Here is a 72,089-nt window from a genome sequence, read left to right on the forward strand (position 1 = left end):
ATGCTTTACAGTAGGTATGGTGTTTGATGGATGCAACTCAGTATTCTTTTTCCTCCAAACACGACAAGTTGTGTTTCTACCAAACAGTTCCAGTTTGGTTTCATCAGACCATAGGACATTCTCCCAAAACTCCTCTGGATCATCCAAATGCTCTCTAGCAAACTTCAGACGGGCCCGGACATGTACAGGCTTAAGCAGTGGGACACGTCTGGCACTGCAGGATCTGAGTCCATGGTGGCGTAGTGTGTTACTTATGGTAGGCCTTGTTACATTGGTCCCAGCTCTCTGCAGTTCATTCACTAGGTCCCCCCGCGTGGTTCTGGGATTTTTGTTCACCGTTCTTGTGATCATTCTGACCCCACGGGGTGGGATTTTGCGTGGAGCACCAGATCGAGGGAGATTATCAGTGGTCTTGTATGTCTTCCATTTTCTAATTATTGCTCCCACAGTTGATTTCTTCACTCCAAGCTGGTTGGCTATTGCAGATTCAGTCTTCCCAGCCTGGTGCAGGGCTACAATTTTGTTTCTGGTGTCCTTTGACAGCTCTTTGGTCTTCACCATAGTGGAGTTTGGAGTCAGACTGTTTGAGGGTGTGCACAGGTGTCTTTTTATACTGATAACAAGTTTAAACAGGTGCCATTACTACAGGTAATGAGTGGAGGAAAGAGGAGACTCTTAAAGAAGAAGTTACAGGTCTGTGAGAGCCAGAAATGTTGATTGCTTGTTTCTGACCAAATACTTATTTTCCACCATAATATGCAAATAAAATGAAAAAAAAACAGACAATGTGATTTTCTGGATTTTTTTTCTCAGTTTGTCTCCCATAGTTGAGGTCTACCTATGATGTAAGTTACAGACGCCTCTCATCTTTTTAAGTGGTGGAACTTGCACTATTGCTGACTGACTAAATACTTTTTTTCCCCACTGTATCTTAGGAGGTCACTGGGCAGTTTATACATATAGGTCATCTTTAAAGATAACCCCTTTGGTTACCAATTTGTTTTTATTCTTTTTTTAATGCCAATAGCATGTTATCCACATATAAGAGCATCTGGCTCCCTTCTGGTGACTCACATTGAGCTAGGTTAGCCAATTTTACCTGGAAAACAATAGTAGGTGATTCACAGTACCCTTGTGGGATTCCGGTGAATGTATACCTGCTCCCCTTATATGTGAGTACAAACCAAGCCTGGCTATCTGGATGTACCAGGATGCTGAAGACATTACTGACATCACTGTAAAGACCTTATGTTCCGGCCTCCAGTCATTCAGCAGAGTATGGAGGTCTGGCCCTGTGGGGGCTCTTGGAATCACAGCCTCGTTTACAGATGGGGCGCCCTCCCTACTGGAAACAAGGTTCTGTTACAAGGTGAGCTGGACAGGGTATAATCACCCCTTTTATCAATCCCACATCTGCAGGTCATGAGGACCACAAAGATTCTGGGTATGTGGTCAATTCTTCTAATTCTAGGAAAGGATCAGCATTTCTCACTCGTTCCCCTGCCTCGCTGCAGGTGGACACTGGGTTTAGAAATGGTGTTCCACTTTTTGTACTTGTGAACATGCCTGCAGTCTGGCACTGCAAAATAAGCCATCACTCAAATCCTCCCATTGTTACTTTCCTTACACTCCAACAAAATCACCAAGGAATTTCCATGATCTACCTTTACATCTGGAGAGGGAAACATGTGGCTCGGTGCCTCTAAAAAGCAAAAACAACAATTTAATTTGTTCTGACAGTTTACAACTGACGGCACAGTTCCCTTTATAATTCCAGTATATGGTGTGCAATGAACAATCTAGAGCATGGAAATTCTCATATTTTACATCAGGACCCCTGAAATACCTGTAGTACATGGTGCTGTGTAGTTCTTCAGGTGTGTGAACATCTACATTTGTGTACCTTTATCTATTGCTTCCTTGATTAAGGACTCAGTAACTGAGGATGGTCCTTCAGTTATTAGATCTAGACTGTAATAGTATCTAGATTCCCCATACCCCTGGAGCACCATTGTCTCAGCCATGGATTTCACCTATAGTCCGGCAGCAGTAGGAATTATTCCCAGGCTCAGGGCTTGCATCATATCCCTCCCACACAGTTGATATTATAATTTGTGTAATTGCACTTTTACCTGTGCTGAGGGCCCGGTGTTTCCACAGGCGTAGACAATGGTTCCCTGTGTCTTACCACTTGCTCCTTTTACCACTATGCAGACAGCAGACAGTCCAATAGTCGGTATCTCTTCTGGAAGTACTAAGGTTCTAGTGCTCCTGAATCAACAAGAAATCAACAAGAAAAGTGACCTCATGGCTTCCCACAAGGACAGTTACTTCTGGAAATACAGTGTTTTATAAATGTATTTCTACTTTAGCCAAATTAAATATTTCCTCTCATTACACTTTTCCATTTCCTGTACCAAATTTTCACATTTTATGAAACTAAGTTTATCATAAAATACAACCCATCCATCCGGGGACACATTCAGGGTCTCCTAGTGGCCCCTTCTTATCTCAAAACCACAACCACATTCCACAACAATCATGCTAACAGCTTATCTCCCCACTTCAGGACTGTTTGCTCTGGGTGGTGCCTACTCCTAGTTTGTCAAGACTAAAAAGACAATGTCAGCGATATAGAATTTTTACTCTCTATTTGTTATAATATATAAGAGTTAGGCCTATAAGTTACCAATAAGGACACATTGCACATTTGATCTGAAGGCTGTTCTCTCTGGGTACTCGATGAAAAAGGACCATATCCTGCTTCATTCCAGGGATACCTTCTTGGTACAATCTTAATAACTTTCCAGCCATCAGATGAAATGGTCAATAACAATCCTGCCCTACAATGAGGACAAGGTCTTAAAATATATATCTTTATGTCTATGGGATAAAGCCCCATAAGGATGTTACGTAAAATTCTTAAACACAAAAAGACAAAAAACAAAATAAGGACAATACACAATATAAACCCTGGAGCACAATGGATTTCTACCCACTTGCAAGAAGATTGACAAATATCAGTGAAATTCATAAGTCAACAAGAAGATAAAATAGCAACAATACAATTACTGTTACTAATATCCAGGATCTAAATAATCCTCACTGATTACACTATGTCCTAGGTATTTACCAGCTTGTATCTCTATATCTTGCCACCTCCGTCCAATGAAAGCCTGTAAGGGGTGAGTGTGACAACACAGTGTAACAAACAAGAAAGGTCCCCAAGGGCTATGGTCACTCTCATGGACTTTTAACTAACGTCACAGTGCAAACACACAAGGTACAACAGCTTCCACAGTTAGGGACTGGACATACACACATACACAGAGACATATAAGACAAGAGAGTAAAGTTCCCTCGTACTCCTATTCCTGAAGTGCTGAGATAAAGTCTAATGACACTGTCTCTTTTTATCCAGAGACGTTCCCGTTCTTAATATCAGGTATTCAGAGCACCACAGGCGCGGACTCTCCTCAGTGATCATTATAAGATCTTAATCTGACTTTGTGTCCACTTTTTAAACGAGGAGGGTTCAGTCACTCTGTCTTATTAAAAGAAAAACATATAACATTACAACATAGAATATTCTCTATGGGGATCAGGTCGCGTGTACCTAGGTGATTTATATCACTATAATAACCTATGATTTGTCTCCAGTCCACAGATGACTGTTAACCATGCCTACTGGACTCCCTTATACACTCAGGATTTTATATTTAAATCCTCATACATTCACTCAAGATAACATTCAAGGAGTCTCATGAGTAATATAAAACATATATTTATGGCGTTTTAGTTCTATAATTTTAAAAGACAGACAAAACAGCACACTTACCAGAAAACAACATTCAACAAAGTACAGAAGACAAAACAGAATACCGGCAAAAATTCATCTTATACCGGCTTCCTTAACCCCTTAGTAGCCCATTTTTTAAAAAACAGCACCCCCTGACATATTGAAAACTTCTGTCAGGTAGTTTATTAACCCTTCAGGTGATTTTCAGGAATTATTGCAAAGTGGTATAGCCGGATACAGCAAGTTGTCAGCTATAGTGGACAGCCGACAGCTGCTGGATCATCACCTGCACGGGGATGATATTCTCTTAAATCTCAGGTCAGTAAAAAGACATATTGGCTGTCATTAAGGGGTTAATCTAACAAGAATCTCCCTCGATTCTCCCATCTAGATCAATTTAACGTGCACACGGAGTTTTTTATTGCACAGTAGCCTTCTCACACTGGCTTTGTACCCATTCAAAAATAAAAATAAATAATAAAAAAAAAAAGATTATTGCTATTCAGTGGAATATCTTAAAAGAACAAACAAACCCCAATCACTATGGAGCTTCGCAACTTACAGGAGGTTTAATAACTCCAATTGCATGTAAACCTCCAACTTACAGGAGCCTCTCACAAACCCCAATTGGAAAAGTCCACAAGTTCCCTATTCAATTCCTAAAATAACATTCATCCCATTCAAAAATAAAAAGATAAAGATTATTATTATTCTTCGGAATATTTTACAAGAACAAACAAACCCCATTCCTATGGAGCTTAGCAACAGGAGTTATTATAACTCCAATTGCATGCAAACTACCAACTTACAGGAGCCTCTCACAAACCCCAATTGGAAAAGTCTACAATCACAGTCCCCATTCAATTCCAAGAATAACATTCATACTGGATTAACAAGGTTACCGAATATAATGAAAATTATTAAATGTTCTTACCTGTATTCAGATACAGACGATTCCCAGAGATCCTTAGATTATACGGAATCCGTCACTTTCCCTCAGTCCGGGAAACTGATAATGCCCCTGTTGACGCCTAATGGCAAGGCGGAGGACTTGCTTAAGGAGTTCCAGACTCCCACGTGCACGGTTTACAGTACTCACCGGTGAGGGAAAGGTGTTGGATTCCCGGCCAACGCACCAAATGTCAGGGATTTTTTTATGTTCCAATTAGAAATCGTCCAGACCTGAATAAGTAAGATGCTTCTTTAGTTGGACATGCGGGCATGGAGAGAGAATGACGGCCACACCAGGTGTGGGCAGTCCTCTGTCTAACTTCAATACATATTCTTAGAGTTTAAATAGCAGGAAAAGAAGGCGTTGAAAACACTACATTTGCAAGAAAAATAGTACATGCAATTAGAATAAGCATAGCTGTTAACAATCCTTATCTACATTACCAGAGAAGTCACGCAAGATAAGGAAAGCCAGCTAACGTTCACAAAAAGTAACACCCAAAGGTAACACCCATATCTTCACAATATGTAAACAAAAAAGAGTTTCAAAGTCTAGGCAAAATAAATGGCATATGCAATCATGTGTATATATGTATACTCACACACATACACGTATGTATATATATATACACACACATAAAAGAAAGGACTTTATTACAATTTTTATAACACCGAACCTGGGGGTATACAGGTGTATATAGCGTACACAGGGTCTGCGACTGAAGTTGGGAGTATACAGGTGTATACAGTGTGAACAGGGGTCTGCGACCAAAGCTGGGGGTATACAGGTGTATACAGCATACACAGAGGTGTCTGCGACCGAAGCTGGGGGTATACAGGTGCATACAGTGTAGACAGAGGAGTCTGTGACCGAAGCTGGGGAGTTATGGGTGTATAGAGTGTAAACAGGGTTCTGCGACTAAAGCTGGGGGTATACATGTGTATACAGTGTACACAGGAGTCTGCAACTGAAGCTAGGGATATACGGGTGTTTATAGCCTACACACAGGGGTCTGCGACCGAAGCTGGGGTTGTACGGGTGTATACAGCATACACACAGGGGTCTGCAACCGAACCTGAGGGTATACGGTTGTATACAGCATACACACAGGGGTCTGCAACTGAACCTGGGGTATACAGGTGTATACAGAGTACACAGAGGGGGTCTGCAACTGAAGGTGGGGGAATACAGATGTATACAGCATACACAGAGGGGTATCCAACCGAAGCTGGGGGTATACGGGTGTATACAGCGTACACAGAGGGGTCTGTGACTGAAGATGGGGTATACAGAGTACACAGATAGGTCGGCACAAATGTGGCTCCGCTCTGTACACCTCGTTCACACGCGGCTCCGCACCATACACCTCGTACACACGCGGGTCCGCTCCGTACACCTCGTACACACACGGCTCCGCTCCGTACACCTCGTACACACGCGGCTCCGCTCCGTACACCTCGTACACACAGGGCTCCGCTTCGTACACCTCATACACACACGGCTCCGCTCCGTACACCTCGTACACACACGGCTCCGCTCCGTACACCTTGTACACACACGGCTCCGCTCCGTACACCTCGTACACACACAGCTCCGCTCCGTACACCTCGAACACACGTGGCTCCGCTCCGTACACCTCGTACACACGGCTCCGCTCCGTACACCTTGTACACACACGGCTCCGCTCCGTACACCTTGTACACACACGGCTCCACTCCATACACCCTGTACACACACGGCTCCACTCCGTACACCTCGTACACACACAGCTCCGCTCCGTACACCTCGTACACACGCGGCTCCGCTCCGTACACCTCGTACACACACGGCTCTGCTCCGTACACCTCGTACACACACAGCTCTGCTCCGTACACCTCATACACACACGGCTCTGCTCCGTAGACCTCATACACACACGGCTCTGCTCTGTACACCTCGTACACACGCGGCTCCGCTCCTTACACCTCGTACACAGGCGGCTCTGCTACATCCACCCTGTAAACCCCTCCTGACCCCACACATAAACTTCCCCTCATCCAGCACCATGACAACCAGCACAGCAGAGTCCTGCACACACTGAGGCCTCTGATCATGTGACCCCTGACTCCTCCCCTCCTGTGACCTCATCACAGGTCCTGTGCACAGAGCAGCCATATATGTGGAGTGCGGCTCTGCAGGTTCGGGGCTTCTGTGTGCTGGATATGGGTAGGTTATGTGGTGTCATTTGAGTACAGGGGCTCTTGGCTTATGATTGCTGCCATTATTATTTTTTCTGGTCACATGATTTTCTACTTGATGTGTGGCCCTTTTAGTGCTATTTATTCCATATAATATGGGTATTTAACCCTTCATTCTACCCCTCCTTTTTCCTCCAATTTTTTGCATATGATATATTGATTTTTAGCATCTGCACTTTACTATGTAGTGATTGAGATGATCTCGTTTGTCTCATGTTTCATACCCTCCGGTGCTTCCAGGTGATCCGCTGCCGCCTGCTCCTGTGTGTATCTGTTATTATAAGTTCTGATCTTCTATCTGTATTCACATCTATGTCCATCTTTAAATTGTCTTGGAATAGAGTCATTTGGACTTTTTTCTTGATTTCTTGTAATAGGATTAAAAATAACTCTCTGGTTTTTCCTGCATTACACAGAGCAGCTGTAGAAATCTCCGGCCTCGGGGGTCTCACCAGACTTCGCTCTTTTCTTGCAGGGGCCGCAGTGGATTTCATCCTGGATCCATAGAGCTGAATAGAGGAGCGATGTTCCTTCACTCTGATGGGAATTGATGGTGACGTTTCTCCAACGTCCACGTTACCGAGTAAATCCCCCCAGGACTGCAGCCGGTAAAGACCCCGATATCCACAGGTGTCCCCTCTAATTGGGGGAAAGGGATAGAAAAGCCTCTTATCCCGAGGGGAAACCCTGTACATGGAGACATCGGCCTCAGATCTCTCCTGTCCTGTTCTTCCAGAAAAGCCTCAGACTTCTGTGTGTGACTCAGAGCTGAGATCTAACGTGATAGAAGATTCCAGTGCGGGGAAGACGGGAAACCTTCATATAGACGGCCGGTGGGGATGGAGGCAGTGACCGACTCTGGCCACATCTGTCTCTAGAGCCGCAGTAGAAGATGAAGATGTCGTCCTCATCATGAAGGAGTTATTTCTCATGTCGCGTGTAATGAATATCTCCTGCAGTATTGCTAATGCCGATTCCAGTGTCGGTAATGAGACGAGAATTAGCGTTATGGAAGATGAGTCTATGAGGAACGTGTTCAGCTGCCGACTCCGAGGAGGAAACTGCTTGTTGTCTGTGGCCTAAATATATAGGTTTTATTAGTAGATGTCAGGGGAGAAAACTAAACCCTGTAAGATAATAAATCTCCTCATATGTTTCCCTTATTATCTCCAGTAATTGTATTATTACACAGGATTCTTATGATGTTACATCAGATCATCTTCTTCTCATTCAGGTCTCTACAATATCGGATCCTCTCAGTGAAGATCTTCTACAAAAGAGAATTTTCCTGATTTACCCATCAAGGATGGATATGGACAGAGACAAGATAGCGGAGAGGATATTACACCTCACCCTAGAGATCCTCTTCCATCTCACTGGACAGGTGAGAGATTCTGATGACATCACATTACATCATTATCTATGGGAATAACAGATGGACAGAACTGGAGAGGTGAGGACTCTGGAAATGTCTATAGTGAGATTTATTAATGTGTCTCTCCATAACCAGGATTACACAGTGGTGAAGAAGACCTCTAGTGATCGCTGTCAGGACCCTGTGTCTGAGGGATGGGGAAGACCCCTGAGCCCAATCACGGGGCCTCCACCTCACCCCCTGATCCATGAGGACATCAATGACCAGAAGATCCTAGAACTCACCTACAAGATGATGGATCTGCTGACTGGAGAGGTGACACTCCTGGGAATGCTGGGACATTATACAGTAACACTATGAAGGGATCGGGGGATGACGGTATCATTGTATGTGTCAGGTTCCTATAAGGTGTCAGGATGTCGCTGTCTATTTCTCCATGGAGGAGTGGGAGTATTTAGAAGGACACAGAGATCTGTACAAGAACGTCATAATGGAGGTTCCCCAGCCCGTCACATCACCAGGTAATAGACAGGACTAAATACACACGGCCTATAATTATCTGTATGTAGAGAATGAATTCAGTCCCTGTATGTGTTTCCTCCAGATCTATCCAGTAAGAGGACAACACCAGAGAGATGTCCCCGTCCTCTTCTTCCACAGGACTGTAACCAAGAAGATCCCAATGCTCCTCAGGATCCTCAGGTAGATGGAGAGAAGGTGTCAGGAGATCTCCCCTATCATGTGTAGACAGCTGTGAAGGTCTTGTGCTCAGTCTTGTTTTATCCACCAGTATTATATCTCTATATATAAAACTGAATGTGTGTGTGTGTATCGCCAACCAATCACAAAGCATCTTTCATTTCACCAGAGCTGTTCAAAAGAAGTTGAGCTGTGATTGGCTGCTATGAGCAGCAGCAGTTTTCCTTGCAACCAATCACTAAGCATCTCTCATTTCACCAGAGCTGGTTAAAAGCAGCTGAGCTGAGCTGGTTGATATGAGCAAGTTTTCCCACTTGACAACACCTCAGCAGACACTGACATGGTGGGAGAAATCTAGCATCCCCGGGAACATAAGCTCCCAGCCATTGTCTGCCCCCCAGAAAGGAGCAGAGAGCACGACAGAAATGAATCCCCCCCCCTCCCTGCCCATATACCCATCACACATCCTCCGTCCCATAGGCACATCTTGCCTCTTAAAGGGATCATTGGTATGGAAGTTAGGGCAAATACATCCAGCGCTTCAGTTTTGAACCCAGGCCTCTCTTAAAGGGATCTCCGGTATGAACGTCATGGCAATTGCCTTCAAATGCTCTGGTACTGACCCCAGGCTCTCTTAAAGAGATCTCCTGTATGGAAGTTAGGGCAAATCCCTCAGCACTCTGATTCTGACCCCAGGGTTCTATTAAAGGGATCATTGGTATGCAAGTCAGGGAAAATCCACTCAGCGCTCTGGTTTTGATCCCAGGCCCCTCTTAAAGGGATCCCCGGTAAGGAAGTGAGGTCAAATCCATCCAGCGCTTTGGTTCTGACCCCAGGCCTCTCTTCAAGGGATCACCGGTATGGAAGTTAGGGTAAATCCCTCAGCACTCTGATTCTAACCCCAGGCTTCTATTAAAGTGATCATTGGTATGGAAATTAGGGCAAATCCACTCTGCGCTTTGGTACTGACCCCAGGCCCCTCTTAAAGGGATCTATAGTATGGAAGTCAGGACAAATCCATCCAGCGCTTTGGTTCTGACCCCAGTCTTCTCTTAAAGGGATCTACTGTATGGAAGTTAGGGCAAATCCCTCCGCTCTGATTCTCACCACAGGTTTCTATTAAAGGGATCATTCGTATGGAAGTCAGGGCAAATCCACTCAGCGCTCTGGTTCTGATGCCAGGATGTTGGGAGATGTGGGATATTAGGGGTAGTAGTCCGGTGGCTCTGGCTGACGGGATGATGTGGGATATTAGGGGTAGTAGTCCGGTGGCTCTGGGTGATGGGATGATGTGGGGTATTAGGGGTAGTAGTCCGGTGGCTCTGGCTGACTGGATGATGTGGGATATTAGGGGTAGTAGTCCGGTGGCTCTGGCTGATGGGATGATGTGGGATATTAGGGGTAGTAGTCCGGTGGCTCTGGCTGACGGGATGATGTGGGATATTAGGGGTAGTAGTCCGGTGGCTCTGGCTGACGGGATGATGTGGGATATTAGGGGTAGTAGTCCGGTGGCTCTGGGTGACGGGATGATGTGGGATATTAGGGGTAGTAGTCCGGTGGCTCTGGCTGACGGGATGATGTGGGATATTAGGGGTAGTAGTCCGGTGGCTCTGGGTGACGGGATGATGTGGGATATTAGGGGTAGTAGTCCGGTGGCTCTGGCTGACGGGATGATGTGGGATATTAGTGGTAGTAGTCCGGTGCCTCTGGCTGATGGGATGATGTGGGATATTAGTGGTAGTTGTCCGGTGGCTCTCACTGATGGGATGATGTGGGATATTAGGGGTAGTAGTCCGGTGGCTCTGGCTGACGGGATGATGTGGGATATTAGGGGTAGTAGTCCGGTGGCTCTGGCTGACGGGATGATGTGGGATATTAGGGGTAGTAGTCCGGTGGCTCTGGCTGACGGGATGATGTGTGATATTAGTGGTAGTATTCCGGTGGCTCTGGCTGACGGGATGATGTGGGATATTAGGGGTAGTAGTCCGGTAGCTCTGGCTGACGGGATGATGTGGGATATTAGGGGTAGTAGTCCGGTAGCTCTGGCTGACGGGATGATGTGGGATATTAGGGGTAGTAGTCCGGTGGCTCTGGTTGATGGGATGATGTGAGATATTAGGGGTAGTAGTCCGGTGGCTCTGGCTGACGGGATGATGTGGGATATTAGGGGTAGTAGTCAGGTGGCTCTGGCTGATGGGGTGATGTGAGATATTAAGGGTAGTAGTCCGATGGCTCTGGCTGACGGGAAGATGTGGGATATTAGGGGTAGTAGTCCGGTGGCTCTGGCTGACGGGATGATGTGGGATATTAGGGGTAGTAGTCAGGTGGCTCTGGCTGACGGGATGATGTGGGATATTAGGGGGAGTAGTCCGGTGGCTCTGGCTGACGGGACGATGTGGGATATTAGGGGTAGTAGTCCGGTGGCTCTGGATTATGGGATGATGTGGGATATTAACGTGAATGTGGCTAAGCGGAGTGGGCGGGGCTATACACTCAGCTTTATATGTAGAGATAGTTATAACAAATTATAATGATTACATCTAACTTTACTTAGGATTAGAGCTGACCATAGATGGGACTTCTCCATCTGTCTGTGACGTTTACAATATTTGTTTCAGGGTGAAGATCTGACCCATATTAATACTACAGAGACATATATGTAAAATAATAAGTCTCCTCATATGTTTCCCTTATTATCTCCAGTAATTGTATTATTACACAGGATTCTTATGATGTTACATCGGATCATCTTCTTCTCATTCAGGTCTCTACAATATCGGATCCTCTCAGTGAAGATCTTCTACAGAAGAGAATTTTCCTGATTTACCCATCAAGGATGGATATGGACAGAGACAAGATAGCGGAGAGGATGTTACACCTCACCCTAGAGATCCTCTTCCGTCTCACTGGAGAGGTGAGAGATTCTGATGACGTCACATTACATCATTCTTATCTATGGGAATAACAGATGGACAGAACTGGAGAGGTGAGGACTCTGGAAATGCCTGTAGTGAGATTTATTAATGTCTCTCCATAACCAGGATTACACAGTGGTGAAGAAGACCTCTAGTGATCCCTGTCAAGACCCTGTGTCTGAGGGATGGGGAAGACCCCTGAGCCCAATCACGGGGCCTCCACTTCACCCCCTGATCCATGAGGACATCAATGACCAGAAGATCCTAGAACTCATCTACAAGATGATTGAGCTGCTGACTGGAGAGGTGACACTGCTGGGAATGGTGGGACATTATACAGTAACACTATGAAGGGATCGGGGGATGACGGTATCATTGTATGTGTCAGGTTCCTATAAGGTGTCAGGATGTCGCTGTCTATTTCTCCATGGAGGAGTTGGATTACTTAGAAGGACACAGAGATCTGTACAAGAACATCATAATGGAGGTTCCCCAGCCCCTCACATCACCAGGTAATAGACAGGACTAAATGCGCACGGCCTATAATTATCTGTATGTAGAGAATGAATTCAGTCCCTGTATGTGTTTCCTCCAGATCTCTCCAGTAAGAGGTCAACACCAGAGAGATGTCCCCGTCCTCTTCTTCCACAGGACTGTAAACAAGAAGATCCCAGTGCTCCTCAGGATCATCAGGTAGATGGAGAGAAGGTGTCAGGAGATCTCCCCTATGATGTGTAGATGGCTGTGAAGGTCTTGTGCTCAGTCTTGTTTTATCCACCAGTATTATATGTTTTATACTTGTGTAATGAGAACGGTGGAGATGGCAGGATGAGAGCTGATCATAGATGGGACTTCTCCATCTGTCGGTGACTTTTACAATATTTGTTTCAGGGTGAAGATCTGACCCATATTTATACTACAGAGACATATGTGAGGGGTGATGAGTGGTGTAAAGAGGAGATTCCCACATATGACTACCCAGGTGAGTATGTCGAGGTAGCTATTTAGGGAGGGCTAATTAACCTTTCACGGTTGAGCCAGTGATGTCCAAATTATTGCAGTGTTGCTAACAACTCAAATGACCACACGGAGACGGGGGTCTCTGTACGGGAGGATCGAGGCAGATCACTAAGCCCCTTTATTTTAGTCACATATTTTATAATCTTTTGCTTAATTATGCAAGGTTCTCAAGTACCAATAGCATCATTTCACTTTATAAGCCAATAATATTGCAAGAAAACCGGAAACTACATATATATCCGTCATAGAAAGTAGTATAATGGCATATTCTTCAGAGTTTTACACCCCCGCCTCCCTTATCTTTGCACCTGATGAGAACAGTCTGGTTTCATGACAGCCCTTGCCAATTACAAAAATGAAGAAACAAAACCTTCAGAGAATGGACAAAAAGAAACTTCAGCTCTGATTTTAGTATTAACCCTTCACATTCCCCCCTAGATAAAAAAATTTTAAACACATATGCAGCATCAGAGGTGCTATCCCAAGCTAACAGCTTGAGGGGTACTGGTCTTCACATGGCTGATGCCGTGTTATCAGTCATGGCTGTCGCGGCGCACCCATCCCCCCTGTATACTGCAGTTCATGAATAACAATTTTTGATGACGGTGGTGGGGATCTTTTTTAGTTAGGCATGTGCTTGGCTTCAACATCTTCATCAAGTAGCCTTTTGAGATCGGTGTAGAGAAGAGCAGGGGCAACAACACTTTTGGTATCATCATTAGCTGTCTTAGTGTAGAATTTCCTAATATATACAGAAATACACCAAAGAACAAGTTTTAGTATCACATATACAACAAGGATACAAGCAGCAATGTGTAACAAGCTTTGTAAGATCCCAGTTATCCAGCCCCCTATTCCCTTAAATCAATTGGCTAGATTGAGAAAGGAGAAAGTGTCTGACCACCAACTGTCCCTATTACAATCATTGTCTTTATCGTATTGATCTCTGAGTCATTGAGTATCTTCTAACTTTAACTCTTAACTTCTACCAATAATAATATGGAAAATGCGGGAAAACCAAAACATTATGCCCCTTCATTTGCTATTGGCTTGTTGGGTGATGAGGAGGACTTGATAGGGACCGTCATACAAGGGTTCTAGTCTGTGGTTTCTGACATGCCTTTTCATGACTACCAAATCACCAGGCTTCAGGTTATAACAGGTGTCGGTTTCTGCTGAATCTGGAAAAAAGAAAAGAAAACTAGAACATAGGTGTTAGTAAGATGTTTACTAAGCTGAATAACACATTGAACAGCACGGTCAGTTTCTTCTGATAACTTCTGGAACCCCATATCTGCATATAACTTCCATCACCAGTTTCTTCGCTGTGGTCTTTGCAGTCATGTTGGTAACAGGGAATGCTTCCGGCCAACTGGAGAACCTGGGGCCCAGTAGAATTTTTGCACCAGTGCGAGGGCCTCATTCTTTCCTCAATGTGTAGGTCCATGTGCCCATATGGCAATAGCAGGGTACATCCGCTTAGGGAGACACACGAGTTGGTCCTTTTTCCAGAGACCATTATCCATTCGTTCCCCATCAGTCTTCCATTGCTTCACCTCTTCCTTTGGAGACATTCTCTGCATCGTCATTAAGCGGTCTGACAGAAAACTTCAGTCTGTTGTAGATCATCAGGTTCTTGTAGAGTCAATGCTTCTTGTAACTGTTTACGCTGAGAGCATGTGGTCACCATAGTTGGTGTGGTTGGTTCAACGGGTAAGAGAGCGGCGGCTTTTGCTTGCATATCCGCAAACGCGTTGCCAACAGTCTGTGGACTGGTCCTAGGACCGTGCGCCTTAACTTTGATAATAGCCACCTGAGTAGGTAATTTGATCGAGTCCATGAGGGTTTTAACAGCTTCAGCATTTTTCACTAGGGTTCCAGCAGTAGTAATAAACCCTCGATTGGTCCACAGAGCCCCAAAATCGTGAGCAATACCAAATGCATACCGTGAGTCCGTGTATATATCAACCCGTCTGTTCTTGGCCAAAGTACATGCAGTAGACAGAGCCTGGAGTTCTGCTTCTTGTGCTGACTGTGAGGGTGGGAGTGCAGCTGTGTGCACTACAGTGTCCTCTGTGATAACAGCATATTTCGTGTGCAATCTACCAAACCCATCAGCATATCTTGAACCATCCGTGTATAACACCAGATCAGGATTTGGGAGTGGATTCTCACTGACATTTGGTGGAGTAGCTGTTTCTTCTATCAGAAATTGGGAACAATCATGTTGGAGGTAATCCTCATCACTGCCATCTTTCCTTATAGTTCATTATGCGTCTTTCAAGGCATTGTAAAGGGGTTGCATTATGCGGGATGCATCCGGTATCCACTGACAACAATAAGTGCATAGTCCAAGAAAAAGGAGTTCAGTTTCATCTTTTGGGAAAGGAAGGGAGCTGACAGCTATTTTTCTTTCTTCTGCGAGGTGTCTGACACCCTGAAGGAGACAGTGACCCAAGAATATCACTTGACCAAGGCAGAACTGAAGTCTCGAGGCCGAAACCCGACAGTTCAGTGCTGCCAGATACTTAAGGAGGCTAACAGTGGCAACAATGGCAAAAGACACCTGCTCATATTTTTTTGCAAACTGGTTGGGACTGTTTTGGGCCCCTTGTGGCATAACTGTCCATGTTAACTGTTGGCCCTGCTAAGTGAATGCAAATAGAAACTGGCAGTCTGGGTGTAACGGAATGCTAAAGAAGGCATTGGTAAGATCAATAACTGTAAACCAAGCAGCATCCTGGGGTATTTGGGACAAAAGAGTATGTGGATTAGGCACCAGGTTTGAGAAACACTTTTACTGGTTCTAAAGGCATTTTCCCTATATCATTTGGCCCTTTTCACCAAAGTTTAGATGGTTTCTCTGAGAGGTATGGGGTGAGTCGTTGATCCTCAGGCAATATTGGGGGTGGATCTGGGCCTATCAGGGCCATCATAACAGTAGGGATGGCATGAAAAATACAGATTTCCTCATTGTCTTCATCTACATAGGGATTATATAACGAAAAAAACCATCTGACCATCATCTTGGAATTGTATTCTGGAGCGGAACTGTGATAATAAATCTGCCCCTAGTAAATTTACAGGACATGTGGGAGAGATTACAAACTGAATAGTAACCTTGGGGAAAGGTCCCACAGAAATAGGGTTTATAAAAGTATATTAATTGGGTCTACCATCTACTCCGATTAAAACAGCAGGGGAATGACAATCTCTCTGAAAGTGTCCGAATCGGGCACAGCGCATTGCAGATGAGAATTAACAGGGAGGGGCTGAGGAGCAGGGTTCCCAGTTGCTGAAGTCTGAGGGGGGGCGAGAGTTTGCTGTGTGGGCTGAAGGGCACACTGTGTGCTCACAGCTGCGGTGGGGGCTAGAGGCTGCTGTTTGCTCTTTTTTTTTTTTTTTTTCTCTCTTTGCTGAACAGAGTGGGTTAAAGTCTTCTCAAAACTTTTTTTTTTCCTCTGGATCTGGTAAATGGAAGGGGTGGCAACCACTAACCACTAGCAATAACGGGGACTAAGGCTGGCAGCGGATGATAATAGGTGCCGTCAGCAGAGGTGGGGGCTGCGACTCTCGGTCTCCTTGTACAATTGTCATCCAGCAGGGAGACCTCTTCTTTCAAATCATCACTTTTAACTATTCGTCTGCCTAACACATTAGTATCATTAATCTCAATTCCTTCTTTAATCAATCACTTTCTCACACCACAGTCACTTTCTTGAACCACAATACATCCCGTCTTTGCCATAATAATAGACAATTTTGCTTCTTCAACATAGCCGTAACAGAAACAATCAGAATTCACTTGCTGTTCAATGTCCACATAACCTTCATTATACAATTCATGTGCCAAGCCACGGAATTCCTCAGCGCCTTCAAGTAATCCATCATCAGTCAACCTTCCTTTATTCTTTTTAACTCCTTCGTCCCATAGCGTAGGCTGCAACCTCCCGCCCTTAGGAAATCCCAGAATCGAAAATATTTTTCCTGCATTCCTGACAAATTTCTTTCCTCGTCTTTGAATCATAAGACTAACAGTATCTGATCCTTCGCACAATTCCAAACTTTTCTTTTTCTTCCACAGAAACATAATTCTTTCCTTTAGAGCTAAATACCCTGACTTAAATTGTGCACAGATCTGGCGGCCGTTTCAGTCTCTGTTCCACCGGGTCAATAATCCCCCTCTGGAATTGCCCAAAATTTGCGGTACTCAGTGAAAGGAGGAGGGCGTCTCAGACTATCCCTCCGGACACCTCTGGTTATATATATCTTTCTATATATACCTGAGTTACGTATCCTACCCATCTTCGATCACATCACCACCCCCAATACTAATAATGATCGGGAATTTCAGGATATTTTGACTATAAAGAGAGTCACAATCACTGGTCAATCCGGGGTGTCCGTCCCTTATGAGGTACGGTTCGAGCACTGGGCCCCCAACGGGACTACACCTCTATATGATTTCACCCATGAATCACCCCACCAGGGGATAAACCTCAGATCCTCTTTGCAGCAACAAGCACAGGAAAACCACACCAAGGGTCAGTCTGAACAGTATAACTGCCAACTTACTGTGGTTGTCGTGGGGCGTGATCAGTCCCAATTTTCCAGCACCTGTGTCCGCTCCGAGGGTCCTTTGTGTTGTTGTCCTCCGGGGGCAGAGGCGTCCCTGTTCAGGGGCCCCACGTTGCGCACCAAGCTGTCGAGGTAGCTATTTAGAGAGGGCTAATTAACCCTTCACAGTTGAGCCAGTGATGTCCAAATTATTGCAGTGTTGTTAGCAACTCAAATGACCACACGGAGATGGGGGTCTCTGTACAGGAGGATCGAGGCAGATCACTAAGCCCCTTTATTTTAGTCACATATTTTATAATCTTTTGCTTAATTATGCAAGGTTCTCAAGTACCAATAGCATCATTTCACTTTATAAGCCAATAATATTGCAAGAAAACCGGAAACTACATATATGTCCATCATAGAAAGTAGTATAATGGCATATTCTTCAGAGTTTTACACCCCCGGTTCCCTTATCTTTCACCTGATGGGAACAGTCTGGTTTCATGACAACCCTTGCCAATTACAAAAATGTATCTTACAGCAACAAAAATTAAGAAACGAAACCTTCAGAGAATGGACAAAACGAAACTTCAGCTGTGATTTTAGTATTAACCCTTCACAAGTAGTAACCACTGAATACAGAGAAGTCACAGATTCCTCTCAGTCACCGGCTGTGGCTGCTTTATCGGTGGTGTAGTCCGGCCCTATTACCATGATCACCATTTTGCCTCTAGACCACAACATTCTCCTCCACCTAAAACTGTTCACATGACTTTGGGCATTGAAAGCCCTTTTCTATAATAATAATAATAATACTTTATTTTTATATAGCGCTAACATATTCCGCAGCGCTTTACAGTTTGCACATATTTTCATCACTGTCCCTGATGGGGCTCACAATCTAAATTCCCTATCAGTATGTTTTTTGGAGTGTGGGAGGAAACCTGAGTGCCCGGAGGAAACCCACGCAAACACGGGGAGAACATACAAACTCCTTGCAGATGTTGTCCTTGGTGGACTCGAACCCAGGACTCCAGCGCTGCAAGGCTTCAGCGCTAACCACTGAGCCACCGTGCTGCCCATATAGAACTTACGACCTGGAGGATCCACCTACCCCCTGGGATTAGGAGACACTGACTGTTACCTGCCCAGATCTGTAACTATAAAGCCAAATGACAGCGTACGTAGAATGTGCTGACAAGTTAGAAAATCACTTGAAGAAAAATATGCTGGGCCTGTAAGAGAAAGCGGAGGGTAATGATGCTGTTGGCTTCCTAGATCCCTGAGATCTTATCGGATAAATCTTCTCTCCCTTCTGTGCTGCTGAATGTCTCATGGTCCCTACAAGACCAGGTCCAGTCTTTCTGGCCAAACTTCCCTTTTATGATCGACAACAGTAAATGTGCAGTGAGGCCAAGTGTGAATTTCTCTACAATAACAGAGTTTCCCTTTTTCCTGACTTTTCAATTTGTGTTAAAACTACCGTATTTTTCTGACTATAAGATGCACTTTTTTCCTTAAAAAATATGGAGGAAAATGGGGGGTGCATCTTATAGTCCGGATGCATCGGCTCTGGATGTGGTGGGGAGGTGGGGAATGGCATCGGCGGAGCAGCGGGTCACAGGAGGCTGGAGCTGGTGGCTGCGACTAACTCCTGTTGCCGCTGCTAAAGAGAAATGAATATTCACTGCATTCCACTACCATGGGCTTGGAGGGCAATGAATATTCATTTCTCTTTAATAATAGTATCTTGATATGATTAGCCTCCAACCCCGGTCCTGGTATGCATGGCCCCATCCTTATAATTGGCCCACATCCCCATCCCCATCCTGGTATGCATGGCCGCATCTGAAAAGGTTAAAAAACAAACCATTACACTTACCTACCCCACTCTCCCTCGCAGCGTCCTGCTCCAGTGCCAGCAACTGCTATATGCTTGTAAGCAGCGCATGGCAGGGACGTCATGTGCTGCTCACAAGCAGAGCACAGCTGCCAGGACTATGTACGCAAAGGACAGTGAGTATTCTTTGCTCTTCAGTATGGCACAGTGTCAGCCACCGGCTTCCTGCTGCTACCTGCGGTCACGTGTGCCACTACTTAAGAGAAATTAATATTTGTGAATACTCACTGTTCTCAGCGCTGCTTACAAGCATAAAGCAGTTGCTGGCACCGGAGCAGGATGCTGCAAGGGAGCGCCGGGTAGGAAAGTGCAATGTTTTGGGTTTTTTATGTTTTCTGTTGGGGCCATGCATAGCAGGACGAGATGGGGCCCTGCATACCAGGACGAGATGGGGCCATGCATACCAGGACGAGATGGGGGCCCTGAATACCAGGATAGGGATGGGACCATGCATACCAGGATAGGGATGATGGGACCATGCATACCAGGATAGGGATGGGACCATCCATACTAGGATGAGATGGGGACCCTGCATACCAGGGTAGGGATGGGGCCATGCATACCAGGATAAGGATGAGGTGGCCATGCATACCAGGATATGGATGAGGGGGCCATACATACCAGGATAGGGATGAGGGGGCCATGTGTATCAGAATGGGGAGGAGGGGGCCATGCATACCAGGTTGGGCTGGAGGGGGCCATGCATATCAGGGTGGGGAGGAGGGGGCCATGCATATCAGGGTGGGGAGGAGGGGGCCATGCATACCAGGGTAGGGATGAGGGGGCCATGCATACCAGGATGGGGATGAGGTCATGCATACCAGGGTAGGGATGAGGGGGCCATGCATACCAGGATAGGGATGAGATGGCCATGTGTATCAGAATGGGAAGGAGGGGGCACTGCATACCAGGATAGGGATGACGGATCCATGCATACCAGGATAGGGATGAGGGGGCCATGTGTATCAGAATGAGGATGAGGGGGCCATATATACCAGGTTAGGGGATATTAAGTACAGAATTGACCACATTTTTTGCTTCAATTTTTTTTCCTAATTTCCTCTAAAACCTAGGTGCGTCTTATAGTCCAAAAAATACAGTAATTTCAAGGAGGATTGTGATAATCTACAGGACAAACATTCCACCTGTGCCATGATAGATCTCTAAGCTGTGCGTGGCTGATGGCTGTAATATACATTTATTCCCGCCTGCAGGAGATGTGTTGGCTCCAGCCCTGGTTTCATAGATTTACTAAACGTCATGAATTCCATTATCTTTTCCAGCCAAAGGATTTCAGATTACTGCACAATCTCTCCTGAAATGGGGGCACTAATACTTTCTCTACTCTTCCGGTCAGGACTCATAGTGGTTCCAATGATCCACCATAAATGAGGCAGCTCCAGTTTAGTGTTCTCCCCTTGTACATACGTTGTTGTTGGGGATGTAACATATTTTTTTATTCTATGTCTTTTTTTTACCTGTTCCTTCTGTATGATAGTTTGATTGTGGTGGGATCGGCCTACCTGCCTAATGTGAGTCTGTAACTCTCTGATAGTCTTCAAAAAATCTCTCCATTGCCTCTTCCAAATGCCTAAGATCTAAATTTAAAGTGCCCCTGTCAGCAGGATTGTGCTCAGTAACCTACAGACACTGTCAGGTCAGCACCGTTATACTGATTAAATTGATACCTGGTGATGAAATCCGTCTTGTGGTTGTTGTTTAATCTTTATTTGTAGTTTTCAGTTAAAGAGATTCTCGTGCTCTGGGGCGGGGCGGTGGGCGGGGCTTTATGTGGTGCTCTGATTGCATATTCATCTGTATTGGCTTATGACAGGTCGCTGATCCCTCACTGACCTGCCCCCCATTATTACATAATGCATATAATAGTGTTGATATTATTGGTGATAATGCCTATAATATTGTGGCTATTGTGAGGCTTAGAAAGAAATTACATCCAGCAAAATGACACCGGCGATGGCGACGCCTGCACAGTAGCATCTATAAGTAAGAGATAGAGGCTACTGCACAGGGGCCGCTGGTGACATTTTGCTGGATGTAATTTTTTTTCTAAGCCTCACAATTGCCACAATATTATAGGCATTATCACCAATAATATCAATGCTATTATATGTATTATGTAATAATGGGGGGCAGGTCAGTGAGGGATCAGCGACCTGTCACAAGCCAATACAGATGAATATGTAATCAGCACACCTCATAAAGCCCCGCCCACAGGCCACCACAGCCCCGCCCCAGAGCACGAGAATCTCATTAACGGAAAGCTACAAATAAAGATTTCATCACCAGGTATCAAAGTAAGACACCTATCCATAACTAATCCTATAGTTATATGATAAATAAAGATGCAGCCAGAATAAAGTCTTTTATTAGAAATAAAGCAAAACACAGGGCAAGTGGGAAGAGCCGGGCAAAGCACCAGAATTGGCGCATCTAATAGATGTGCCTTTTCTGGGCAGCTGCAGGCTGCTATTTTTAGGCTGGGGGGTCAATATCCATGACCCATTACAAGCCTGAGAATACCAGCCCCCAACTGTCAGCTTTAGCAAGGCTGGTTGTCAAAAATGGGGGGACTCCATGCCATGTTTTTAAATTATTTCTTTATATAATTAAAAAAAACAGTGTGAGGACCCCTCTATTCTTGATAACCAGCCTTGCTGAAGCTGACAGCTGAGGGTTGCAGCCCCCAGTTGTCAGTTTTGCCAGACTGGTTATAGAAAATACAGGGGAACCCACACCGTTTTTTTCATTCATTTATTTAGTTATAACGCAGGCAGTGGGTGAGGAATACTCCCATCATCCGCTCCTGCTGTCACTGTTCTTGGCAGCAGCAGGTGTAGGTTGATGGGAGTAATAGTCCCAAACGCCCGCACCTACTATCATCATTCTCACTTTAATATAACTCTCATCATTCTCCCTGCCGGCAGAGTAGAGGAGAATGATGAGAGCGTCTTCAGCACCCGCCACCGGGGAACAGAGATTAATGTAGCGCTACTTCCCTGCCGGCCGTCCATGTGGTACAGATGCTGACATAGTTGTCACACGTGTGCCACGAGTATTACACACACGGACATCTCCGGTACCGGAAATATCAGGACGTGTGAAACCGGCCTTATACACAGTTCTCTTCAAATGATATATTTCTTCTTGAAACTCATCTGACAGAAAATATTGGACCTTACGATAGTATAGATTGTGAAGTCTCCGAGACCCATACGCTAATTACACCAGAGAGGTTTCACCACTAGTTACTCATTTATTACTGATGGAGACTGTGGAGTTTGATCATTTTAGTAGTTCCTAATCAGGCCCCATTATTAATATCTAACGTGTGTCACTTTATGTGGTGGTAAGTTTGGAATTCTTCACAAAGGATAATAGAAAACAAATGGATCTTACAAATTATTTTCCAGCTTCGCACTGTACCCTATATACGATTGTACACTACTGTCTGGGCACATGGCAGTGTTCAGAAGGGAAGGAGCGCCATTTAGCTATATGAATGCAGATCTAGCTGGAATAGTTTGCAGACACAATGTATTGGGAGCACTGTTCATAGTCACCTGGCAGCTCAAAAGATGTCCACCATGAACATGCTTGGCTCTATCTTCTCTGCTTCCCATATCCCAAGGATTGCCTTCCTCATCGCCCTTTAACACCCTTACATGGAATCTGGACTTACACTGGGACCCCTAGGCTTGGACCATGGCCTTACCTGCTATTTTGTGGTGTTAGATGGCAAGAAAAATAGTCAGGTAGCTGGGTCAGAACCAGAAGGACAGAATCAGAAGACACAAGAGTAGTCAGTAAACGGGCCACGGTCACAGCAGGAAACAAATACACAAGCCACAAGCTGAGCACAGAGGACTGAACCAGAGGAGAACAGCGCTGTATCTGGCAGATTCCGGCCATGTGCTTTGCGCTTTAGTAGGGTGTGGTACTTTCCAATTGGCTGAAGTAGGGAGCAGATTACTCCAGCTGGACAGCAGGAACAGATCCCAGATGAGATTGGACACACCATATGCAGAAGCCCTAATATAACTAAATGACAGAAAACCAGAATAGTCGAAATCCTCAGAAAGTAATTCCATGTTATTAATTAATTCACTGAGGGTTATAATCCTTAGGAGGAGTGAATATTTTGACTCCACAGCCACTTTCCGGAAATTAACCCGCAGTGGATGTTGGAGAGTGAAAATTACACATTTGCCATTTTCTTACCCAGCACATAGTGCCCAGATTGTTCTCCAGGAGACACCGCAAATTAAGTGGATTCTTCTCACTATAATATTGCTAAATACAGGGATCCTAAATGTTGTTTGCGCACACTGCAAGACTCCGAAGTGAGAGTGGATTTTGCTGGATTGGTTTATGGAAACCTTGTTGCTTTTCAACAGCCTTTGAGTCACTAATAGTGTGGGAACCTCTGGTTTTCTATTGACAGATGATGGACCTGAGTTGGGACTTGTTTTTGTGAGATGAGAATTGGTATTATTTTCACCTACATAACATTGATTGGTTTCTTTTTATTCGATATTTGAGAGGCAGAATGTACAAACAGTTGAACACCGCACACTACTGGTTCATCCAACAAAGTTTTCTATTAGAGTGTGAACTGTCATTGTCTTTGTAAATAATTAAAGCTTTTACATAGCTTGCCATTTTTATGGACAGTTTAAGTAGAAATGCTCAAAATTATAAAACTCAATGATATTTTATTAAAAAATAATTGTTTTTATCTTAGCAGATGACTGTAGCAGGAGATCAGAGGGACGGATGACATCGTCAATTTTTAAATCTGATGATCTTGAGATGCTACAAGATACAACTAAAGTGATTGCTATTACTCCAGATATACCATCATCCATTTACAGCAAAGATATGTCATCTGATCCTATGAAACAGGTCCCATCTTCTGATTCATTACCGATTACTAAGGAAAATCAAAGTCACAAAAGAGGCATTAAAAAACAAACTGCTCCTAAAGCAAAGAAGTCATTTTCATGTTCAGAATGTGGGAAATGTTTTACATGGAAATCACATTTTATTATTCACCAGAGAATTCATACAGGGGAGAAGCCTTTTTACTGTTCAGAATGTGGAAAAAATTTTGCACTTAAATCACATTTTGTTAGGCACCAGAGAACTCACACAGGGGAGAAGCCTTTTTACTGTTCAGAATGTGGGAAATATTTTACACAGAAATCACATTTTGTTAGACACCAGAGAGCTCACACAGGGGAGAAGCCTTTTTCCTGTTCAGAATGTGGGAAATGTTTTAACAATAAATCAGATTGTGTTAAGCACCAGAGAATCCACACAGGGGAGAAGCCTTTTTTCTGTTCAGAATGTGGGAAATGTTTTAACACTAAATCAGATTGTGTTAAGCACCAGAGAATCCACACAGGAGAGAAGCCATTTTCATGTTTAGAATGTGGGAAATGTTTTGGACACAAATCACGTTTTCTTTCCCACAAGAGAACTCACACAGGGGAGAAGCCTTTTTCATGTTCAGAATGTGGGAAATGTTTTAGGAATAAATCAGATTGTGTTATGCACCAGAGAACTCACACAGGGGAGAAGCCTTTTTCATGTTCAGAATGTGGGAAATGTTTTGCACATAAATCACATTTTGTTACCCATCAAAGAATTCACACAGGGGAGAAACCCTTTTCTTGTTCAGAATGTGGGAAATATTTTGCACAGAAAGCACATTTTGTTGTCCACCAGAGAATTCACACAAGGGAGAAGCCTTTTCCCTGTTCAGAATGTGGGAAATGTTTTAACACTAAATCAGATTGTGTTAAGCACCAGAGAATCCACACAGGGGAGAAACCTTTTTCATGTTCAGAATGTGGGAAATGTTTTAATACTAAATCACATTGTGTTAGGCATCAGAGAACTCACACAGGAGAGAAACCTTTTTCATGTTTAAAATGTGGGAAATATTTTGCACAGAAATCACGTTTTCTTACCCACCAGAGAACTCACACAGAGGAGAAGCCTTCTTCCAGTTCAGAATGTGGGAAATATTTTAACCAGAAAGCGCTTCTTGATCGCCATCAGAGCAGTCACACAGAGGAAAAGCCATTTTCATTTCCTTAATGTGGGAAATATTTTACTTGGAAATCAACTGTTAATAAACATCAGAGATGTCACTTAGCGGAGTATACTTTTATATGTTTATAATGTTAGAATAGTTTTAACCAAAATTGCACCTTCTTAAATGGGTTGTCTCTTGTCATTCCTCATGTTTGCTGACGAAAGGAAAAAATTTAACCTTATTTATTGCAAATGTAAAACTATACCCATAATTCACCCCCTGAAGGTTAGTTGGAAAGTGACTAATAGAAAAAACATGTACCCCACATCTCAGTATATAGGGTGAGGTGACATTTACACACTCACTCTCCAAGCCTCTCATTTCTACAGGTTTCATCGTCCTCACCAAAGACGACTCATCAGGAGACTATGTAATATTGACCTTTATTCAAGCGAGACTAAACGAAAAAAAAAAAAATAAAATCATGTATCATGTTATTCGAAACAGTCAGAAAACTAGCCCCATATTGGCAGATCCCAAACATCAAACTATATACTTCGGAAGTTTATAAGCCCCTCCAGTGTCAGGAATAGATAGTATGAATTTGAATTTTCCAAATGGCTGCAATGAAACAAAGAGTGAAAAATGTAAAGGGGTGTGAATACTTTCCGTACCCACTGTATCAGTAAAAATAACTCCTCTTTATTAGGTTAAGTATAAAAGAATTGCTCCATTTTCCGATACCCGTCGCATCTCCATTTTTCATGGTCTTGGGTTGGGTGAAGGCTTATTTTTTGTGTGCCGAGCTGACGTTATTAATGGATACCTTTTTGGTGCTGATATGATCTTTTGGTCATCCTTTATTGCATTTCAATGCAATGTTGTGGCGACCAAATAAAAGTAATTCTGGCATTTTTTACGTTTTATCTCATTACGCCATTTAGCGATAGGGTTAATTCTTTTTTATATTGATAGATCGGGCGATTCTGAACGCCGCTACAACAACTATGTGTATGTTTGATTTTTTTTATTTTATTTTGAAAGGGGGGTAATTTGAACGTTTTTATTTTTTTTAATATTTTTAAAAACATTTCTTTTTTTACTTTTGGCATTGTAAAGACATACAGCATTGTATCTTAATTAACCAGATGACTATTTTTTAGCAAACGAAGAATAATAGAATGTTAAATGTATGTTGGCTTTAAATTTAAGTGTTGATTTCTGGTTGGTCAGGAAAGCAAACTTTTGTTTGTGTAAGCCGGTAATATTGACTTTTATTGTGCGCTTATCCTTGATCACTGGTGATATTTGCTGATATGCTAATTATGCATTGTGTTAAGGGCATGTCACACTAAGAGATATCGCTAGTAATGAAATGAAACCCAAAGTTACAAAAAAAAGGTGACATCAAAGTGGCAGAACTAGCTCTATTATTTAAAGCAAATTCGGCCAAGGGCAAAAATGAAACCCAATCATCCTGATCAGCGGAAATAAAACATCTCAAATACGACTCCAAGGTCTGGTTTGTTCTCTCTGTCTGCCCATTGGTCTGAGGGTGAAAAGCAGAGGAGAAGGACAACTGAATTCCCAGCTTGGAACAGAAGGTCCTCCAAAATCTAGACACAAACTGAACTCCTCTGTCAGATACAATGTTCTCAGGAATCCCGTGTAAGCAAACCACCTGTTGCAAAAACAGGGGCACCAACTCAGAGGAAGATGGCAACTTAGGGAGTGGTACAAGATGAACCATCTTAGAGAACCTATCACAAATCACCCAAATAACAGTCATTCTTTGAGACACCGGCATATCAGAGATGAAATCCATTGAAATATGGGTCCATGGCCTCCTGGGGACCGGCAAAGGCATCAACAACCCACTAGAGCGAGAACAAGATTTAGACCGGGAGCAAGTCCCACATGACTGCATAAAATTCCTGACATCATGAGACAAGGTGGGCCACCAAAAAGAGCGACTCACCATATCTCTAGTACCAAAAATACCTGGATGACCAGCCAATGCAGAGCAATGAACTTCAGACATCACTCTCTTCTTCCACTGGTCAGGAACATACAACTTTCCACTGGGACAGTGCTCAGGTTTGTCCTCCTGGAACTCTTGCAGAGCAAGTCTCAAATCGGGCGAGATGGCAGAAAGAACTACCCCTTCGCCTAAGATGGTAGCAGGCTTGGTCACCACAGGAGAATCAGCAAAGAAACTCCTAGAGAGGACGTCTGCCTTGACATTCTTAGTTCCAGGAAGAAAAGAGACCACAAAATCAAAACGTGTAAAAAAACAAGGCCCACCTAGCCTGTCTAGGGTTCAAGCGTTTGGCCGACTCTAGGTAAATCAAATTCTTGTGGTCAGTGAGGACCACAACTTGATGTTTAGCTCCCTCCAACCAATGTCTCCACTCCTCAAATGCCCATTTCATGGCCAACAGTTCCCGATTCCCCACATCATAGTTACGTTCAGATGGAGAGAACTTTTGGGAAAAGAAAGCACAGGGATTCATTTTAGATGTTACATGATCCTTTTGGGACAAAACAGCTCCTGCACCAATCTCAGAAGCATCCACCTCTACCTGGAACGGGAGTGAGACATCAGGTTGCCACAAAACCGGGGCGGAGGTAAATCTTCGCTTCAGCTCCTGAAAGGAAGCAACAGCCTCCGGAGGCCAATTCAACACATCAGCACCCTTCTTAGTCAGATCAGTCAATGGCTTGGCAATACTAGAAAATTTTGCTATAAATTTCCGATAAAAATTAGCAAAACCCAAAAACTTCTGGAGGGCCTTCAAAGAAGTGGGCTGAACCCAATCATAAATGGCCTGTACCTTGGCCGGGTCCATTTCAATAGTTGACGGAGACAAAATGAATCCCAAAAATGAAATCCTCTGTACTCCAAAAAGGCATTTCGATCCTTTGACATACAGGGAATTCTCCCTCAAGATCCGGACCACAGTCCGAATATGTTCCACATGAGAATCCCAATCCTTGGAGAAGATCAAAATATCATCCAGATAGATAATCAAAAATTTATCGACAAAGTCTCGGAAAATATCGTTCATGAAGCACTGGAAGACAGAAGGGGCATTAGTGAGCCCAAAAGGCATCACCAGGTACTCAAAGTGTCCCTCCGGAGTATTAAACGCCGTCTTCCATTCATCCCCCTGCTTAATGCAGATAAGATTATACGCCCCCCTGAGGTCAAGCTTGGTAAACCAGCAAGCACCTCTAACTCTAGAGAATAGATCCGAAATCAGGGGTAACGGATACTGATATTTAATAGTAATTTTATTGAGGGCACGATAATCAATACAAGGCCTTAAAGAACCATCCTTTTTGGCCACAAAAAAAAAACGGCACCTAAGGGTGAAGAGGATGGTCTAATATGACCCTTCTCCAACGCCTCCTTAATATAGGACCGCATAGCCTCGTGCTCGGGTACAGATAAATTGAAGAGCCGACTCTTGGGAAATTTACACCCCGGGCTTAGTTCAATTGCACAGTCATAACTCCTGTGAGGAGGCAAGGACGCAGACTCATTCTCACTAAATACATCATAAAAGTCCGCCAAATAGTCAGGAACATCATGCGACTGAGGAGAGGTGGAAAAAAACGGAGCCTCACTAAAGGCACACCGACAACCCCAACTCACCACAGACACTAATTTCCAATCCAAAACTGGATTATGAATTTGCAACCAGGGAAACCCCAGAACAACGGCATCATGCAGACCATGCAACACCAAAAATCTGCAATTTTCTTGATGGTCTGGGGCGACCCGCATGACCACCTGGGTCCAAAACTGAGGTTTATTTTTAGCCAAAGGAGTAGCATCGATCCCCCTCAAAGGGATAGGCGTCTGCAGAGGTGTCATCGGAAATCCACAACGTTTAGCAAAATCCAAGTCCATTAGGTTTAGCGCTGCTCCCGAATCCACAATAGCCTTGGCGGAAAATGTGGACAGGGAGCAGATCAGAGTAATTGCCAGAAGAAACTTAGATTGAACACCACCAACAGAAAACGTGTGTGCAAAGCTTTTCTCTCATTTAGGACAAACAGAAATAATATGCGAGGCATCTCCACAGAAAAAACACAGCTTATTACGCCTTCTGAACTCCAGACATTGCGCCTTAGACAAAACTCTATCACATTGCATAGGTTCAGATGTCTGTTCAACCGTGGCAACACCTCTCGTGCAATCCTGCGTTCACGTAAACGCTGATCAACCTGAATGGCTAATGACATAGAATTGTCCAGACCAGAGGGAACAGGAAATCCCACCATAGTATCTTTTACGGCTTCTGACAAACCCTTCCGAAAGAAAGCAGCCAAGGCATTATCATTCCAGGTAGTAAGGACCGCCCACTTTCGGAACTTTTGACAGCACAACTCTGCAGAATCTCAACCCTGGTTCAATGCCAACAGGGTCTTTTCAGCCTGATCAATAGCATTAGGTTCGTCATACAACAACCCCAAAGCTTGAAAGAATGCGTTCACATTAGTCAGAATAGGATCATCTGGTTTCAAAGAAAACGCCCAATCCTGGGGATCGCCACGCAGCAAAAAGATGACAATTTTAACCTGCTGCGCAGAGCTCCCTGACGAATTAGGCTTCAAGGCAAAAAATAATTTACAATTATTTTTGAAACTCAAAAATTTAGATCGATCCCCAAAAAATACATCAGGTGTAGGGATCTTTGGTTCAACAGCATGCGAACGAGCAAGGTAGGCGGAAATTCCCCGCACTTCCGCAGCGAGCTGCTCCACACGATCAGACAATTGCTTTATCTCCATTGAGAGAAAAAAAAATTCCCCCTACGGCCTCAGAGATATAGAGGAAAGAATATACACACTTTTTTTTTATCACAATTCTTTCCTGCTATTGAGTACCCTAGGATCTGCGGTATGGCGGGTGATTCTGTTATGATTGAGTCACCGTAGGAGGCAAAAACAGAAATGCTAGCTAAGTCCAGAAAACCAGAGAGGTTGGCAGCTATCGGATTGCAGACCCCTGATCCTATCCACACAACTAACAGTAGCCGTGGGGGGTTCCTACGATGCCCTAGACCCCTCGATCACAGCCGGAGAATTAAATAGGCCTAAAGAAAGAAAGGGGAAATCCAAACTGCCCCAGAGCAGACCCCAAAGCAATAGGCAGCCCCCAACATATAATGACGGTGAAGCAAGATGAAAACACTAACACAGACAGAAAGATAGACTGAGCAAAGACGGGGCCCAAGCTAACTAGATAGGAAAGTACAGGAAGGCTGCTGTCTGCAATCCGTGAAAAACCCTATGAAAATAAGAGCCAACAGACTGACAGTGAAAAAGGCCCTGAAGACGCTAGGCTTCAAAAAAGCTATGTCAGTACTCAGGAATATTCTGAAGACAGAGCAACAGGCAAAAGGAGGTTCAGCTCACCCCAGCAGGGAATGGCAGAATCCAGAAAAGCAAGGAAAACAAAAACAAAACACAAATGCTGACAGGCAAAGCAGAAAACTTAGCTTTAGAGGAGCAGGAATCAGACTGGTGTCCTAGAAGTCCACAGAGAAATCACCAGCAGGGCAGAAGGGCGTCGGCAGCCTTATATCCAGTCCGTGACTCCACTCAGCCAGTCATCCTCATTAGGCTCAGGTGCCTGATAATCAGGCTCATTACCTTCCCTTACCAGAATAGGGAGTTCACCAGACCTCAGTGACGAAGGGGAAAATGAACTCACAACAGGGTGCGTTGTAGGAGTTCCTAACAGATTTCTTTACCGCACTAGTCCCTGAGGCGGAGCAGCGAGACCTCATAATAGAGCGCACAGGATCTCAAAACCCAAAAGTGCCCCCGCCTCTGTGCTCAGGGATGTAATTGCAGGCTCTATTTTTATCATTTTAAATAAGCCATTAGCAAAGCTGCAGCGTGTGGACCGGAGCTCCCAGAGGTTCTAGAGCATCATGGTGTTCACCGACCTATCCGCCATGACCCTGAACAGAAGGCGGGAGATTTCCACAGCCACCAAGATCCTACAGGACAACGGGATCACGTACAAGTGGGGCTACACGGTGATCGTCACCAAGAATGGAGCCACGCAGCTCCTGACTTCCCCCCGAGAGGCCATGCCTCTTCTGCAGAAGTGGTCACTGGCGACGGTGGACGAGGATACCAGCTCCCCGCTGAAGAAGATGCTGCCCACCCTGATGAAGGAGTGGACATGAACAAGAGAAGAGAATACAAGACTATTTTTCACCGTGGTCTGCGGAGGCACGAGAGGAGAGGTTTTTTCTTTCTCTTCACCCCCTCACTATATACTGGATAGAGGAGCATATCAGCCCCCAATGCCCCCACTATATACTGGATAGAGGAGCATATCAGCCCCCAATACCCCCCACTATATACTGGATAGAGGAGCATATCAGCCCCAATGCCCCCACTATATACTGGATAGAGGAGCATAGCAGCCCCCAATACCCCCTCTATATACTGGATAGAGGAGCATATCAGCTCCCAATACCCTCCACTATATACTGGATAGAGGAGCATATCAGCCCCCAATGCCCCCCCCCACTATATACTGGACAGAGGAGCATATCAGCCCCCAATGCCCCCACTATATACTGGATAGAGGAGCATAGCAGCCCCCAATACCCCCTCTATATACTGGATAGAGGAGCATATCCAGGAGGTTCACTTAGAACCAAACTCTATTTTTGAAGCTACAGTTTTTTCACAAAATTAAAGTTTGTTTTTTGTTATTCCCCCATTTTTTCTAACTGTGTAGTGGTGATACATAGATTTTATCTGTAATCTGTACATGGTTCTTCACATTTCTAGCATTTATGTAGAGGGACTGAATAGTCCATTGAGAAGATCCCTTCTATGGAAAGAGGCCAAATCCCTAAAATCAGATGTATTGTGTGTTCAGGAAACCCACCTAAATAGCACTGACGCCCCCAGACTGCAGAATAGAAATTTCCCAAATGTCTTTCATTCCCATGCAATTGATAAAAAAAGAGGAGTAGTAATCATGATAAAGAACACCGTCGCCTTCCAGCTAATCACCAGCGTAGTGGACGACGAGGGCAGATACGTCATCCTAGTCTGCACCATAAATAACGAGACCTACACAATTGTCTGTAGTTATGCCCCTAACGCCAAGCAGATTTAATTTCTTAAAGGTACTCTGGTGGTAGTAGCAAAGGTTAAAAAAGGCGCTCTGTTAGTCTGTGGGGACTTTACCATCACCCCTGTCCTAACATTGATAAATCAGTATCCCCTCAAAAGAAAGAAAATCCCCGGTCACTCTCAGACCCTTCTAGCGGAAGAACTCTATGATGTCAGGCGGGTTCTACACGCCTCCGAGCAGGATTACACCTTCTACTCACACTCCCATAGAGGTGACTCCAGAATTGACCTAATGGTCACAGATAAATGGTTATTACAGGACATCCAAAAGGCCACGATAGGGAACATCACCTGGTCGGACCATGCCCCGTTCTCCTGTCAAATTACAGAGGGACACAACTATCCGACATATTCCCCATGGAGAGTAAATAACTACTGAATCACATCCCATAAAATTAGGCCCCAATTGCAGGAATCATTATCAGAATAGTTCACAATTAATAACACACCCGATGTGTCCGTATCTACAGTATGGTGCGCCCACAAGGCCAACATCCAGGGTAAAATAGCGTCCCAGAATAAAAAAAAACACTACACCAAATAGAGGAAATTAATCAAAACATAGCCGCACTAGAAGAGGCACACAAACGTAGCCCCTCAAACAATCCTCCAAACATTACAGAAACTAAGGTATGAACTATACCAACTGCTCCAACCCAAATATGAGCACAATCTACGGAAAAGTAAAGCCAAATATTACTGTCAAGGAAACAAAGCGGTAAAAATTTTAGCATAAGTGAAGAGTCTACGCGAGCTCAACGATCACTGGATTTTGGCCGTTGCAGCTGAAAAAAGGAAATCAGTAAATTTTGGCTCATTTTTCATCGCTTTGAAATCTCTTTAACAATAACAATATGGAAGAGGCCAGGAGCCATTTGGTGAGCTGCATTTCTTGCTACATGTTCACAGACTTCCCAGTGGGAAAACCAAACTTCACATGCCACAAATGCAAGCTTGTGTCCCTGTTGGAGGAAATGTTGCAAAATCTCGAGGAGAGGTTAGCTACATTAAAGATCATTAAGGAAGGTGAAGAGTTCTTAGACAGAGCAGAATTATCTCTTCATGTTACAAAAAGAGAAGAAATTCGAAGTGCACCTGAAGAAACAGAGGAATAGAAACATGTGACCCAGAGAAGCAGGAGGATCAGGAGGCAGTCAGCCCCCATACTGCTCAGGAGCCAGTACCAGGCTCTTACGCAGGAGAATGATGAAGAAATACATCAGGATAAGACTTTGTCCACAAACAGCAACCTTGTACGCCTTCAGAATCCTCCTGGATGGAGAAAGAAAAATGTGAAGAAGAAACGGAGAGTGGTGGTCATGGGGGATTACCTGTTGAGAGTAAGAATACAAGGACTTACTTACTGTTTGGGTAAGAATACAAGGACAGAACAATGGAAAGGGCATCATTGTAGGCATTTACTGCAGGCCGCCTGTGCAAGTTGAAGATATGGATGAACTCTTTATGCATCAAATGGCCAAGTTCTCCAAAAATATGACATAGTTTTCATGGGAGATTTCAACTATCCAGACATTTGTTGGCAATCTCTCTCAGGCAAAACTAACAGGTCAAGGAAATTCTTATCCTCTCTTGCTGACAACTTTATCTTCCAAAAGGTAGGGGAGAAAACAAGGGGATCTGCTACCTTGGATCTAATCCTTATAAACAGGGAGGAAATGGTTGAGGAGGTAAAAGTGGCTGGGACCCTAGAAGGTAGCGACCTTGCTATTTTAGAATTTTGGATCACTAGAGGAGGAAGACCTGTGAAGACTCAGACGTCAAGGTTAGATTTCAGAAAGGCAGATTTTAAGGGATTCAGAAAGAGAATTGGAGGGATCCAATGGCTGGATATCCTTAAGGACAAAAATGTCCAGGAAGGATGGGAAATCTTGAAAAATGACATTCTCAAAGCACAATTGTTAACAATTCCAAAAAGAGGGAAGAATAGGAAGCATTTCAGGAAACCAGGATGGATGAACACAGAACTTAAGCACATGCTAAAAAGGAAGAAAAAAATGTTTATAAAATGGAAAGAGGGAGGCATATCTAAAGAATATAATGCTGTATGCAGAACTTAAAGGGAACAAATCAGATTACTAAAGCTGACAATGAATTGAGGCTTGCAAGAGACGTCAAAAGCAAAAATAAAGGATTTTGGGGATATGTCAAAAGTAAAAGAAAAGTCAAAGATGCTATAGGATTTTTACCGGATGAAAATGATGAAATGGTAAGAAAGGATGTTGAGAAGGCCGAACTTTTAAATTCCTATTTTGCATCTGTTTTCTCTCAGAAAGGAAATGTAACATCAACTGTTCTTCACTGTCCTATTAAGGGAATAGAGGAATCCAGGATATCTATAAACAGAAAGATAGTGAGGAAACACTTAGCTAACCTAAATGAATTCAAGTCTCCAGGTCCAGATGATCTACACCCAAGAGTACTGAAGGAGATAGCAGAAGAAATTTTTGAACCCCTCTCCATAATATTTGAAAATTCTTGGAGTACAGGAGAAGTCCCAGAAGACTGGAGAAGAGCAAATGTTCCTATCTTCAAAAAGGGGAAGAAGGTGGACCCAGGCAACTATAGGCCGGTGAGTCTGACTTCTATACCAGGAAAGATCTTTGAACAAATTATTAAACAACATGTATGTCAGTACCTGGATAAGAATGAAATGATTAAACAGAGTCAGCAAGGGTTTGTTACTAATAAGTCATGTCAGACTAACTTAATTTCCTTCTATGACGGAATCACTGATTGGGTGGATCAGGGAAATGCTGTAGATATAGTATATCTTGACTTCAGCAAAGCATTTGACAAAGTATCTCACACAATCCTTATTGAAAAAATGAATTGGTATGGAATGGACACGGCAACTGTTAGGTGGATTCATAACTGGCTTAGTGATCGGACCCAAAGAGTGGTCATAAATGGCTGCACATCCAGTTGGAAGAATGTTTCAAGTGGGGTACCACAGGGCTCTGTCCTGGGCCCTGTATTGTTCAACATCTTTTTCAACGATTTAGATGAAGGAATTGAGGGTAAACTGATTAAATTTGCTGATGACACAAAGCTAGGAGGGATAGCTAATACTAGAGAAGAGAGAGAGAGGATTCAAAAAGATATAAATAAACTGGAGCAGTGGGCAGCAACTAATGGAATGGTTTTTAACAGGGAAAAATGCCAAGTACTACATAGAAGAGGTCTGGGGACACGAGATGAAAACACAATTCTCCCTCTGTACAAATCACTCATCAGAACACACTTGGAGTATTGTGTGCAATTTTGGACGCCGGTGCTCAAGAAGTTCTGGTGCTAGAACTCTGTGTGGCATTGACCTGGTATCTGCAGAGTTCTGCTGCTAGAACTCTGTGTGGCATTGACCTGGTATCTAATCTGAGCTGCTGTTAACCTGCGATTTCTGAGGCTGGTGACTCGGATGAACTTATCCTCCACAGCAGAGGTGACTCTTGGTCTTCCTTTCCTGGGGCGGTCCTCATGTGAGCCAGTTTCTTTGTAGCGCTTGATGGTTTTTGCCACTGCACTTGGGGACACTTTCAAAGTTTTCCCAATTTTTCAGACTGACTGACCTTCATTTCTTAAAGTAATGATGGCCACACGTTTTTCTTTACTTAGCTGCTTTTTTCTTGCCATAATACAAATTCTAATAGTCTATTCAGTAGGACTATCCCAACCCCAATTATAAGGCAAAAAATCCCACTTATTAAACCTGACAGGGCACACCTGTGAAGTGAAGACCATTTCCGGTGACTGCCTCTTGGGGCTCATCGGGAGAGTGCCGAGAGTGTGCAGGGCGGTGGTCGGGGCGAGACGTGGCTGCTTTGGAGAACCTAGAATATAGGACACACAGTATTTTCAGTTGTTTCACACTTTTTTGTTGATTGTGTAGTTCCACGTGTGTTGATTCGTAGTTTTGGTGCCTTCGGAGTGAATCTGCGATGTTCATAGTCATGAAGGTGAAGAAAGCTCTTTGAATGAGAAGGTGTGTCCAAACTTTTGGTCTGTACTGTGTATATATATATAGTGCATAATAGAAATGTAATTAAGACATTACTGAACTTGAAAGGGTTCAAAGGCGGGCTACTAAAATGATAAATGGAGTTGGTTCACTACAATACCCAGAAAGGTTATCAAAATTAGGTCTATTTACTCTAGAAAAGAAAAGAGAAAAGAGAAACTTATTATATATGTACAAGCATATCAGAGGGCAATACAGAGATCTCTCCAATGAACTGTTTGTACCAAGGATTGTGACAAGAACAAGGGGGCATTATCTTCGTTTGGAGGAAAGAATTTCTGCACCAGCATAGAAGAGGGTTCTTCACGGTAAGAGCAGTGAGGCTCTGGAATTCTCTTCCTGAGGAAGTGGTGATGGCCAACTCACTGAATGAATGTAAGAAAGGAATGGATGCTTTTCTTGTGAGTAACAGTAGTATAGAAGGTTACGAATAATATAATATTATAGGTAGATGGTTGACCCAGCTTTGGGGAAGGAATTTTTTTCCCTATGGAGAAAATTGGCTTCTACTCTGTGGGTTTTTTGCCTTCCCCAGGATCAACAATGCAGAACAGCTGCACTAAAAATAGGCTGAACTAGATGGACATAAGGTCTTCCTTCAGCCTTCAAAACTATGAAACTATGTTACTTTGTTACATCTGGGCAATAAAAATGAAAAAAGCATATACAGAATGGGAGGAATAGGGTTAAGCAACAGCACATGTGAAACAGACTTGGGTATACTAATAGATCACAGACTGAATATGAGTCAACAGTGTGATGCAGCAGCAAAAAAGGCAAACGCAATTCTGGATGTATTAACAGAAGCATACAGTCTAGATCACATGAAGTCATTATTACCCTCAACTCCTCTTTGGTCAGACCTCATCTGGAATACTGTGTCCAGTTCTGGGCGCCACATTTTAAAAAAGACATCAACAAACTGGAGCAAGTTCAGAAAAGAGCGACCAGAATGGTGACCGGTCTGCAAACCCTGTCTTATGACGAAAGGTTGCAGGATTTCGGAATGTTTAGCTTGCAAAAGAGAAGACTGAGAGGAGACTTAATAGCTGTCTACAAATATCTCAAGGGCTGTCACATTGTAGAAGGATCATCTTTATTCTCATTTGCACAAGGAAAGACTAGAAGCAATGGGATGAAACTGAATGGAAGGAGACACAGATTAGATATTAGAAAAAACTTTTTGACAGTTAGAGTGATCAATGAGTGGAACAGGCTGCCACGAGAGGTGGTGAGTTCTCTTTCAATAGAAGTCTTCAAACAGAGGCTGAACAGACATCTGTCTGGCATGATTTAGCGAATCCTGCTTTGAGCAGGGGGTTGGGCCAGATGGCCCAGGAGGTCCCTTCCAACTCTACGATTCTATGATTCTATGATTTCTCCAAGATGGTGCACCTGGTGCCACTCTCGCGGCTACCTTCTGCACAAGACCTGGCAGCGTTGTTCATTAAACTTGTCTTTCACTTGCATGGAATGCCAGACAAGATAGTCAGTGACCGGGGTCCCCAGTTTGTGTCTCAATTCTGGAGAGAGCTCTGTAGTCTGCTCAGCATTGAGCTAAATCTCTCCTCGGCCTATCATCCCGAGACGAACGGGTTGGTAGAGAGAGCCAACCAGACCATGGTCACATACCTACGAAATTTTGTCTCGGCCAGGCAAGATGACAGGGCATCCCTGCGACCATGGGCGGAGTGTTATGAATGAGTCACCATAGGAGGCAAAAGCAGAAATACAAGCTAAGTCCAGAAAACCAGAGAAGTTGGCAACTATCAGATTGCAGACCCCTGAACCTATCAACACAACTAGCAGTAGCCGTGGGGGGTTCCTACGATACCCTAGACCCCTCGATCACAGCCGGAGAAATACATAGGCCTAAAAAAAGAAAGGGGAAATCTAAACTGCCCCAGAGCAGACCCCAAAGCAATAGGCAGCCCCCAACATATAATGACGGTGAAGCAAGATGAAAATACTAACACAGACAGAAAGACTGAGCAAAGACGGGGCCCAAAACTACCTAGATAGGAAAGGACATGAAGGCTGCTGTCTGCAATCTGCCAAAACCCTATCAAAGACATAAGCCAACAGCTGATATGAAAAAGTCCCTGAAGCAGCTAGGCTTCAAAACTAAATCAGCACTCAGGTATTTTCAGAAGACAGAGCTAAATGAATTCAGCACACCCCAGCAGGGAATGGCAGAAATCCAGAAAAACAAAGCAAAACAAAGTCAAAGCACAAAAGCAAAAGGCCGAGCAGCAAACTTAGCTTTAGAGGAGCAGGAATTCAGACTGGTCTCCAAGGATCCCACAGAGAAATCACCCGCAGGGCAGAAGGGCGTCGGCAGCCTTATATCCAGTCAGTAACTCCACTCAGCCAGTCATCATCATCAGCCTCAGGTGTTTGATAATCAGGCTCACTACCTTTCTTTACCAGAAGAGGGAGTTCCTCAGGCCTCAGTAATGAAGGGGAAAATGAACTCACAACAGCGGAGTTTGCTTTGAACAATGCTGTGGCCAATTCCACCGGCTAGACCCCATTCCTCCTTAATTATGGCCAGCTTCCGCGCGTCCCTGTCCCTATGCCCGTGTTGTCCACCAATTCCAGGGTGGCAGACTGGATGGTGGAGGCTCGTGACATTTGGGATTGCACTCAGGATGCCATCCGGGCCTCCAAGGAGAGAATGAGGGTCTTCGCCAACATGCACCGGCGTCCTGCTCCGACCTTTGCTCCTGGCGACTTAGTGTGGCTCTCCGCCCATAACATCAGGCTGCGGGTCAAGTCCACTAAGTTCATACCTCGCTACATTGGCCCCTTCAAGGTCCTTGAGCAGATCAACCCTGTGGTCAACCGTCTGGCCCTTCCGCCACACTTGGCTATCACTGACACCTTCCACGTGTCCCTTCTTAAGCCTGTCCACATGTCCCGGTTCTCCGAGTCATCTGCCGGGACATCTGACTTGTCCTCGGACGAGTTTGAGGTTAATGCCATCGTGGGATGCAGGGTGGTACTTGGAAAAAAGTTTTATCTGGTGGACTGGAAGGGTCATAGCCCAGATGATCGAACCTGGGAGCCAGTGGAGAACATCCACGCTCCCCTTCTCATTGTGGCATTTGAACATAGCGAGGCTCAGGGAGGAGGGGACTCTAGGAGGGGGGGTTAATGTTTGGCGTCAGGTTCCTGCTGCTGCACAGGAGGAATCCTGAGCCTTGCCTTTTGCGGTCTCCCATTACTCTCCTGCCGCAGAGGAGGCTGCTCACCAGGGTCGTCAATCCCAGTGCCCTGCTCAGACTAGCACTGTGGGTTTGGTTGCTGCTGCCACCTCTGGTCCAGCTATAGCAATGCATGCTGGTCAGCAGCGAACTACTCCAGGGACTAAGTCCTCCTTTCGGTCCACTGAGCATGCCCGTGGGACGATCTCTCATTGGAGATTGGAGGTCACATGCTTAGGTCCAGCTCCTGCTCTGATTCGACCATTAGGAAGGTCCCGGAAGATCGTGGCTATAAAATCCTCGCATGGTCGCCCCGCTATGTGCTATGATAGAGATTAATTCTTATTGTTATAGTGGTGTATGTGATGATGGCTGTATGAGACAGGTGAATGACTCATTATGACTCCCCTCCATCGGTTGTGTATGAGTTAGGGTCACAGAGTTAGAGTCAGCACCTAGTACTGGTACTGCCTAGCGCCACAGTGCATTCAGCTCTCTCATCCGTTAGTGCCAGTCAGCACAGGCATCACAGTACCGCATGTGTAGCAGCGTCCGTCTGTACGGTGCCGTGCACAGATAGTGTGCTTTCCAGCACCAAGCTCAGGCTGGTTAGTGGCGATCGCAAGTGCAGATGCAGTACATGCTCAGAGCGGTAGTCTAATGTGTGCTGCGCCCTGTGATGGTTAACAGGGCACTGTGTTCCAGGGGGAACCTTCCCTGGCTCCGCAGTAGCAGTTCCGGGCTAATGGGTCTAGAGGGGCATGCTTCTCGTGTCTAGTAAGTAGTGTCCTTTGACCTCACGTTAGTGCTCCTCTAGCCATAGTACACATAGTACTAACACTATTAGTCACTGACATCTATAAATCTAATTGTTCTGCAATGGTTTATCGTATGTAAACTTGACGTTGGGGTTGTCAAGTTGTTCTCGTTTAGGGAAGACAAGACCATCCCAAATCCCCACACCACCCCCATGTATTAGCCCCATACGTCGCTTAATAACTCCAGAGACCAAAAGCTTCTTTTGGAATATTAATGGCCACAGCAGCCTTTTAAATTAACAAACAACAATAATAATGTATTATGAACACCATAAATACAATACTTGAACACTGAGGAGGAGTCCTTGAAGCCACGAGATCTAGGTGAATTACCCCAAAATGTTGTGGACAAAAACCAACATATTACTCCCAGCCGTTACCCCACAGGCTCAGGCGCACCAACACACCGAGACATATTGTCCACTAAGCAACTAGGGGATGCGCCCACTTTACGGAAACTCCCCTTCCACTTTTCACCAGATCACCACCACCATACCTATGAAAGTAGGAGACCCTATACTGTGAGTCTCCAAAACCAATTTCCAAATGACTCCAAGGACTCCACCCCCTTCCGAACCGCCATTACCCAAGTAACTCCAACCTTACCATATACCAAAATAGAAAAGGGAGGGCGGGACAAACTTCTTGGGGGAAAAGAGCGGGAACTGTGAGGAGGGAGGCCCGTTGCTCAACCATATATATCAGCAACACCCCCTCCAACAAGCCCACTCCCCCCACCTTCACCCTCCAAACCCCCCGTCATGCTGGCCTCCACCTGACGTCTCTTCTGGGGGGAGGGGAGGCTCAGCTCCGGCCATTACTTGACGTTGGGATTGTCAAGTTGTTCTCATTTAGGGAACACAAGACAATCCCAAACCACCACACCACCCCCATGTATTAGCCCCATACGCCGCTTAATAACTCCAGAGACCAAAAGTTTCTTTTGGAATTTTAATGGCCACAGCAGCCTTTTATTAAATTAACAAACAACAATAATAATGTATTATGAACACCATAAATACAATACTTGAACACCGAGGAGGAGTCCACTTTTCACCAGATCACCACCACCATACCTATGAACTTAGGAGACCCTATACCGTGAGTCTCCAAAACCAATTTCCAAACGACTCCAAGGACTCCCCCCCTTCCGAACCGCCACAACGAGGGCCCTTGAACACCTCAACGGCGCGAGACCCCCCTGAACACACCATGCTATGGCCCTCTCAATGCCTTCCTGTAGATCCAGAGTCCAAATGTCGGATCCAACCGCATTCAAATGGACACCATCAGCTAACCAAAAATCCCCTTCACCCTTTTCAAGATCAAAATGACGCACAACCCCGTTCCTAACCACAAAGGAAGACACCGGCCTGTTGACTTTAATCCAAGCCTTGTTGACCTTCACCAAGGACCTCATGGAACGCCAACGCTTGCGTGGAAAAATTTCGGACCAGACGATGGTGACACCCCGGTACAACAACCACAAACACAAGCAATCCTGCTTCATGTCCTTTATCAGTTCACGAAAAGGTCAGACCACCAAATCGTTGCCCCCGACATGAAGAACCAGAATGTCCAGTGCACGGTCCAACTGAGCACACACATGAATTTCTTGTAATACCCTTCTCCACTCCATTCCCCTGAAACCGAGCCACTGCACCACCGCCACGCTCCTGAGGAAGCCCAGTTGTCTGCCTTTGCTCCGGACATCAGCTCACAATGCTCCCCAATGAACAAAGGAGTGCCCAAAAATCCAAACCAACAAAGGCTCGATACCTGGAACAAAAAAGGGGGAGTGCTAACATCAAAACATACCACAAATACAAGAAACGTAAACTCCATATGCGCCACCAAGCCTCCACTCAAGCCCCCCCCCTCACAATTGAGGCCTAACGTAACTTCGGTACCGATTAGACTTCCAACCACCAATATGCATTATGGACCCTGGACCCAAACCCCCAGCCACTGCCTCCGTGGCATCCCCTATCCTAAAAGAGTGAGGAGCGAAGCGGGATTCGTCCAGGCCCAACAACCGAATAGCCTTTCTGAAAACAGCACCAAACTGATACCGAGACAAACTACTGCCATCAACATTATACAAGTGACCCGCTCAAGCTGGGACGAAGCTCCCAAAAATTCTGTAAGCACTGAACAGGGCACATTGAAGAGCTGGGCACACTGCCCAACACCACCCTGCGGCCTTTTCCTGACTGATCCAACTTGGACCGTCGTAACCAAAATTCCACACCACGCGATGTCGATACGACATCCCTAGCCAATAACCCACCAACCGATCCTTTGCTGGGAGAAACGAGCTCTCCTGCCCGTAAAGCCCCAAAAAGGCGAATGAGAAAGCTAAATGAAATAACAAAAGCTCATAACGTGAAGAACAAACCGACTCCAGAACAAGGCCCAACCATTCCAACAAATTAAAGGATACTGGCCTTCTCAAATCCCCCTGCTTTTGCAGCGGCGAAAACCCTTAACCGCTTGTCTGACCAAAAACTTCTTCGTCGGATCCCAACTATTGCGTAAGCGGACAATCCAGCCAAAACCCGTGAAACTTTTGCGCAAGATCAGCCCTCAATTGAACTGCGCCCCAACCAGGCCAACAGCATTCCCTCTTGATCCTGCCTGAAACCAATAACCGAGCTGGCTGCAACAACTTCCTCCCACATCCGCCATACAACCCGGTAGGCCTCCCAAGTTTTTGGAGCCAAGGAAGACTCGATCAGCGACTCTGCGGCCCGTAAACCAATCTCCACAGTTCCTCCGGGCAAGCTAAACCCTCAACTTCCGCTTCTGGCGCCAAAGAGCAAAAACGTTCCCACTGCGAACGAGAGAGAGAGTCAGCTATTTCATTCCTGACTCCAGGAACATGAGACGTGGTCATGTGCGCATTCAAAGACAAGTATAGCAAAACCAATTGCTGCAACACACGAACGACTGGAGGAGATGAGGCGGTAAGCCCGTTGATTGCGCACATGACACCCATGTTGTCACAATTAAACCACACACGCTGATCCCGAAACTCCCGCCCCCACAAATGCACCGCCACCAGGATCGGAAAGATCTCCATCAACGTAATGTTACGCACCAGACCAGACGCAATCCACTCGTCGGGTAAATGAGACGCGCACCACTATCCTCTGAAGTAAGCTCCAAAGCCAATACCCCCGGCCGCATCCGTAAACAGCTGCAGAGCGTCGTTACCAACAACCTCAGACATCACCAAAGAGCGGACGTTGTACCCAACCAAAAAGGACTCCCAAACCGTCAAATCCGCCCTGAGCTCCGACAACAATCTGATGAAATGATGGGGGGCTTGAACCCCTGCAGTAGCGCTCCCCAGCCTACGTGAAAAAACTCGCCCCATCGGCATCACACGACACGCAAAATTCAACTTCCCCAACAACGACTGGAGATCATGAAACGATATTTTCTTCAATCGGCGCGCTCGGACCACCTCAGCCCGCAGATCAGCTAACTTGTCCTCAGGCAGCCTAAACTCCCACTCGACAGTGTCAATGACAATCCCCAAGAAACGCAAGCACCAGCGGAACTCCAAAATGCTCAGCCACCCACTCGATGGTTTGCAATATTCTGTGACAGCGCAACAAATCTGCAGGGCCGACGCACATAAAATCATCCAAATAATGGATAAATGATTCAAAACCGGAAACATTGCGCACCACCCACTCAAGAAAAGAACTAAAGGCCTCAAAATACGCACAGGACAATGAGCAACCCATGGGTAAGCACCTGTCCACAAAAATCTTGCCGTCCCAAAAACAGCCCAGGAGCCTCATGCTGTCCGGATGGACCGGTAAAAGACGAAATGCAGCTTCAATGTCAGTCTTAGCCATAAGGGCCCCCCGACCACAACTCCGCACCCACTGTGGAGCCTCGTCGAACGAGGAGTAAACCACCGAACATATCTCCAGATCCATACTGTCGTTAACTGACCTATCCCGTGGAAAAGACAAGTGCTGAATAAGCCGAAACTTATTCGGCTCCTTCTTCGAAACCACGCCAAGGGGGGAGACCACCAAATCCGGAAATGGTGGGGATGCGAAAGGGCCAGTCATGCGGCCCAAAGAGACTTCCTTTTCAATTTTTTCCGAAACAACGGCGGCGTGAAGCAGAGCCGAACGCAAATTTTTTAAAGCGAGCGGAATGACAAAAGGGGGTGCGGAATCAGAAAACCATCTCTAAAACCCGCGTACAACAGTGCCTCTTTTTCCCTGTCAGCATATCTATTTAAGATAAGGGACCATCCTTTCCAGTTTCACCGGAGTCTCCCCCTTTAGAATTACCGCCCCGGCTCCTGGCTTCCCTTTTTTGAAACACTTGGATGCTCCGTGGGAAGCACCGTTGCAAGTGGAACAGAGGTGTTTGAATTTGCAATTTGCCCCGAACTTACACTGCCCGTCATTGAACTGCCAGCAGACCCCCAACTTGTGGTTTCCCGCCTGCCCCAGTCCACTTCCGCTCGTGGCGCTGGAGTTACCGCTGCTCTGGCTGGTGCTGCCAGCCCCCCCATGAAAGGAGCTCCCAAACTTGTTTTGAGCAATAACCCGCATCCATAACCCAATATCCTTCTGATCCCAACGAATAGCTGGGCGAACGGCCTTCCTCTGCCGGAATTGTTCGTCATACCTCAGCCACGCCTGAGCCCCATAAACTCTGTAAGCTTCACCTATCGCATCCAGGTAACAAAACAATGCCGAGCAATTGTCCGGGGCCCTTTCCCCAATAACGCTTGCCAAAATGGCAAACGCTTGCTGCCAATTCACAAACGTCTGAGGAATTAAGCGCCACCTGCGTTTCTCCTCTTGCTCCTTTTTGCTATCCTCCTTCTTGCTCTTATCCAAATTAAATTTCTCGAGAGGCAACAGCGAGAATATCTCCATGTATTCGTCCTTCCATATGCGCTCCTTAATCTCCTTCTTTAAATGAGCCCCCAGTGGGCCCTCAAAGCATACATAGACCTCACCGTGAGCCCTGTCGTCCAAGTGCACGCGACACTCCTTCTCCTATTCCGTTTGCACCGACACCGACAATGGTTCACTAGTGCACCCCGCCATCTCTAACCCGCTCTGCCCAACCTGACCTCCACTTACAATTACTGTATATACTCGAATATAAGCCGAGATTTTCAGCCCATTTTTTGGGGCTGAAAGTCCCCCTCTCGGCTTATATTCGAGTCATATACACCGGGGGGTCGGAGGGGGAGGGGTGGCGGGGGTGTCAGGTCATACTTACCCGTCCTGATGCTGTCTCTTGAGCCCCCAGCTTCTCCGCGCTCTCTCTTCCTGCCTTCAGTGGTCATGTGGTACCGCTCATTAAAACTAATGAATATGCGCATATTCATGAGTTTTAATGAGCTGTATCACATGACCGCTGAATGCAGGAAGAGAGAGCGCGGAGAAGCTGGGGGCTCAAGAGACAGCGTCAGGATGGGTAAGTATAGCGATACTCACCTGTCCTGCGTCCATGGCTGCTTGCTGCTGTCTGTCATTGTTCAGTGACTTTAGACAGCAGAGGGCGCGGTGACGTGATTAGTGCACGCCACGCCCCCTGCAGTCTGAACGTCACTGACCAATGATGTGGCAGATAGCGGTGAGCAGCCATGGACGCAGGACAGATGAGTATCTGACACCCAGCGACGGAGAGGTATGTAATTTTCTTATTTTTACATGCAGCAGCGGCAGCACATGGGGGAATAATCTAAGGAGCTTCTTATTGGGTCAGCATAAGGGGGAATAATCTAAGGAGCTTCTTCTGGGGTCAGCATATGGGGGAATAATCTAAGGAGCTTCTTATGGGGTCAGCATATGGGGGAATAATCTAAGGTGCTTCTTATGGGGTCAGCATATGGGGGAATAATCTATGGAGCTTCTTATGGGGGCAGCATAAGGGGGAACAATCTATGGAGCTTCTTATGGGGCAGCATAAGGGGGAACAATCTATGGAGCTTCTTATGGGGGCAGCATATGGGGGAACAATCTATGGAGCTTCTTATGGGGAAGCATATGGGGGAACAATCTATGGAGCTTCTTATGCGGTCAGCTTATGGCGGAACAATCTATGGAGCTTCTTATGGGGTCAGCATATGGGGGAATAATGTATGGAGCTTCTTATGGGGGCAGCATATGGGGGAATAATCTATGGAGCTTCTTCTGGGGACACCATATGGGGGAATAATCTATGGAGCATTTCCCACCCTAGGCTTATACTCGAGTCAATAAGTTCTCCCAGTTTTTTGTGGCAAAATTGGGGGGTCGGCTTATACTTGGGTCGGCTTATATTCGAGTAAATACGGTGTGTGTGTATATATATATATATATATATATGTTAAGGATTTTTCTAAACTATATTTTGGGACAGATTCAGCTATGTTTTATATATATACCTGATGATTTCTCTCTGCATAATCTCTTCTTTTTACATTTTTTATGTGTTTTGTTGAAATAAAGATATATTTCATACTGAAATGTTGTTTATGGGAGTAACGTTTGCAGGCCATGTTGTTGATTTCTACTTCTGAATATGTGGAGGACCTCATTTGGGCTTTTTATCTATATATGGTTAGACAAACAAACTACATAGAGCGGCAAAAGGTGTATACATGATAACCTCATACTGCAGGGAAACACATGTATTTTAGAATACTAAAGAAAGTGATAACACAAAATGACAATATTTAGGAGTATTTCACCAACCGCCATTACAATCCATAAATCCCCATGTCCCTTTTATCTAATGTCATTACTCACATAACTCTTCACATATTGACTACTGTATTGTCCTCATCACAGACACTACTTACTACCATATGACACCATTACTTACTCTCACAATGCCCTGCAGCTACTCCTATTAACCCTTGTGTATGCCAACCATACCTGCTAATGGCTCTGATGTCATTTTATGTCTCCATTCTGGCTAGAGCTCCCATAAGGTCATCTCATTAGCTGCAAAGTTAGTTAGCAAAAGTTCTTCTAAGATGGCAGCTCAGTCTGACATGGCTGTTCAATATATTTACTACTGATCATTCTCATATACTGAATGCTTTTATTTTAACATGGCCAAACATGAGGAATGGGTTGTCCTAGTAGTGGTCAACACCTTTAAGAAGATACAATTTTGAGTTAAAATATTTCCAACATTTTGAACATCAAAAAAGCTTCTCCCCGTATGACTTCGCTGATGTTTATTAAGAGTTGATTTCGGTAGAAAACAATTCCCACATTAAGAACATGAAAAAGGTTTCTCCCCTGTGTGAGTTTTTTGGTGACTAAGAAGAGATGATTTCTTCACAAAACATTTCCCACATTCTGAACAGGAAAAAGGCTTCTCCCCTGTGTGAGTTCTTTGGTGCTTAAACAAATATGATTTACAGTTAAAACATTTCCCACATTCTGAGCAGGAAAAAGGCTTCTCCCCTGTGTGAGTTCTATGGTGATGAACCAAACCTGATTTCCAGTTAAAACATTTCCCACATTCTGAACAGCAAAAAGGCTTCTCCTCTGTATGAGTTCTATGGTGATTAACCAAATCTGATTTCTGGTTAAAACATTTCCCACATTCTGAACAGGGAAAAGGCTTCTCCCCGTGTGAGTTCTCTGGTGATTAACAAGATGACAATTCTGGTTAAAACATTTCCCACATTCTGAACAGGGAAAAGGCTTCTCCCCGTGTGAGTTCTCTGGTGATTAACAAGATGACAATTCTGGTTAAAACATTTCCCACATTCTGAACATGAAAAACGTTTCTCCCCTGTGTGAGTTCTTTGGTGCTTAACACAATCTGATTTATTGCTAAAACATTTCCCACATTCTGAACAGGAAAAAGGCTTCTCCCCTGTGTGAGTTCTCTGGTGATTAACACAATCTGATTTATTGCTAAAACATTTCCCACATTCTGAACAGGAAAATGGCTTCTCCCCTGTGTGAGTTCTCTGGTGATTAACACAATATGATTTATTGCTAAAACATTTCCCACATTCTGAACAGGAAAAAGGCTTCTCCCCTGTGTGAGTTTTATGGTGCCTAACCAAATCTGATTTCTGCCTAAAACATTTCCCACATTCTGAACATGAATATGGCTTCATTCCTGTATGAATTCTCTCATGTGTAACAAGATATGAATTCTGAGTAAAACATTTCCCACATTCTGAACAGGAAAAAGGTTTCTCCCCTGTGTGAGTTCTCTGGTGCTTAACACAATCTGATTTCCGGCTAAAACATTTCCCACATTCTGAACATGAATATGGCTTCTCTGCTGTATGAATTCTCTCATGTCTAACAAGATCTGAATTCTGAGTAAAGCATTTCCCACAATCTGAACAGGAAAACCTATTCTCTGTTATGTGAATTTTTTCATGCTTAAGAAAAGTCTTTTCAAGATAACTATTTCCATATTCTGAATATGATAATGGCTCCTTTCCTTTAGAATCAATTAGTTTTTTACTGCTTTTATTGTGACCTTGATTTTCCTTAGTAGTTGGTAATGAGCCAAAAGATGGGACCTGTTTCATAGGATCAGATGACAGATCTTTGCTATGAAGGGATGATGGTATATCTGGAGTAATGGCATTAACTTCAGTTGTATCCTGTGAGATCTCAAGATCATTATATTTAAAAATTGAAGATGTCAGCGTTCCCTCTGATCTCCTGGTACAGTCATCTGCTAAAAATAAAACCAAATAATAATTTTGAATAAAATATCTTCACATTTTATACTTTTGGACATTTCTAATTAAGCTGTCCATAAAAAATACAAGCTTTTTAAAAATATTGAATTATTCTCCAAGACAATGATAGTTCACAGTCTAATCGAAAGCCTCATAGCATGAACCAGCGCATCATGGTGTTCAATGGTTTGTTCATTCTGCTTCCCAAACATGGAATAAAAAGCCACCAAACAATGTTATATACGTGAAAATTATACCAATAAAACTTCTACTCATCTCTTGGAAACACAAGACACCACTAAGGTCCATCATCTGTCAGAGGAAAACCAAAAGGTTTCCACAATATTTGTGGCTCAAAAGCTCTTGAAAAGCAACATGGCTTCCATAAACCAATCCAGCAATATCCGCTCTCCCAAAGTCAAATATCCACTCTCTTCTGAGCCTTGTAGTGCGCCCAAACCATATTTAGCATCCATATATTTGGCATTACTATAGTGAGAAGAACCCACTTAATTTACGGTGTGTGTTTCCTGGAGCACAATCTGGGCATTATGTGTTGGATAATAAAATGGCAAATGTGCAATTTTCATGTTGCAACATCCAGTGCGAGCTAATTTCCGTAAAGTGTCACTACTCCCATAGAATAATTCACTGAGGGTTATAATTTCCGAAATGGAGTCACTTTATGGGGATTTCTACTGCTTTAGTTTTCTGTAATTTTGTTATATTAGGGCATCTGCAGATGGTGTGTCCCCTCTCCACTGGAATCTGCTCCTGTGATGTTTGGTTCCATCACCAAGCAGCGCCTTATTTATGGTGCAGGCGTTGCTGGTAATAGAAGAAACGTCGAAACCAGAAGCTCTGGGTGGCGCTGGCTCTGTCCAACCACTAATATTAGGGTGCCTGAGACCAGTAGTTTCATCCAGCCTGGCAGTATGGGTTTATGTGCTGTCCAGCAATCTGGTAGTAATCTGCTACCTGCTTAAGCCAATTAGAAAGCACCAAACCCTACTAAAGCTTGAAGCCTATTCCCGGAATCTGCCAGATACAGCCTTGTTCTCCTCTGGTTCAGTCCTCTGTGCTCAGCTGTTGTATTTGTTTCCTGGTGTAATCCCAGCTCGCTTACTGACTACACTTATGTCTTCTGATTTTGTACTTTCTCTGCCCTCCTGGTTATGACCAACTACCTGACTATTCTTCTTGCCATCTCACTCCACAGAACAGCAGGTAACACCATGTCCCAAGCCTAGGGATCTCTGTAAGTCCAGATCCATGTAGAGGGGTTAAAGGATGATGAGCAAGGCAATCACTGGGATCTGGAAAATAGAGTAGATAGAGCCAAGCCTTCTCATGGTGGCCATCTTTTCATCTGACAGGTGATCACTAACAGTGCTCCCAATACATCGTGTCTGCAAACTATTCCATCAAGATCTGAATAGCTAAATGGCGCTCCTTCCTTTCTTACCCTGCCATGTGCCCAGAAAGTAGTGTACAACCATATATAGGGGATTGTTGGATTCAAGAGACATTGGGAAATAATTTGTAAGGTCCATTTGTTTCCTATTATCCTGGTGAAAACTCTCTGGGTAATTAGAGTATGGGGCTCGGTGGCTCCTGGCAATCTAAACTATCGTAAGGACCAATATTTTCTGTCAGATGAGTTTCAAGAAGAAAGATTAGACATTCATAGAGAACTTTTTATAATAGTGCAGAGCTGAGGTATCTTAAATTTAGATCTCAGGCATATGGCAGAGGTAATGGAGACCTTATTTTAAAGGCTACCAGGTAATTGCAGACTCACATAAGTGAGGCAGGCCGATCCCACCAACATCAAACTGCCATACAAAATGAACCTGTACAAAAAGAACTAGAATAAAAAAAATGTTACCGTATTTTTGGATTATAAGATGCACCCCAAATGTTGAGGAGAAAAATAGGAAAAAATTTGTTTTAATTAAAATTGTGGTGCTTCTTATAATCCATGCGTCTTATTCCTGTGGCGAAGCGGGGTCCCAGGGTCGTTGCTGGAGGAAGCAGGGGTGGGGTGATGCTGCAGGCCACAGGGTGGGATGAGGGGGTGTCCGATGTGCAGTGCACCGCTGCGAGTGTTTTGTGCTGCTGGGGTGCCTGGCACTGTTGCCCGGGGCTTCCGCTGCTGCCCACAATGGCCGCCTCCGCTGCTGCTGCTGCCCGGGGTGTCCGCCGACATTTCTTGAAAGGCCGGAGCCCCCCGCATGTCCGTGGTTTCCTCCTGTGTGGAGGACTGTGAACATGGCTGCCGGGGGGTGGCGCATGCGCAGATGGAGATCTCGGTATCAAGATCTTGGGATATGAGATTTCAGCCCTGAAATTAGATCTCAGGGATCTAGGAAGCCAACAGTATCATTACCCTCCGCTTTCTCTTACAGGCCCAGCATACGATTTTTCTTCAAGTGATTTTCTATCTTGTCAGCACATTCTAAGTACGCTGTCATTTGGCTTTATAGTTACAGATCTGGGCAGGTAACGGTCAGCGTCTTCTAATACCAGGGAGTAGGTGGATCTACCAGGTTGTAAGTTCTATAGAAAAGGGCTTTCAATGCCCAAAGTCATTTGAACAGTTTTGGGTGGAGGAGAATGTTGTGGTCTAGAGGCAAAATGGTGATCATGGTAATACGGCCGGGCTACACCACCGATAAAGCAGCCACAGCCGGTGACTGAGAGGAATCTGTGACTTCTCTGCATTCAGTGGTTACTACTCACCTGGGTAGTCATATGTGGGAATCTCTTTACACCACTCATCACCCCTCACATATGTCTCTGTAGTATTAATATGGGTCAGATCTTCACCCTGAAACAAATATTGTAAAAGTCACAGACAGATGGAGAGTTACATCTATGAACAGTTCTAATCCTGCCATCTCCACCGCTCTCATTACACAAGTTGTTGGGATAGGTTTGGTGCAATAACTCCATTCCTGTCTATTAGTGTTTAACTGCTAAATTTGTATGCTGTTTATACTGTAGAGTTTAAAAAAATCTCCCAGAGGCTCACACAGGAATAGAATGTGACTGTACTTCATGTTTTCCTGCTGAGTCTGAGTATGAGAGAAGCAGCCTGTTGTAGATGCTGCACAGATAAAGATACACAAATGATTTATCCCTTTTCTATTAAGCTCATCATATATTGTTCCTGATTGTTCCTGAATAAACAAGTTCTGTTGTCACATGCTTGGAGAGAATCGTGAGTAATCCGCCAACAGGTTATGGGCCCAGATTGACATAGAACCCCAGAGTAACACAGCAACTATAGCCCAAAGCAAAAGCAGCACAGAGCAATAGAGAAGATGTCCACTAGCAGCAATCCTGTCAATTTGTCAGTGCCAAGCCTCACTAACCAGAACTACCAGTCCTGGAAATTCAAGGGGAAGATGCTGCTCATAAGAGAAGGTACATGGAAATGCACTCAGGATCAAGTGCCTCATCCATTACCAGATGATTGCCTAGAGAAGGATCAGAAAGCACAAAGCACAATCTCCCTCAGCGTAGATGATAATCAGATTGTGCATATATGCAAGTGTGCAACTGCAAAAGAGATGTGGGATGAGTTACAGAAAGTGCATGAAAGATCAAATCTCAGCAATAAGCTTTATCTCATGATAAAGCTGTATCAATCTAAGCTAAGTGATAAAAAATGCCAAGAAAAAAACAATCTTCAGTCCATATAATGTAGAAATATTAATTTTTATTAGTATCACAGGTTAAAAAACAATTAAAAATCAATGTCAGATACATTCCCCATGAAATCAGTATACTTATATAAGGGCGCAAATGTCCAATTCCACATAAAAAAATAAAAGTGATATGGATGAATACAAAAATGAATTAAAAAAATGAATAAAAAAGTGCCCCCTGACGAAGGCAGCGTGCCGAAACGCGCATTGGGGAGGGCGTTTGTTCAGGAGACCAGGAGTCCTTATCTTGTAAGTTACTTTTTTGACATCTATTATACCTATATAATTTTTCTGTATTTACGTACTCCTTGGTCGCACATTATAGTATGTGGTTCCCCCTATACCCGGTGGTGTCTTTTGCACATTTCACTTTAGATTTGGTTTCACTCAATGTTTATCTAAATACACACACCGTTTTTTTGAATACTTCACCAACACTTGTTGCTCACATAATTTGTAGACTTTACGGTACACCTTTTTATATGCACTTTTTTATATTCTTTACACTTTTTTATTCATTTTTGTATTCAACCACCATATCACTTTTATTTTTATATGTGCAATTGGACATTTGCACCCTTATATAAGTATACTGATATCATGGAGAATGTATCTGACATTGATTTGTAATGGTTTTTTAACCTGTGATACTAATAAAAATTAATATTTCTACATTATATGAACTGAATATCATTTTTTTTCCTTGGTTTTTTTTTGTAGTTTGTTTTCCAATTGTCCAGTAGTTTACAACTGTCCAATTTTTCGGTGAGCACTTTATTTAATTATTTTATATATTCAGACATATATATGTCTTTACAATTGACACATATAATATCATAGTGCACTGATATTGGGTCACTTTTTCCTCTGTTTGTGTTTGTATAAGCTAAGTGATGGGCAGAATATGCAGGACTATATAAGAAACACCCAAGAGATTGTGGATCGTCTCAGGGGTTTTGGAGAAGAAATGCTGCTGCATTTATATTAAGTGGTCTTCCAGAGGGTTATGACACACTCGTGACTGCACTAGATGCACGGCCAGATGATGAGCTGACACTAGAGTATGTTAAAGGCAAACTTGTGGATGAATTCAAGAGAAAGACGCAGCATGTAAGCAGCAGTAATGAATCCAGAGCAGAAACAACATTAAAGACACAGGATTTCCCTAACTATAAGAGCAATCTAAGAGAAACTTGTGTATGTTTTGTCTGTAAAAAGCCCGTACACCTTAAAGTGATCTGCTTATTTGGATCTAATCCTTATAAACAGGGAGGAAATGGTTGAGGAGGTAAAAGCGGCTGGGACCCTAGGAGGTAGCGACCATGCTATTTTAGAATTTTGAATAACTAGAGGAGGAAGACCTGTGAAGACTCAGACGTCAAGGTTAGATTTAAGAAAGGCAGATTTTGAGGGATTCAGAGAGAGAATTGGAGGGATCCAATGGCTGGATATCCTTAAGGACAAAAATGTCCAGGAAGGATGGGAAATCTTGAAAAATGAAATTCTCAAAGCACAATTGTTAACAATTCCGAAAAGAGTGAAGAATAGGAAGCATTTAAGGAAACCAGGATGGTTGAACACAGAACTTAAGCACATGCTAAAAAGGAAGAAACAAATGTTTATAAAATGGAAAGAGGGAGGCATATCTAAAGAAGAATATAATGCTGTCTGCAGAACTTGCAGGGCACAAAGCAGATTACTAAAGCTGACAATGAATTGAGGCTTGCAAGAGACGTCAAAAGCAATAAAAAAGGATTTTGGGGATATGTCAAAAGTAAAAGAAAAGTCAAAGATGCTGTAGGATTTTTACAGGATGAAAATGATGAAATGGTAAAACAGGATGTTGAGAAGGCCGAACTTTTAAATTCCTACTTTGCATTTGTTTTCTCTCAGAATGGAAATGTCATATCAACTGATCTTCACTGTCCTATTAAGGGAATAGAAGAATCCAGGATATCTATAAACAGAAAGATAGTGAGGAAACAATTAGCTAACCTAAATGTATTCAAGTCTCCAGGTCCAGATGAATTACACCCGAGAGTTCTAAAGGAGATAGCAGAAGAAATTTTTGAACCCCTCTCCATAATCTTTGAAAATTCTTGGAGAACAGGAGAAGTCCCAGAAGACTGGAGAAGGGCAAATGTTGTTCCTATCTTCAAAAAGGGGAAGAAGGTGGACGCAGGCAACTATAGGCCGGTGAGTCTGACTTCTATACCAGGAAAGAGCTTGAACAAATCATTAAACAACATGTATGTAAGTACCTGGATAAGAATGAAGTGATTAAACAGAGTCAGCATGGGTTTGTAACTAATAAGTCATGTCAGACTAACTTAATTTCCTTCTATGACAGAATCACTGATTGGGTGGATCAGGGAAATGCTGTATAGTAAATCTTGACTTCAGCAAAGCATTTGACAAAGTATCTCACACAATCCTTATTGAAAAAATGGCTAAGAATGGAATGGACAAGGCAACTGTTAGGTGGATTCATAAGACCTCATCTGGAATATTGTGTCCAGTTTTGGGCACCACATTTTAAAAAAGACATCAACAAACTGGAGCAAGTTCAGAAAAGAGCGACCAGAATGGTGACCGGTCTGCAAACCCTGTCTTATGAGGAAAGATTGCAGGATTTGGGAATGTTTAGCTTGCAGAAGAGAAGACTGAGAGGAGACTTAATAGCGGTCTACAAATATCTCAAGGGCTGTCACATTGTAGAAGGGTCATCTTTGTTCTTATTTGTAAAAGGAAAGACTAGAAGCAATGGGATGAAACTGAATGGTAGGAGACACAGATCAGATATTAGAAAAATCTTTTTGACAGTTAGAGTGATCAATGAGTGGAACAGGCTGCCACGAGAGATGGTGAGTTATCCTTCAATAGAAGTCTTCAAAACAGAGGCTGGACAGACATCTGTCTGGGATGATTTAGCGAATCCTGCTTTAAGCAGGGGGTTGGACCAGATGGCCCAGGTGGTCCCTTCCAACTCTATGATTCTATGAAGTAGACTGCAGAATTTGGAAAGCAAGAATGAGTTAGCTTAAAAGGCAGAACAGTGATCAAAGGGTTAAAACAGCTGTAAAGGAAGATTCTGCATGTCCTGAAGCTGCATTTAATGCCAGAACAAGCCCTTCTGCAAAGTGTATACGGTATATAAATTCTTGTGCAAGCAGCAATATGACAAATAATAAGGATTTCTTCACTGACCTTAATGAAAGCAAGTCAGAAAAGGTCATCTTAGCTAATGGTCACTATGACTTCAGAAGGAGTAGGATACTGCTACCTCCACTGTCCAGATTCATCAGCACAAAGCAGAAAGATCCCAATAAAGGTAAAATGCTGCTGCAGTGCAGTAGCATGCAATCTCCACCAGTGGGTGCTGGTGAGGGAAAAAAGGTTGCAATCACAGCCTAGCTCCACAGTGCAGCAGCACAGGTGCCACTAGGTGGTGAAAGAGTGGTTAGACAAGCTGGATCGTTAATGGACAGGAAACGCAGTACCAGAGGAAATAGCATTACATGTGGTCAGATACAAGCCAGAGAAGACGGAGACGGTCGGGAGCAGAGATGCTAGAGACATGAGACAGTCAAACAGGTTAAAGATCAAGCCGGGTCAGATACCAAGGGGTCACAGCACAGGGAACAAACACTAAGATGAGCGAGTTAACAGGAGTGGGCAGACACGGGAACTCAGTAAACAGGCAGGGGACAAATCAGGATGTAACAGGGTCAGCCGCTCAAGCCAGGGGCAGGAACTATAACTGATGCTGCATGCAGGCAGCAGCAGACTGAAATAGCCAAACAGATTCCAAAACAAGGCAGAGAAAGTTAATCCTCGCATGACCAGGCCGAGGAGTGAATAACAAGAAACAAACCCCGACCTGAATCATGGCAAAAGGATGTTCTCTATGTTCCCAGCCTTGAAAGCAATCTTCTGTCAGTAAAGAAGCTCATGCAAAAGGGGAATGTAGTTACTTTTAGAGATAACAGCTGCATCATCTAAAAGAAGGGTCACACTCTTGCAGTAGGAAAAATCCAACATGAACTTTATCAGCTAAAATGCAAAGAATGAATGTACAGTGCTAGACAAGATCTGCATAAGAACTGTATCCATGTATGGCACAGACGTCTTTTTGGCACAGAAACCCAGAAGCAGTAAGGAAGCTAGCAAATCTTGCAAATGGTATTGAAATCAACCAGTGTAGTCAAATGATGAAGTGCACTAGCTGTCTTACAGGGAAAATGTCCAGAAAATCCTTTCCTAAAATAAGCACCACTAGATCTGCACAGCCTCTAGATCTGATACATACAGATGTATGTGGTCCAATGAGTGTTCAAACTCCTCGCAAGATGAGATATTTTCTCACATTTATTGATGACTACTCCAGATATACAGTCGCCTACCTGCTTCTCAGTAAGGATGAAGTTCCACAGAAACTTGAAGAATATCTTGCTGTAGTGTTTAACAAATTTGGAAGAATGCCAAAAGCCGTGCGTGCCGAAAATGGAACCGAATATACAAGTGGTAAGGTGCAAACCATTTTGAAAAAGGATGGAATCGTGTTCCAGACAACCATTCCATACAACTCAGAACATAAAGGCATTGCATTGAGAAAGAACCGTACTCTCTGAGAAAGTGGAAGAAGTATGTTGTTTGATGCGAATCTACATACAACGTATTGGGTAGAAGCCATCATGACAGCTTGCCATCTTCAAAACAGAGTGCCAGGTAAAGCCACAAATAAAACTCCATATGAGCTGTGGAACTGCGAGAAGCCTAACCTGAAGCACCTCAGGATATTTGGAAGCAAAACATTTGTGTATGTTTCCAAAGAAAAACGTTCCAAGTGGGAATCACACACAAAGCAAGGAGTCCTGGTGGGCTATAGCGAAACTCAAAAGGGATACAGAATCCTACACCCAGAGACCAACACAGCAACAATCAGCAGAGATGTAGTGATTGATGAAAACTCTGTAAAGCTCAAATTCCATGAAGTTACACCCGATATTCAACCTGAGAAGCAAGAACAAGAATCTCAGTCACCAAACCCAGATGCCGAAAAGATAAGCTCTGAAGCCACCAAGGAAGACACAGAAAAACCAAGTCAACCTCCAGTCAGGAGATCAGAAAGGCCAAACAAAGGTATCCCAGCTAGATGACTTTCTTATATGATCAGAACACTTCCTGAACCAGAGCTAAAGTCATGGCAACAGATGTAAAAACTGCCTGTCCACGAGAAGCAGAAGTGGATAAATGCTGCTAATGAAGAGATGGAGTCCCTTCACCAACTCCAGACATGGGAGCTTACTGAGCTACCACAAGGAAAAAGAGCTATCGGATGTAAGTGGGTCTTCAAAAACAAATATGACTGTAATATGAAGGTAACGTTCACTGGTTTAAGGCAAGATTGGTCGCAAAAGTATGGTGAAGATCATGATGCTACATTTTCTGCAGTTGTGAAGCAAACCACATTCAGAACTTTAATGTCCGTAGCTGCAGTTCAACAGATGACAGTGAGACATTTTGACATCAAAACAACCTTCCTACATTGTGATATTGATAAATCCACCTGAGGAAGGCAGCGATCCGCTGCCGAAACGTGTAGTGGTCTAATAAAAGGCTGTTCACTATCTACTTATTACAGTGTGCTCTATTGCCATAGCGCTAATCAAATTGACCACATAACATTTAAAAAAAAAAAAAAAAAAAATACATGGTGACATTGAAGAAGAGTTGTACATGAGCCAACCCAAGGGGTTTATTAAAAAGGGTGAAGAATTCCTTGCCTGAGGAGGTGGTGATGGTGAACTCAGTCGAGGGGTTCAAGAGAGGCCTGGATGTCTTCCTGGAGAGTAACAATATTGTATCTTACAGTTATTAGGTTCTTTAGAAGGACGTAGATCTGGGGATTTATTCTGATGGAATATAGGCTGAACTGGATGGACACATGGCTTTTTTCGGCCTAACTATGTTATTATGTTTAAGAGCACCTTGTTTGAAAAATGCAAAAATCTCTCTATGGACTTAAGCAGTCGGCAAGAGCTTGGAACTCGAATATGAACAAAGTCTTGATGGATGAAGGATTTAAAAGATCTCAAGCTGATCCATGTTTGCATACGAAAAATGTAGCGAAGGAGTGGATGTATCTTCTCCTATATGTAGACGATGTAATCATGTCTCATCAAGATGAAAAAGAAATTGCAAAGCTAGGTGAAATTCTCAACCAGCACTTTGAGACTAAGGACCTTGGAAAACTGACATATTTGGGAATCCAAATCCATAGAGAGGAAGATGGGAGTTTTCTTCTCAACCAAAGCTCTAAAATTTTCACAATCCTAAACCAGTTTGGAACGTCAGAAGCCAAAGGCTGAGAGTTACAGACAAGCAGTGGGGGCGCTTCTGTACATAGCAACCACTACTCGTCCGGATATCACAGCCACAGTCGGAATTCTGTCGACGTGTAAGCAAGCCACGCCAAAGAGAGTGGAATGCAATTAAGAGAATTCTTCAACATCTTAAAGAAACTCAAAGGTTAAATGTTAAGATATTTGCGTCAGGAGATCTCACACTCAGAGGTTATGTAGATGCAGATTGGGCTGGAGATTCAAGTGATCGAAAGTCAACAAGTGGTTACTGGTTCAAGTTAGGAGAAAATTCAATTTCTTAGTTGGAAGTCCAGCAGAAAACATGTGTCATTCGCATTATCTTCAACAGAAGCAGAATATATATCTGCTGCTTATGCTTATGTAATTTGGTTGAACCAATTTTAGAAGATTTCGGCAAGCCATTAGCTCAACCAACAGTTATCTTGCCAGCAGTAAGAAGATTATTGCAAGGACTAAGCACATCGATGTAAAACATCACCACTTACGTGACTTAGTAGAAAGTGGTGTACTCCAGTTTGTTTATTGCGAGTCTGACAAGATGATAGCTGATGGCATGACAAAGCCATTATCAAGAGCCAAGTTTGTGGACTTCAGAACCACAATGTGACTAACAGGGTTAAGTAGTTGTTGAGTTTGGTTGTATGAGTGTTTAGTTGCTAGTTTTGTATGCTGTTTATAAAGTTGAAAAAAATCTCCCAGAGGCTCTTACACAGGGAGAGCATGTGACAGTATTTCCTGTTTTCCTGCTGTGTCTGTGTATGACTGAAGCAGCCTTCTGTAGCTGCTGCACAGATAGAGACACACAAATGATTTATTCCTGATCTATTAAGCTTATCATATATTGTTCCTGAAAAAACAAGTTCTGTTATCACACGCTTGGAGAGAATCGTGAGTAATCTCCGCTGCCAACACAAGTTCTGTGATGTATTAAGAGAAGTATAGAGTCTACATCACGTCAAATAATTATTCTCTTCTACTCCTTCTTGGTCAGATCTCTTCTGGAACACTGTGTCCAGTTCTGGGCAACACATTTACAAAAAAACATTGACAAGCGAGTGCAAGATCAGAGAAGAGCTAACAGGATGGTGAGATAAAACAAGACTGGACACAAGACCTTCACAGCCGTCTACACATCATAGGGGAGATCTCCTGACACCTTCTCTCCATCTACCTGATGATCCTGAGGAGCACTGGGATCTTCTTGGTTACAGTCCTGTGGAAGAAGAGGATGGGGACATCGCTCTGGTGTTGTCCTCTTACTGGATAGATCTGGAGGAAACACATACAGGGACTGAATTCATCCTCTACATACAGATAATTATAGGCCATGTGTATTTAGTCCTGTCTATTACCTGGTGATGTGAGGGGCTGGGGAACCTCCATTATGACGTTCTTGTACAGATCTCTGTGTCCTTCTAAATACTCCCACTCCTCCATGGAGAAATAGACAGCGACATCCTGACACCTTATAGGAACCTGACACATACAATGATACCGTCATCCCCCCGATCCCTTCATAGTTTTACTGTATAATGTCCCAGCATTCCCAGCAGTGTCACCTCTCCAGTCAGTAGCTCAATCATCTTGTAGATGAGTTCTAGGATCTTCTGGTCATTGATGTCCTCATGGATCAGGGGGTGAGGTGGAGGCCCCGTGATTGGGCTCAGGGGTCTTCCCCATCCCTCAGACATAGGGTCCTGACAGCGATCACTAGAGGTCTTCTTCACCACTGTGTAATCCTGGTTATGGAGAGACACATTAATAAATCTCACTACAGACATTTCCAGAGTCCTCACCTCTCCAGTTCTGTCCATCTGTTATTCCCATAGATAAGAATGATGTAATGTGACATCATCAGAATCTCTCACCTCTCCAGTGAGACGGAAGAGGATCTCTAGGGTGAGGTGTAGTATCCTCTCCGCCATCTTGTCTCTGTCCATATCCATCCTTGATGGGGAAATCAGGAAAATTCTCTTTTGTAGAAGATCTTCACTGAGAGGATCCGATATTGTAGAGACCTGAATGAGAAGAAGATGATCCGATGTAACACCATAAGAATCCTGTGTAATAATACAATTACTGGAGATAATAAGGGAAACATATGAGGAGATTTATTATCTTACAGGATTTAGTTTTGTTCCCTGACATCTACTAATAAAACCTATATATTTAGGCCACAGACAACAAGCAGTTTCCTCCTCGGAGTCGGCAGCTGAACACGTTCCTCATAGACTCATCTTCCATAACGCTAAGGCTGTGTTCAAACACAGCATTTTTTTAGCGGTTTTTACCGCGGTTTTCACTATAAACCGCTATAAAACCACTAAAAATAAGCTTCCCAGTCATTTCTATGCATTTTGCACTTTTTACCGCGAAAAAACCGCATCGCGGTAAAAAACGCAGCATGCTAATTTTGCGGATTTTTCCGCGGTTTTGGCTTCTTCCATGCGGTTTGAAACCGCTGCGGAAAAAAACGCATAAAAAATGCATCAAAACCGCGCAAAAACCGCCGCGGAAAAATTAGTGCGGTTTCTGGGAAGGGATTCAGGTTTTTAAGCAGAAATTTTCTGCAACGTGTGCACTTAGCCTCATTCTCGTCTCATTACAGACACTGGAATCGGCATTAGCAATACTGCAGGAGATATTCATTACACGCGACATGAGAAATAACTACCGTATTTTCCGGCGTATAAGATGACTTTTTAACCTCTGAAAATCTTCTAAAAAGTCGGGGGTCGTCTTATACGCGGGGTGTCGCCTTATACGCTGGGTGCATATGGTGGGGGAGTGGTCCCGATGAAGAAGGGAGGGTGTAAGTGGTGTTACCATCCCTCTTTTACCTCATTGGTGGCAGCAGTGCGGCGGCTCCTCCTTCAGCAGTGTGGCGGCTCTGTGCTGGGGGTCGACGCAGCTCCTCTTTGTCCAGCGTGGGGTCGTGGCTGGGGGGCGGCAGCGGCGGCTCTCTGTCCAGCGTTGGGGCTCCTCCGGCATTTCCCCAAAGCCCGGAGGCCGAAGGCAGCGCCATTGCTGCGATGTGGTGGCCTGGGGAAAATGGCCGCCGGAGCCCACGTATGCTCAGATTCAGATCTCGTCCCGAGATCTCGGGAGACGAGATCTGAATCAGCATGCACGGGCTCCGGTGGCCATTTTTCCGGAGGCCACCGTATTGCAGCAATGGAGCTGCCTGGGCCTTCGGGCTTTGGGGAAATGCCGGAGGAGGCCCGACGCTGGACAGAGAGCTGCCGCTGCCGCCTCCCAGCACAGCGACCCCGCACTGGACAAAGAGGAGCCGCCACTGCTGCTGACCCCCAGCACAGAGCCACCACACTGCAGATGGAGGAGCCGCCAATCCCCAGCACAGAGACCTGCAGATAGCACCGCTGCCACCAATGAGGTAAAAGGGGGATGATAACTCCCCTTACACCCTCCCTTCGTCATCGGGACCACTCCCCCGCCATATGCAGATTGCTCCAGACCCATCATATAACATGACACACTGCATATAAGAAGACCCCCCGACTTTTAAGAAGATTTTCTATTTTAAGTGTGCAGAGATACTGCATCTTGTGAGTACGTGAGACCAGAGCCTGCAGTGACTGGAGAGGTGCGCTCTGACCCCCGTGCAGAGACAGTGACCCCTGTGCGCATCCCCGGTACCTGCGGTGTCAGTGCAGATCCCCTGACTCCTGTTGAGAGACTTATAGAGACACAGAGCACCGTACCTGCAGAGAGACTGCTAGTTTTGAAGCATAGACTCAAAGCAGGGGGTCCCGGAATGCCTTGTGTTCCCCCTGCCCTTCTTCATTAACCCCCAAGACCCCTGTTGTGTGTCCTTAGAGACTGCAGAGCCTACAGCGACTAGAGAGACAACAACTGCCGCTGCTGACGGTGCCGATGCGGGAGAAGACGACCCTACAAGCAAGTACTCAGCAGACTGATAAGTTCCAAGAACACCCGTTTCTAACGGTTACTCTTTTTGACTGTTTGATATACTGCTTTAAAACCAGTTTAACCCCCCAGTGCTTTCTCCCTGCGAGGATTATCATATCCCTGTAAATAAAATCCTTTAACTTTTGATTTGTCTCGGTTCCGTCGTGACATACCAGCAACTGGAAGTTTATTACATTACTACGATAGTATAAACCTGGGGCTGGAGGGCACCACTGCAAGGGATCACCTGTACATGCTAATAACAATATGCAAAAAGAGGAAAGAGCATGTACACAACAGGGATCACCAAATTGTAATGAAGTGTAAAATTCACCTTTATTGAAACACTATAAAACACACTGAAAGCATTAAAAACATTAAAAAATGCACCAAGGCAATGAGAGAAATACAAAAAACCCCAAAAGGGTTAGAAAGAACCCCTGCTTAAACCCACACTGGAACCATCTGTAGGTGATAAATATACAAGTACACCACTTTAGTCAGGAAACCATGCCAATAATGGTGTAATACAGTCCTGTCAAGTCACAATAAAATTATATGAGTACCATACTATATAAGCTGCAGGGCTGCAAAAAAACACACCAAAATGGCATACTGCTACATACAAGATATAAAGTATAGATCAAAGATGCAAAAAGAACAGACTGCCCGATACAACCTGAGCCCTAGAGAGTGGAGACATACGCCTGAACAGAGTAACACATCCAGGGAGGGCTGAATATAAGCAGGGTAGTGTGGGAGGCAGGGGCCAAAAGATGCCCGACGCGTTACCCCAGGAGACCTGGCTTCATCATGGGCAATGCAAAGTGTGTGAGAGAGCGTCTTATAAATACCTTAACATGGTGCTATTTGCCAGAGAGCAGCTGGAGAACATCATCATGATAATGTCCAAGTGCCGAGGCCGGCGTGTGACGCAAGCGGAAGTCCCTCAGGGCCTCCATCTGCGCAGGCTCAGCTCAAAGTCAGTAATGAGGGCACCGCCGGGAGATTCAAAGATGGCCACCGAGAAAATCAACAGAGCATGCGTTGAACCGCGCATGCGCTCATGCAGCTAATCAGAAGGAACACGTAAGGAGTTCGCTCATGCGCCGTACACGCGATCCCGAACTTCGAGCATGCCCGCTCAGGATAGTGTCCAGTTCATTAGGCCTTAGCACAGACCAACACACAGGAGATCCGCACATTTCCAGCGCCAGACACTGATTGAGAGACTCATCCTCCATTTTATCTGCCAAACTACACCCCTGGGAATGGGACATGTAAGCAGTCATTCCCACCCATCACTGGAATGGCCTAATAACTCTCTCAGCACTATATGTGCTGGAGCATTCTTCCGAGCTCACATCACCGCAGCTAAGAGCTGCAATGACACATCTCCCCTCAAGGACTCGTCTGGCGCCCATCTTACACCCCCATACACAGTAGACTAAAGTTCCATGAAAGCACTGATTTCGGGGGGTTTGGTCGACCATATAATGTATTTGGGGGCCTCCCGACAGATGATGTCAGGGCAGAGAAGAATCTGGCATCCTGAATTTCAGAGGATAATCCGTTTGTTCTTCCTGTAGATAATCCTCCTCTAGAGGAGTCTGGAGGCGACTCTCTCATACAGACCACAGGAAAGCTGGAATATTTGTGTGTATGGGGGAGTCGGGAGAGATCGCCGTCTGCCAAATGACCGATCAGCCAACTCTGATCTCATGTGTGTGGGGCCGTTAGTGTTACACTGACAGGCAGTGATGATACACGGCACTACAGTAGTACAGGGCATCACCGGAGCCATCAGAGGCTTGTATGTTGTATGATCGCACTGATCAGAGGGGTTTAAAAAAGGTTTAAAGTGGAAAAAATATCAGTTTCAGCAACAAGAAATATCCATCACTATATGGAAAACATATATATATTTATAATGTACATACAGTGGGTTTGGAAAGTATTCACACCCCTTTACATTTTTCACTCTTTGTTTCATTGCAGCCATTTGGTAAATTCAAAAAAGTTCATTTTTTCTCTTCAGTGTACACTCTGCACCCCATCTTGACTGAAAAAACAGAAATGTAGAAATTTTTGCAAGAAAAACTGAAATATCACATGGTCATAAGTATTCAGACCCTTTGCTCAGACACTCATATTTAAGTAACATGCTGTCCATTTTCTTGTGATCCTCCTTGAGATGGTTCTACTCCTTCATTGGAGTCCAGCTGTGTGTAATTAAACTGATAAGACTTGATTTGTAAAGCCGCACACGTGTCTATATAAGACCTAACAGCGCATGTCAGACCAAATGAGAATCATGAGGTCAAAGGAACTGGCCAAGGAGCTCAGACAAAATTGTGGCAAGGCACAGATCTGGCCAAGGCTACAAAATAATTTCTGCAGTACTCAAGGTTCCTGAGAGCACAGTGACCTCCATAATCCTTAAATGGAAGAAGTTTGGGACCACCAGAAGTCTTCCTAGACCTGGCCGTCCATCCAAACTGAGCAATCATGGGAAGAGAGTCTTGGTGAGAGAGATAAAGAACCCCAAGATCACTGTGGCTGAGCTCCACAGATGCAGTAGGGAGATGGGAGAAAGTTCCACAAATCAACTAGCAATGAAGCCCTCCACCAGTCAAACCTTTATTTCAGAGCGGCCCGACGGAAGCCTCTCCTCAGTGCAAAATACAGAAACTTGGCACACACTCGTGAATTCTGATGCAGAAAGGTGATTTTTAATACAGTACATACATACAGACGTTTCAGTCTATGACCTTCATCAATGTACTGTGGGTTGGAACATAAAAAGTAAAATAAATATAAAGGTGACATAAAGAAAGTATATACAAGGTATCTGGGTAGATAAACCAGAATATATCATAATCATATGCAGAGACATCCAGCACATTAAAGCACATGTGTACATAGTTTATATAATGTGTAGTCAGAAGAAACAATGGTGGAGACCAAGATCTGCAAATAAAGAGAGACACATACCAAAGGCTGTACTGTGAGCTCAGGAACACTGGGCATGAAGAGAAAAAATCCTAAGGGGAAAAGGTATTGTTGTAGTCTCAAAGAAAAACACGTGGTAAGAGTGTGCATTGAAGTTCCTGGATAACATACCGGTGGGTGAGGAGGCACAGGAGGCCGTCTCTCTACAGAAGGGAACATATGTGTCTCCATTCAATGTCAGCAAGCAGTTAATCCTGAATGCTATCTATGTGTTTTCAACTCTGCAAGCTTATATCTGGTAACCAGCTTTTCCAATCTCTGCTCTGAATCCACTCCTGTGTCTCCATTCAATGTCAGCAAGCAGTTAATCCTGAATGCTATCTATGTGTTTTCAACTCTGCAAGCTTATATCTGGTATATAGTTATTTCAACTTACTCTGCTTGTCCCCTTATGTTGTGAGGTCAAGAAACTTTTCAAAGTGCTTTATGATCCATGTAGTGCTGGACATGTGTTTATTTGACCACAACATTTTATTGGGTCCTGGTGTCTCAATTTAGTGTGATTGATTAACGAGAAGAGAGAGCCAAAAAAAAAACAAAAAAAAACTTAGCCTTAACCTCCTGTATATTCAGACATAGCTAGGGGGAGCATTTATGCAGGGGTGGCATTTATGCACATGTAATCTAAGTACATGTATCAAAGTACTTCTGGCAGTTATAACATGGCAGTTAGACAGGGCAGGAGACAGGTAAGACATTTATATACATCTACTCTCTGTACATTTGGAGTACAACAAATATATACCATATGCATTTGTGTAATTTATATCCTGGCCGCTGCATTCACACACATCCACCGCCCTGGCATTAACTCTCCACACTCCATCCATATTGGCCCCTCGCTCCTTTCCTCTCCTATGTATAGCACTCATGCTCTTTTCACATTGTTAAATTGCACAGATCCAGCCAGTCCCACCATTCAACACCAGAGACGCTCTCACAAATCACTTAACCATCTGCTCACTCTTTCTATCCTCCTTCTCCTAGTTGCAGGAGACATTGCTCCCAACCCTGGTCCCCCATGTTATAGAAAGTCAAACCCCCCCACTGCTACACTCAGAAACCCCTCTAATCTTATTAATATTCCCTGCATGCCATCTGTCTCTCTTAATTGTGCACTTTGGAATTCTCGCTCAGTGTGTAACAAACTCTCCTTCATTCATGACTTCTTCCTTTCTAATTCTCTTAACCTTCTGGCTCTTACTGAAACCTGGATCCAGCAGTCAGATACTACCGCTGCTGCTGCTCTTTCATACGGGGGGCTACACTTCTCTCATACCCCAAGATCAGACAATAGAGCTGGTGGAGGCGTTGGTCTGCTCCTATCACCAAAATGTACCTTTCAGGTTATCCCTCAACTACCCTCACTTGTCTTCCCTTCTTTTGAGGTCCATGCCGTCAGACTCTACACCCCCTTCTCCATGCGAGTGGCGGTGGTATATCGTCCTCCCGGCCCCTCCCATCAGTTCCTGGATCATTTTGCCACTTGGCTTCCACATTTTCTCTCCTGTGACATCCCTACCCTCATCATGGGAGATTTCAACATCCCCATTGCTCTTCCCCTCTCCCCATCTGCTACTCACCTTTTATCTCTAACCTCCTCATTTGGCCTTTCGCAGCTTACTAATTCTCCAACGCATGAAGACGGAAACTCCCTCGACTTGGTCTTCTCTCGGCTTTGTGCAGTGGATGATTTTGCAAACTCCCCTCTCCCGCTCTCTGACCACAATCTTCTTTCATTCTCTATAAAGAACTGCCAGGCTGCTCAGGTCACCCCCACTGTCCAGACTTATAGAAACACACAGGCCATTAACACCCAGAAACTTCTGAAGAACTTGCAGTCTTCATTGGCCCCTATCTCCTCCCTCTCATGTCCTGATTCTGCTTTGAAGCATTACAATGAAACACTTCAAACTGCCCTGGATGAATTTGCACCCCCTATAAATAGAACACCACAACGCAGACGGCGACAACCCTGGCACACGGTGCAAACACGTTTCCTGCAGCGGTGCTCCAGGTGCGCCGAACGTCTGTGGAGAAAATCCAATCTACACGAAGATTTCATCCATTTTAAGTTTATGCTTAGAACATACAACACTGCCCTTCACCTCTCCAAACAAACCTATTTCAACACCCTCATCATCTCACTGTCCAATAACCCGAAACGTCTCTTTGACACTTTTCATTCTCTACTCAATCCAAGAGTACAGGCCCCAACCACTGAGCTCCGAGCTGACGATCTGGCCAATTACTTCAAAGAAAAAATTGACCAGATCCGACAGGAAATTATCTCCAAATCCCCTCATACCATGCACTGTCCTCCCTCCCCCACTGCATCTAACTCACTCTCTGATTTTGAACCAGTCACAGAAGAAGAAGTAAGCAGGCTCCTTGCATCTTCTCGCCCAACTACTTGCACCAGTGACCCATTTCCGTCACATCTCCTCCAGTCCCTTTCCCCTGCTGTCACCCCTCACCTAACTAAAATATTTAACCTCTCTCTCTCTTCTGGTATTTTTCCCTCCTCATTTAAGCATGCCATCATACATCCACTACTTAAAAAACCATCCCTCGACCAAAATTGTGCCGCTAACTATAGACCTGTCTCTAATCTTCCCTTCATCTCTAAACTCCTGGAACGCCTGGTCCACTCCCGTCTTATCCGCTATCTCTCAGAAAACTCTGTTCTCGACCCTCTCCAATCCGGTTTCCGCTCTTTACACTCCACTGAAACTGCCCTCACTAAAGTCTCTAATGATCTGCTAACAGCTAAATCAAATGGTCATTACTCCATGCTAATTCTCTTGGATCTCTCTGCAGCATTCGACACTGTGGATCATCAGCTCCTCCTCACTATGCTCCGTTCCATTGGCCTCAAGGACACCGTTCTCTCCTGGTTCTCCTCCTATCTCTCCGACCGCTCCTTTACTGTTTCTTTTGCCGGTTCCTCCTCCTCTCACCTTCCTCTTACTGTTGGGGTTCCTCAAGGATCGGTTCTAGGCCCCCTCCTCTTCTCCTTGTACACTGCCCCTATTGGTCAAACAATCAGTAGATTTGGTTTCCAGTACCATCTCTATGCTGATGACACCCAATTATACGCTTCTTCTCCTGACATCACGCCAGCCTTTCTAGAAAACACTGGCGATTGTCTAAACGCTGTGTCTAATATCATGTCCTCACTATATCTGAAACTGAACCTATCAAAGACTGAACTCCTTGTGTTTCCTCCCGCTACTAATGTACCTACACCCGACATTGCCATTTCCGTCTGTGGTTCCACTATTACTCCCCAGCAACATGCCCGCTGTCTTGGGGTCATACTTGATTCCGAGCTTTCCTTTGCCCCCCACATTCGATCACTGGCTCGCTCTTGTCATCTGCACCTCAAAAACATTTCTAGAATTTGACCTTTTCTTACTTTTGACTCTGCAAAAACTCTTACTGTTTCTCTTATTCATTCTCGTCTCGACTATTGTAACTCTCTTCTAATCGGTCTCCCTCTTACAAAACTCTCCCCTCTCCAATCTGTCTTGAATGCTGCAGCCAGGATCATATTCCTCACCAATCGTTACACCGATGCCTCTACCTTGTGCCAGTCATTACACTGGCTACCCATCCACTCCAGAATTCAGTATAAACTTATTACCCTCACCCACAAAGCCCTCCATGGCTCAGCACCACCCTACATCTCCTCCCTTGTTTCAGTATACCACCCTACCCGCGCCCTCCGTTCTGCTGATGACCTGAGGTTAGTATCCTCAATAGTCAGAACCTCCCACTCCTGTCTCCAAGACTTTACACGTGCCGCGCCAATTCTTTGGAATGCACTTCCCAGGTCAATACGATTAGTCCCCAGTCCCCACAATTTTAAGCGTGTCCTGAAAACGCATTTATTCAGACTGGCCTATCGCCTCAACACATTAACCTAACCTATCCCTGTGTGGCAGAGCCAAAAATTTTACCATAACCAGGTTCCCAGCATCATGTTCCCACATGCTTTATGCATCCATTAGCCCTCTGTGTCTGTACTGTTACACACTTAACATTATGGCTGGTCCATACAATCAGGGCAACTGTTACCACCCACCTTTCGTGTCTACCTCTTTCCTCATAGACTGTAAGCTTGCGAGCAGGGCCCTCACTCCTCTTGGTATTTGTTATAATCTACTGTATGTGATTATTGTTATGCTGTAATGTCTATTGTCTGTACAAATCCCCTCTGAAATGTAAAGTGCTGCGGAATATGTCGGCGCTATAAAAATAAAATTTATTATTATTATTATTATAATAATGAGCAGCTAAGTAACCATAATGGTACATGTGAAAAGAGTGTCCATGAGGTCTTACCGTGATTTAGTTGTGGCAGGTGGACGCGGTATCCGCCGCGAATCAATAGCGCAATATCAGTGGGGAGCGTCAGGGTTTATATCCCTGAGAGAACATGGAGGCTGGGTGGAAGTGTGCAACCGGAAGTGAGCCGGCGTGTGCTCCACTCACATCATTATGCGTTCCAGGCACTGGGTGATGATGGAAAGGGGGCGTGAGCAGGGAACGTCTGCCTGTATGAGCTGCTGAACACTGAAGAATAGGACGGAATGTGGGGAGGTGCAGAGTAGTGCCTTGGTTACCATAGTAACCGCCGGGGCGCCGCTGCAGGAAGTGCCAGAGAAGACGGCAGAGGAAATTCAGTGTTCTGGTGACGGTGATTTCAAGAACATTCACAATTGTTGGTTCTGTAATAGAGATAAAAGCAGATTAGAATGTGGTAAGCAGGCTTAATGTGAACAGGTACAAGGTATACTATGTCTCAAAGTACAATAAAGAAAATGCTGGACAGACTGTCTCATTCATCAACCTTAATGCCATGTGCTGGCTCACGTATAAAGATATAGCTAAATCATGATTGAAGAAATGATTGTACATCATAATCCTTATTTAACCCCTTGGGTGCCAAGGTATTCAGCTCGTGGATCCAATAGGCCTCTCTTCTTTTTAACATATTAATCCGGTTACCGCCCCTGCGTGACGGATGGATTTGTTCTACAACTTGAAACTTAAGTTGTGCGATGGTATGGCCGGCAGTGATAAAATGATGGGGGACCGGGAGGAGCATATTTTTACACCTTATGGTGGATTTATGTTTAGCTATCCGATCCCTTATATGTTGTGTAGTTTCCCCCACATAGAGTAAGCCACGTGGACATTTGATGATATATATCACAAAAGAGCTATCAAAGGTATAATACTCTCTAATGTCATACTTTTTGCCTGTGTGGGGGTGATAAAAGCTGTTTCTTTTCTGAATATTGTTGCACTGCGTGCATTGTAAGCAAGGGAAGGTACCAAATTTGGGATTTTTAAGAAAGCGTTGTTGTATAGAGGGACGGGGTGAGCCTATATCTGCTTTAATTAGGATATCTCGTACATTGCGGGGTCTCCTAAAACAAGGGAGGAATGGTTCTTTGAAGGCCCTTACATTGGGTTGGACTGTCGTGAGGAGATGCCAGTGGCGTCTGATACTTGAATGTATCCGATAGACTAGAGGATGATAATCATGTACAAATGCAATACGGTTAGTTGCCTTGGGTTTGGG

The 72,089-nt window shown here is 44.3% G+C and overlaps 1 protein-coding gene across 1 annotated transcript; it reads left to right on the plus strand.

The window, feature by feature from the left end:
- Positions 1-8,751: 8,751 nt before the first annotated feature.
- On the plus strand, positions 8,752-25,702 carry LOC141082369 (uncharacterized). Its single transcript, XM_073566308.1, has 8 exons — positions 8,752-8,884; positions 8,968-9,065; positions 11,827-11,976; positions 12,104-12,283; positions 12,366-12,489; positions 12,573-12,670; positions 12,869-12,959; positions 24,223-25,702. The coding sequence occupies exons 1-8, from the start codon at positions 8,752-8,754 to the stop codon at positions 25,578-25,580; spliced, it is 2,232 nt and encodes a 743-aa protein (XP_073422409.1). The 3' UTR covers positions 25,581-25,702.
- The last annotated feature ends 46,387 nt before the right edge of the window (positions 25,703-72,089 follow it).

Source organism: Dendrobates tinctorius, unplaced genomic scaffold, assembly GCF_039654945.1.
Source record: "Dendrobates tinctorius isolate UK_male_01 unplaced genomic scaffold, ASM3965494v1 ptg000017l, whole genome shotgun sequence".
Lineage (NCBI taxonomy): Eukaryota > Metazoa > Chordata > Amphibia > Anura > Dendrobatidae > Dendrobates > Dendrobates tinctorius.

Bases quoted from the DNA above. Each gene is read 5' to 3' on its own strand.
- LOC141082369 (XM_073566308.1), top strand. From the start codon at position 8,752: ATGTGTCAGGTTCCTATAAGGTGTCAGGATGTCGCTGTCTATTTCTCC. The intron at 8,885-8,967 runs GTAATAGACAGG...TGTTTCCTCCAG, and splicing joins CCAGCCCGTCACATCACCAG to ATCTATCCAGTAAGAGGACA. The intron at 11,977-12,103 runs GTGAGAGATTCT...CTCCATAACCAG, and splicing joins TCTTCCGTCTCACTGGAGAG to GATTACACAGTGGTGAAGAA.